At 34.6% G+C, this 67,012-nt stretch overlaps 1 protein-coding gene across 3 annotated transcripts; it reads left to right on the top strand.

Moving 5' to 3' along the window:
* Window positions 1-15,859: 15,859 nt before the first annotated feature.
* LOC122046891 (COP9 signalosome complex subunit 4-like) lies at window positions 15,860-60,008 on the top strand. 3 transcript variants are annotated; one of them, XM_042607833.1, is made up of 14 exons: window positions 15,860-16,095; window positions 16,194-16,345; window positions 29,603-29,706; window positions 29,788-29,848; window positions 29,936-30,028; window positions 30,121-30,221; window positions 30,829-30,937; window positions 41,553-41,597; window positions 41,688-41,756; window positions 41,840-41,931; window positions 42,001-42,043; window positions 50,691-50,750; window positions 51,744-51,803; window positions 59,740-60,008. In XM_042607833.1, the coding sequence occupies exons 1-14, from the start codon at window positions 15,963-15,965 to the stop codon at window positions 59,812-59,814; spliced, it is 1,197 nt and encodes a 398-aa protein (XP_042463767.1). In that variant the 5' UTR covers window positions 15,860-15,962; the 3' UTR covers window positions 59,815-60,008. The 3 variants fall into 3 exon arrangements, 2 of the variants coding, with proteins under 2 accessions (XP_042463767.1, XP_042463766.1); XR_006130417.1 differs by lacking the exons at window positions 50,691-50,750; window positions 51,744-51,803; window positions 59,740-60,008 and adding exons at window positions 42,781-42,950; window positions 43,034-45,060; XM_042607832.1 differs by lacking the exons at window positions 50,691-50,750; window positions 51,744-51,803; window positions 59,740-60,008 and adding an exon at window positions 45,089-45,317.
* Window positions 60,009-67,012: the final 7,004 nt, after the last annotated feature.

Raw genomic sequence — 67,012 nt, 5'->3', positions numbered from 1 at the left:
ACTTTTCAGGATAAACTTTTATCTATGGAAGGCGCCTTTAGCCCAATGGAAGACACCTTCCACGCTCTATAAAATTGTTTCTCAGCCATGGGCTTAGAAACATCAATTCTACGAGCTTCTACGCATTCGATTAAAGTTCTGATTGCTCCGGCTTCCTGCTGCTACGATGCTGCTACACTCAACCACTGCTGAGGAGTTGTCTAACACCAAACAATCATATCATCGTCAAAAGTGTTGGGTAACGAGTTTCAATATTGTACTTAAATATTGCAAAAGGAAAAGTATAGCATGTTATACTTTGTCCTATTCTTTTTGTACTTAATCCCTTCTTCAGGCAGTTTCAAAAGAGGTTATTAATAGATTACCCATAATACGTCTGCGAGACCTGGATTTTGGAGTAGGAGCCACCGAAGGCTCCGAACCAAGTAAAACCGCTTGTATTCTTGTCCTTTTCTATTCTTATTTCTACATCACTTACTTACTTTAATTTTAAAAGAAAAGAAAAGTTTTTGAAAACCATGTGATTTACCCCTTGTTAGAGTGTATACTAAAAGTCTAGCTTTTTGTATAAACATATAAAAATCACATTGGTCAAATGCCTACATTTATGCTAAGTGTAGTTGTCCATTTAATTTATATTGTAGATAACATGGTATGAGGAGACACACAGAAGATCATGTTATCATATCCTTATAAATTATAAACAGTTGCTCACAACCAAGATGGAATGAGACAAACCATTGGAGTGGTTGTAGTGTAATTAGATATTAATTTATCTTGACTAATAAATTACACTAGTATACTATGAGTGTATTGAGCAGGACCAATTGAGGTAGTATATTTTTATACTAACTATATAAAACAACAATACCTCTGTTATTATGGAAGTGTGTACTCTTAATCATGATATAATAACAAGCATATATACTTAGCATTTATTTCTTTGATTTATCAAAGAGTGTGATTTAGCTCGTTAAATCAATAGGCCCGATAAATTGGGAAATGATATTATTTATATGGTGTGTTGTTGATTATAGAATGAAACTATGTCCTAGTAATCTAGGTTGATGATATCCCCTTGAGGAGCTCATAAAGATTGTCATGTAAACCCTGCAGGTGGACTTAGTCCGACATGACGATAAGATTGAGTGGTACTACTCTTGGAGCTAGATATTAATTAAGTGAGTTGTTAGTAACTCATTTAATTAGTGGGTATTTAATATCTTAAACGCAGGGAGACTAACACACTCATGTTAAGAAGGAGCCCATACAGTAATATGAGATTGGTGCGGTAATGCAATAATAACTCTTTAGTAGAATGAGATATTATTGATGAACTTGAGTTGGGTGTTCGGGGCGAACACGGAAAGCTCAAGCTCATCGGAAGACCAAAATCAATTCCTCCTCTCGATCCCTATTGTAGCCTCTTATTTATAAAGTCTTATATTCATCCAAACCCAACTTCTTACCCACCTTAAGGTGGTCGGCCAAGCAAAGCTTGGAGCCCAAGCTAGGGCCGGCCAAACCAAGGTTAGATGGGTTCAAGTTATGACCCGCCCTAGCTTGGAGCCCAAGCAAGGGTGGCCGGCCACATTGAATTCAAAAGGAAGTTTTATTTTGTAAAATCTTTCCTTTTATAGAGATCCATTAAAAGGATTTAAAAGGATGATTTTAATATAAAACTTTCCTTTTTTAGATCGGTCATAAAAGGAAATAAAAGGAAGTTTTTATTTTGTTGAAAATTTCCTTTTATGTTGGTTTTAAAAGAGAGTTTTAAATTTTTAAAATCTTTCCTTTTATAGCTTTCTACAAAGGAATAAAAGAGATATTTGAAATCTTTCCTTATTTGTAGTTATCTATAATGTGAAAGAAAGATTTTAATTTTTTTATAAAACTTTCCTTTCTTGAAACCATGTTTTATTTTAAATCTTATCTTTTATAGATATCCATAAAAGGATTTAAAAGAGAGAGATTTTAATTTATAAAACATTCCTTTTAGAACTATCCACAAAAAGGATTTTTAAAAGAGAGATTTAAATTTTTGTTTAAAATCTTTCCTTGCTTGGAGAACAAGCATGTGGCCGGCCATGACAAGAAGAAAAGGAAGTTTTAATTTTTTATTTTAAAACTTTCCTTTTTAGTCATTGGCAAGGAATATAAGGAAGTTTTAATTATGTTTAAAACTTTCCTTATTTGCCAAGACCAAGGAATATAAAATAGAGGGTAGAGGTGTCTCACCTCACAACAATACATCTTCTATTCCTCTCTTCTTTTCCTTGGTGGTGGCCGGCCCTTACTCTTTCTTTCTTCTCTTTTGTTTTCCCTCTTAGTGTCCGGCGGCATATTGGTGTGGAGATCCATTGATGGCCGGTTGCTTGAAGGAGAAAAAGAAGAGAAGGAGGTTCTCTTGTCTAGCATCTCTTGGAGGAAAGTTGGTGGACGAGCTTCATCATCTCTTGGAGAAAGTTGGTGGCCGAAACTTGAAAGGAAGAAGAAGGCTTGGGTGGATTCTCGTCTTGGTAAATCGTCGCCCACACGATGTCCAAGATAAGAAGAGGAATACAATAGATGATCAAGAGGTCTATAAGTTACAAGAGGTATAACTAGTTATTAGTTTCCGCATCATAACTAGTTCAGTTTTTGTATAGATCTTGAAAAACCAAACACAAGAGGTTATCGATTTTAATTATCGTTTTTGTTATCGATTTCATGTTTCGATAATGTGTTTCTATTGAGGTCTCTATTGTTAAACCTTGTTTACTGTGAGAAGTTTAAATATCTAATTTCTTGGAAAGGCTTTGTCTAGGCAGTGGTGGATGATCTCATACCCAAGAAGGCCTAGTGCCTCGCCACTTTTGACCTGGAAGTCGATCCTTGAAATAGATATTTGATCAACTTCTATAATATAGTTTAACTTAGGAAGATCACATCGGTTGAACTTGAAGTAAGAATGTTAAGTTTCGTTCCCAATTCAAGTTTAACTTCTAAAGGAAAAATTTGGATTAATAATGTTAAGCATCGTTTGCAATCCAAATTTAACTTTAGTAGAACACATGGGTAGCTAAGATAGTTCTATGCTTGTATAAAATTTTATACAGGGGAACTAGGACGGTATTCCGAGTAGCAACCAACACCCCCCTCCTCTCACGTGTATCTCGATCCAACAAGTGGTATCAGTGCAGGTTCTGCTCTGAATTGGTGCAATCACCAATCAAATCGGGGAAGCCATTTTTCTTTTCGGATTTTGATTTTTTATATCTTATTTGAATTGGTAAAATGTACCTCTTCAAACAATTCTTTCTTATTTGATTTTTACTCAAAATTGGTAGAACACCACTTAAGTCGTCAACATTTTTCTCGAGCACTACTAATCTAAGACCAAGTCTTGGTACCTCCTTCTAGTTTTCTATTTCAGTAATCAATGACTCAATTTGAGGGATTTAGCACCGCTCATCCTTCTATCTTCAACAGAAATGAAATTCCATATTGGAAGAAGAGAATAGAAATTTACTCAAAGACGGATATTGAGCAATGGTTCACCATCTGACGAGGGTACTGGACACCTATAGATAAAGCAACTAAAGTACAACTCAATCCAAAAAGATGGAGTCCAGAATATAAGAAGAAAGTCCAAATCGACTCAAAAGCCTTAAACATGATCCAGTGTGGACTCACGAAAGAAGAATTCAACCGAGTCAGCCCATGCAAGAATACAAAGGAGCTATAGGATAAGCTCATCGAATTACACGAAGGGACTAACAATGCCAAGGTAATTAAACGAGACATACTTCTAAATTCATTATTTAAGATTAAAATGTAGGACGGAGAAACTGTAAACCAACTACAAACGAAGATCAAGGACATCCTCAACTGCCTGCACATGCTCAGACATCAACTCAAGAACTGTGACGTTATCAAGTACGCTCTAAACTCGTTTCCTTGAACCTCACTATGGCCATCGATCGTAGATGCTTATAAGATTTCAAGGAACCTTTTAAAATTAAAATTAGATAAATGATTTTATGAAATAGAGATGCACAAACAAACTAACGCCGCAAAGGTCGAGAAAGGAATTGCATTTCTTACAGGTACTTCGAAAGAAGCTAAACCTGAGACAAAAACTAAGTCTAACATAGAATCTAGATGAAGAATATCAACAAGTGAACGTGATAAGAAAGATATTCACTAGACACAAGAAAAACTTCACCAAACACGACATGAAGAAGATGTCCAAGTCTACATCAAACAACTCAAAGGTGAACATCACATGCTACGACTACAACAAAAAGGGGCACTTCAAACATGAATACTCAAACGAAGACAAGTTCAAGAAGACAAAGCAAAAAAAAAATCACTCAAGGTGACTTGGGACGAGTCATCCTCGGACGAATCTGGAACAGACGAACCAAAGCAAGCTAGCTAGCTACCTTATGCTGATGGCAACTGGAGGCGAACCGGATCAAGAAGAAGAATCTGAATATGAGTTGAGCGACGGATCCACATCCAGTTTAGATAAAACCAATTGGGGTAACATTTAATTATACTACAATTTTTTTAAAAAAATTATTTCCTACTTAAACAAGAGATTAACAAAAACTGAGGAACATGATAAACTCCTCCTTAAGGAAAATAACATTCTTAAGGAATAACTAAATTTAATTTTCTTAACTGACCAAGTTCAAGACAGAAATTCGACTTAAGCTGCAAATCTTGAGAAAGAAAATTCTGTCTTGAAAAGTCAAGTTGAACAATTGGAAAAGTTTACCTCAGGACCCAAGTATCTAAATATGATGCTTGGATCCCAAAGAGTTGGATATAAGTCTAACTTTACCATTAAATCATTCCTAACTCTAACTAAAAAAAAAAAAAACTAACTAAAGCTTGGGTTCTAAAATCATGTCTAATCACGCAAGTAGGACTTAATAAATACTATCTACCACAAAATAAAATACACTACCTAAGTCAAAATAAAATAAATCAAATAACTGAGTCTTAATCTTAAAAATTAAACCTTCAAAATTAAATTCAAACTAAAGAATAAAATTAAATCAAATAAAACTAAACATGAATTAAATAAAAAAAATAATCTAAACTCAACCTGTAACCAAGTCTATTATAATTATAAAGTAAATCGACACAAACCTAAAACATAAACTCAAAGTTTAATAATTCAAGGGAGACTCCAAATTAGTTGGCACCTCTAAAATAATAATTTACCCGACTAGGTAATTAGAATTGGGATAAATATAGATAAAAGTTTAACTTGATAAATGGTATTGAAGAAGTTTTGGATGATAGTAGGTTAGGGAAGCTCTGCCTATACATGTCTAGGAAAATATGACTTCGACATGGTGCATTTGGCTTAGTAAAACTAACTAAAGTTACCCCTTACTAATCATAGTTAGTTAGACTAAAGTTTTGTACTAAGTTCAGTGGATAAGATTATTTGAAAAATTTTGAAGGCGTCGTTACTCTAATGATGTCTACGTGAATTATCACAGCTTAGACGTTTATTCAAAGAATGTCTGCTTATTCAACTTAAAGCTAAACATGAATCTAATACAAGTTAAGTCAAACCATGAAATTCAACTTAACTCATTTTACAAAATTATAAGATTCCTTAATTGAAAATATAGACCGGTGAGATGAATAAGGATAAATCAAAATTTAAATTTAAATTCAATTAAATTTAAATTCAATTAAATTCAAATTTAAATTTAAATTAATTTAAATTCAATTTAAATTTAAATTTAAATTTAAATTTAAATTCAAACTAAATCAAAATCAAATTAATTAAAATTTAAATTAAATTAAAATTATTTAGAAATTATCCTAAAAATTATTTAAAGAATTATATTTAAAATTGTTTTAAAATTTATTTTAAAAAATATTTTAAGAATTATTTTAAAAAATAAATTATTTTAAAAATTGTTATAAAAAATTATTTAAAAAATTATTTTAAATTCTTTAAAAAATATTTTATTTTAAAAATTATGTTAAAACTACTTTAAATGTATTTTGAAAATTCTTTTAACAATTATTTTAAAAATTATTTTCCCTTTAAAACTATTTTCTAAAAATCTTTTAAATGTTTAAAAAAACATAATTTAAAAAAATAGTTCAATAATATTGTAAAATATTATTTAAAACATAGGCACTTAACTAAAATTAAAAATTAAAAACTTAACTTAAAATTAAAAATTAAAACTTAAATTAAAATGAAAACTAACATAAACTTAACTTTACTTAATAATCTAATCTTAATTGATCATTTAAGATAGTCTTAATTGAAAACTTGATTTAATTAACATTGTAGGTTAATTTAACCTAATTAAAACTTTAACTTTACTCTAACTCACTTTAAATTAAATTTATTATACTTAAAATTTAGCTAAAATTTAACTTAATCTTAATTTAATGAATTAAAAATTTTATCTTAATTTAACCTATTGTTAAACCTTGATAAACCATCGTTTCATCATCTTAACCTAAACAAAGTTCTTTTGAGCCTCTAATAGGGATTTTAAATAGTATATTTCGGGTTTGAAACTAGGTTATTATAGGTTGAATCTGGTACACAATAGTAGATCTTTGAAAAATTTTTGAGTTGAGTTGTTGTGCACCCCGTGGTTCATCCCAGATCACAAGTTATAACCGTTTAAAATTTAGTCCGCGGAGCAATAAGGCCTGGCCATGTTTCATGTTGTTTATGTTAGTATTGGGAGTACAACATTAAACCCAAAGTGACATGAAACCTGACTAATGTACTTGACTATATGCACCAAACTATAAACCCAACTACTTGGATCCAAGACATAATGGAATCAAAACCTCATAATTCAGAAACCATCACAAGAGTTAACGTTGCTCTGATTTAAGCATAAAAAAAACACAAGCAAATTTATGTCTCTTTTAAAATGTCAACTGTTAATTTATAAATTGCAGAATTAGAATCTAGATCAGGAATAGAATTAACTAATCTGAGAATATTAAAATTAGTTTTATGTAAACAATTGAAATCAAGATACAATGATATTGTGGGTTAGAAAATTTATAAATCAATATATTCTCAACTACTAAATAAATCAAATTTGTTCTACAACACAAAATAATTTCTTATAGTCATCAAATGATCAACAGAAGTTCATACATTGCAAATTTATTAAACTCTTAGTAGTTTCAAAATGCTTAAATTGTAACAACCCAATTTTCCCTATTTCAAGTTCTAAATGTCCATAAAAATATTTGGAAATACTTTTAAAATATTCTAGAGATTTTTAGGAATTTTTAGAGTATTTTTACGTAATTTTTGGAGGTCGTTTAGTAGGGTTACAAAAAGAAAGAAATTTTGACAAAAAACGTTGAAGGTTCTCCCCAACCAGTCTGCAGTTGTTTTGTGAATATATATGGAGTGAAATGTATATATGCAGTAGTTGGAACATTTAAAAGAAATTCAAAAATGAAGGGCGCGGCTGAGGGATCGAAGCTGCGATCTGTGGCTTCGGTTAAAAGCCGGTTAACCAGCTGTGCCAACGAGTTTTGTTAATTAAGGAAAGAACGGAAATAATTTAAAGGATAGTTGATAATAGAAATATTGGAGTTATAAAGGGAGAACTTAGGGCTTTATTTCCCGTGACCTAATTTCTACCTCTCTTCTTCCTCACTCGTGCGCGGCGCCGGCTCCTCTCGGGCGGAATTGAAGAACGAAGCTAGGGCTTCATCTCGGTGGCCGGCCAAGGGTTCAATCCAAGAAGTTCTTCCCGTCTTCACGAACCCTCGTCGAAGAGAGCACGGAGGATGCAAGGAGCCGCTGGAATTTGAGCTGCCCGAACCCTAGATTTCTCCTTTTCGGTTGTAAGTCCAAGAACAGCGAGGTGAGTTGCTACTCACCTACAGTAGGAGTTGTTCCACGGTTTCGCTTTTCTTCTCTGTTTTCTCGCTGAGCAGGAACAACCCTAGATTCGTTGGTTGTTTTTTTTAGCATTTCGAGCTTTAATCCCTCTGCTATTCAAAGAATGTAAACAGCCTTGATTTCAATGCAGATTTGAATTCTTTTGTGGTTTAACAAGCATGCACAGCCTTGTAGTTAGAAATTCTGTTATGAGTTTTTTTTTTGTAGCTTAACAGGCATGAGCAGTCGACCCTTTTAGCATCCCAGTATCTAATTCTTCACTGATTTACCAACCATGAACAACCTCTTATAACTAGCATCTTTGATTGTATTTCCTTGTTTAATGGGCATGAACGGATTTATCTATAGTGGCATGCAGATTAGTTTTCCTTTCCTTGCTACCATATTTAGCATGAACAGAACATATATATATATGTGGTGCATTTTCCTTACTTGAACAAGCATGAACGACCTTCATTTTAGCACCTTTGTGTAGATTCCAGCCTTAGCTTATTTGCAGGTTCCTTCAGAAATTCAATTTTAGAATTCATTTGCTATGCACGGGCAAGAACAGCCTTCTAATCTATTTGCCGGATTTAGTTTTTTTTTATGTCGAACATGAATTTCTTTGTAAATCAAGCATACAGTGTTCTTTAGTCCCTTATTGCCTTATGAGCAGTTTTATTTATGAGCCTGTAACGCTAGTATGTTTGGGTAGATCTTTTGTTGCTGTTTTAGGTGCAAGAACAATCTTTATTTAGTTAGAATAAGTTTAGCATTACAGCTTTCTTGTCTTTGCACTTAAGGAGCAAGAACAGTCCTTAACATCAGTGTTTTAGTTTTGGGTACCTTGCATTTTAACAAGCATGAACAATTTGTGTCGAGTTTTGGATTTCTTTTGAAGTATAAAGTTATTCCAGTAAGCATGAGATTTCCTATTTGTTATTCCAGCAAGAATGAAGTTTTCATTGCTAGTTATTAAGCACGAACAACCTCTAATTTCCATAAAGCAGTTTGTTTCTGTTTAATTACAGTTAGTATATCTTGAGCATGCAATTATTAGTTTCTTTGCTATTTCATAAGCATGAGTTTCTGTCTGTGAGAAACTATAAGCAAGAAAGACCAATGTCTAGGCTTGATCTCAATTCCAGAAGTTGAATATCAAAAGCGCACACAAAGTGTTTGCGTAAATGCCAAGTAAGGGCAAGTATAAGGAAGTTATAGTTAAAAAGAAAGTATTTTACTTTTAATGGCATGTACCGGACACAAGGTCCAAGACACAAGGTCCATTGGGTGTGCTCCTAGATCACCCCTAGGCACAAGATCGCCTAGAAGTACCTTAGTAGTTTCGGGATTAGCTACCTCGACTCTTATTAAGGATGCACGCAAATTGGCACAATGCCGGGCCCAAAAGAAGTTTATTATTATTTTGAAGTATTAAAGTATAAGTTTTGAAACAAATGAAATAAGCTTCAAATATGTTTAGAATTAGAAAGTTTAGTTTCTTGTTATTTGAAGCATGCAGTAATAGTTTTATTTGTTTCTTGCTATTAGATTATTCAGCATGTTTAGCTTTATTTGCTTTCAGCATGCAGTTATAGTTTTATTCTTGTGAGCGTGAGTAGCTTTACATGTTTAGTAGCTTTACATGTTTAGTATTTCAGTTAGTATGATTCCTTTATTGGTTTATGAGCATGATTAGCTATACATGTTTAGTATTTCAGTTAGTATGATTCCTTTGCTATGTATGAGCATGAGTAGCTTTACATGTTAGCACTAAGTTTTAGCATGTTTTTATTTATATACATGCATATCGAGTTTTTGTGAGTTAGATAGCGCTCACTAAGTTTTATGCTTATAGTTTGCATTTCCTCCTACTGCAGATAAAGGGAAAGGAAAGATACAGTGAAGGAAGGCGACAAGGAGATGCAAGAGAAGTGTGTGATGTGTGGACTATGGAGATCCTTGGGACTTAGCTAAAGAACTTACTTAGTTTAAGAATATGTTTAGTTTAATTTCTTATTAAGTTGATAGGAAAATTTTGTAGTAAGAAGTTATGTTTCCACTGTTGGAGTTTTATTCGTTTACCATTGCTAGATTAGTTTTATTTTAAGTTGTTGTGTCTTATTAAACTGCGTGGGTCTTTGATATATTTCCAGCCGCCTGTGGCTGAGTATATATGTATGTATTGTTGAATATGGTCACCGGTATAGGGGAGATTCTACCAAAAATTTTCGGTAGGGTTTCCATGTGTTTTTAATTATACCGGTTATGTAGAGTTTGTAGATAAGTAACGGTCATCCTTAGAGAGTAGTAGTAGTAAGAAGGGTGGTCGTTACATAAATTGTTGATAATTATTTGATAATTAATATGGAGGTAAGTGTTTAAAAATTTATATTAAATATCTCACCTAAAATTAGTTGGTTACATGGATTGAAATAATTTGTTTGCCTATTTAATATAAATATTTAAATAGTTCTTTAATCACAAATCATATCTAATTTTTAGTAGTACTTAACATAAATACATAAAATAGTCAAAAGTAAATCATATTATTACACTAGTGATGATACTAGCTCATATTTACTTTTGTAAACAGCTTTGTTATCCATCTGCTATCCTTGACCTCACATTTGTAAACAACTCTATTATCCATCTAATATCCTTGACCTCACATCAACCAACCACCACAACTAGGTTTAAAATTTATTATCAGCCCCAGGAGTAATGATGTAGTGACAAAGCGTATTCTTTTGTTCTGTTAATGATTAGTCTGATGAATAGTAATCTTGCTCTGATATCATTTATTAGAATCTGTGTGGACTAGGGGGGAGGGGTGAATAGCTCTTTTCACGTCGATCGATTTGCACAGTGAAAACTTCAATAACAATCTTTGCACTAATGCAAACATAAGAGACACAACCTTTTACTTAGTTTGGAACCCCGATTTTTCAAGTCCTACTCCTATAGTGATGCTATTACCACTAAACCTTCTCCTTCAACCTATTTTTCACAATAAGAAATAAAGATGCAAATATAAATGAAAGTGAAATTAATTTTACAATGAAAACTTTGCTTTGTATGCTTTCTTGTTGCTTGAAATTGTCTCTTGATGGTAAGAAATGCAGCATTACTTAGGTGGCGTTTGGTACATGAGTATGGACATGGGGATTTGAATTCATTTCCAAACTTTATACTTGGTTGATGAGAATGAGAATTAAGATTTTAAAATGAAATCCAAAAACTTAGATATTGATGAAACACACATCTTCCCTTGGATTTCACCATATCCAAAAACTTAAATATCATCTAAATTATTTTGGATGAAAATACCCTTAATATATTTTTTCAATTTTTCTTTCATATCACTTTCTCTCTTTTTTTTGTTTTCTTTTATCATACTTTCTCTCACAATTCTCTCTCATTACTCTTTCTCTAACCTTTTCTCTCTCATCACACTTTTTCTCTCTTTATTCTCTCCTCATCCTCTCTCACAATACTTTCTCTCTCCTCAAATTCTCACATCACGTTCTTTTTTTTTTTCTTTCATCATATTTTTTCTCTCATCACACTTTCTTTCTATTTTCTCTCTCTCCTCATTTTCTTTCATCACACTTTTCCTATTTTCATTCTCTCTCATCATACTTTCTCTCACCTCATTCTCTCTTATTACATTTTCTCTCTCTTTATTATATTTTATCATACTTTCTTTCTCCTCATTCTCTCTCATCATACTTTCTCTCTCCTTATTTTTTTCGTCACATGTTCTCTATCTTTTTTTCTCACATCTAATTTTTTCTCTTATTTTCTTTTGAGGGTAAAAAAGGAAATTTTTGTTCATTCCGATAGAAAATATCCAACTAACCAAATATTATTTTTAAGAGTGATATTTATGCTCATACTCATTCCCATTCCATGATACTATCATCCCCATTCTGATTCTAATTCTTAGGAAAGAACCAAACGCCACCTTAGTCTCTAACCCCTTAATAATCGACGTCTACAAATCTCCTCAAAATCCTCTTTTATAGGGTTGCTTTCATGCTGATTTTTATCTATCAATCGACCGCTAACTTCCATCAATCAACCACCCTATCGAATCCAATCATTGTAACTTGCAAAATGACTCTTTTCATGCAGTTTAACCGCCATCAGTTGACTGTCAAACCTTATCAAATGATTGGTAGACAATTAATCGAGTTTCTAGTCGATTTTTAAGACTTCTATTTGCTTCTATAGTGCCCTAAACTGTAATAATCAAATGATGGACTAATAATCAAATTAAACAATCAATTTTGCAATATTCTATTTGTTGCTATAGCATTAGTAATTGATTTCTAAACTCTAGCAATCGATTATAACAAAAATACCATAGTAGAAACCCTAACCTCTAATACTGTAGTAGAAACCTTAACCCCTAATATTGTAGCAAACTCCAAAGTTAGTATAGCAAACCCTAAAACTCGGGGTTTAAACCCTAGACACTATGAAACCCCTAATGTTACTCCTGAAGACATTGTCTCAACCCTTGAAGTTACTGTATAAAACCATAAAAACACCTCAAATCTTAATTTCGGAGTTTAAAGTCCATTGATCGATCGATACACCATATCAGTCGACTGATACTCTATTTCAACCTTACCAAAATTGAATTCTTATCTTTCATGATATTTAGTGGACCTCAACCTACCAAGACTTCCTTTGCCCGACATCCGATTAACTTTGACCTGTTCAGACTTCCTATTACCAGCATCCAATTAACCTTGATGTACAAGAATTTTCTGTTGCTTAACATCCGGTCAACCTTTATTTGCCGGAATTTCATCCTTACCTGGCATCTAGTCAAACTTGACCTGCTAGGATTTCCTTTGCTCGTGTCTAATATTCGCTCAACCTTGGCCTATTAAGACTTTCATCCACATGCAAGTGTTCGATCCACTTCAACTTTATCCATCTCATATTAAGTGTTTGGTAAACCTTGACCGAGTTGAATTTTATTTCTGACCACCAAGTGTCTAGTTAACCATGATTTTCTTGGACTTTCTTCTTGCTAACTTCATGTTAGATTTTTGACAGTCAAGTGCCTAGTTAATCGTGATTCACTTAAACTTTTCATTTTTTATAGAGTATTGGTCAACTTTGACCTATTTGACTCTTACTCAATAAACTAATACATTGATCAAACATTTAAACCCAACTTGAGTCAACTCGAGCTTGGTTAAACCAGCCAACCTTGATCAAAGGCCGATTATACCAACAACTTCAACCCAAGTAATCTACCTACATTGTCAAAATCATCTACGATATTTACAAGATTTACACGAACCATATATATATACTAGAATAAAATAACAAACAAGAAACTATATATAAAATATATAATTTATAATATACTAAAACATCATCCTTAATCATTACAAAATTTTGATAAAAAGTCATTGATGAATTCACGTACTTCGAATCCATAACATCCCTTGCATTTACCTTCATCCAAATATGAGCCACTTGTTAACAATCTCTACCTTGACAAATATTCACCCCTTCAAAGAACATGAGTATCTAAATAACACTCCACTTGGATCTAGGTTTCCTTCCTCTAACATCTAAAGATGTGGATTAAGTTCAAACAATGCTTGAACTTCTCTATGATCATTAGCTTTGTCAGTATGTCTGTAGCATTGCAGTGTGAACTTTCTTAAGTTGAATTTCTCCAGAAGCAATCAATTCTCTGATATTGTGAAACCTCACATCAATATGCTTGGTTCTTGCATGATACACTTGATTCTTCACCAAATAGATAACACTCTAACTATCACATAACAACTTGACTCCGCCTTGCTAAACACCTAGTTCTCTGACCATGTTTTCTTTATCTTTAGACAATCTCTCTTGAGCTGTCTTTTGCCTCCACACTTGTAGTACGTGATCACTTTTTTCCTTCTCGACTTAGAACAAGACTTGTTGTTGTTACCCGATCTATGTCGAGATTTGCTTCTACCAAACTCTTGGTTGTTATTTACCACAAGTCATTTTCCCTGAGAAACTTCATTGCTTGTTTTCTTCCTCTGGTGAAAACCTAGTAACGCATCTGTGATCTCCTTCAATTTGAGAGTTTCCTTACTCCACATCAAAGTAGTAACCAAATTCTCATACAGATGAAAGTAGAGAATTCAATAACATCAACTCCTTGTCTTCATCTTCAATCTTCACATCAACTTGTTTCAGATCACTTACAATCTGGTTGAATATGTTGATGTGTTGGCTAAGATCGGTTCCTTTTGTCATCTTCAGCCCGAATAATTTATGCTTGAGATACAATTTGTTTGTCAATGACTTTGATATGTACTGACTTTTTAACTTTTGCCAAACTACCACCGGTGACTCCTTGTCTATGACATGGTATATCACATCATCCGTAAGATAAAGCCTGATTGTTACCACTGCCTTCGCCTGAAGTTCTTCTCAATCTGATCTCTCCATGTTTTTTGATTTCCTTTCTCTTAGTGCCTTCACCATGCTTTGTTGTACCAACAAGTCCTTGACTCTTCTCTGTCATAATTTGAAGTTTTCGGTTCCATCAAACTTCACTATATTAACTTTGTAGAAGTCACCCCTGAGATGTTGAAGAAATCTACCAAAACATGCAGCTCTGATACCAATTGTTGAGCAAAGAGGAGGCAATACCTCTCAACCTATAAAGCGAAAGAAGAGGAAGAGAGAAAGAGATTGCGCGGCGCAACAAGACAAAGATGCACAAAAAGGAGAGCAGACACGAGGAAAGAGAAGAGGAAGAGGAAGAAGAAGAGTTACCGTAATTCGACAGCGTGCTTACTCCACAAAAATGACCAAAGCTTTATTAGAATTCCCTATACACAAGAGAATCATATTACATGATTTTTGTGATTGTTATTGTACAATAAATTTACAATGATCTCTATAAATAGTGCATGAACCTTAGACCCGATAAAATTGTAACAAATTTCTGTTATAGAAAATTGCAATAGAATTTTATTATAAAAATCGTAACAGAATTTTGTTATATAAAATCATAATAAAATTCTATTATATATAAAATCGTAACAGAATTTTATTACGAAAAATCTTAACAAATTTTCCTTCCATAACATCCCTCGCATTAACCTTCATCCAAATATGAGCCACCCGTTAACAGATGGGAACCCCCAACTTGATGAGTGATTATTGGAGTTTCGATGTAAATTCTAAACTCGAATGGGAGAGGGAAAGATGATGAGCTTGGGGAGTTTCAAGTAGGGGTGCAAATGAGTTACACCGCTCGCGAGCGGCTCGCGAGCAGCTCGGTCAAAGCTCGACTCGAGCTATAACCGAGCTCAGAGTTAATCGAGCTCGGAGTTGACCGAGCTCGAGCCAGCTCGTTTAATATTTGAGTCGAGCTTGAGCCTATTTAATACTGGCTTGATGGCCCGTTGAGCCAGACTAATTTAATATTTTAATATTTAAAATAATTTTTACTTTATAATTATATAATAAGTTAAGTATTTGTGGTTAGAATGTTTCTTTAGGTAAAGATTTTGAAGGTTCGAATCTCAACCCCCGCATCTTAATTTTTGATTTAAATTCATTGTTTCGAGCTCGAGCCAATGATTCAAAAACTAGCTCGAGCCTCTTTAGCTTTCTCTCGAGCTCGAGCCGACTGAAACTTCATTTACAGTTTCAAAAAGTCTAAAATCGAATCTATACGTAGTGCTTTGACTTTTTTTTTTTGAAAATTTCACTTTTTACGAGTTCAGACACGCATTAGAAAAGTATAAAGCTATTGGCGGCGAGAGGGATATTATTAGAATTAAGTGCGTTTTTTTATAAAAAGTAAACTATGATACACCTTTTTGAAAGTTTGAAAATTTTGAATGCACTTGTTTGTAAAACGCCAGTGAAGAAAAGTAGATGTTAAATTATAAATATAATTTCACAAAAAAATGAAGTGCGCTTGGAAATTTGTCACGTGGGCCAAAAAAAAGAGAGATTGGTCTTCGAGGTTAAACGGACGGGCCATCGTTTGCTCGGGTCGCGACGAACTCGACGAAAAACGACAATGGAGAGCGCCCTTGCCTCGGCCGCTTCCATCGCCGACCAAAGACACAAGATCGAACAGTACAAGCTCATTCTCGCATCAGTTCTCTCCTCGTCCACCGGCGTCTCACAAGCAAAACGTTTCATCGATCACAGTGATACTCCGTAGCTAAGTACTCCTTCCACTTTCCCTTACTCTGCAGTTTTTGATCTGTTTCGGGGGATTTTCCCTCCGTACGTTGCTCGGTTTTAGTGGTGTCGGACGAGGTTCCGCTGGTGGTCTCTAGGCAGTTGCTACAGACCTTCGCTCAGGAGTTGGGCAGGCTCGAGGTAGACATCCAGAAGGAGATCGCTCATTATGCTCTGGCTCAGATTCAACCGAGGGTCGTGTCATTCGAGGAACAGGTATGGTGTTAAGACTCCTCATCTTCGATTCTGTACATAGAATTTTTTTTATTATAATACGTGGCTGGTAAATTTTCCATTTTTAATGGGCTTTCTTCCTTGTTAGCACATAATAAATTCAATTTAATTACATTGTCACTGTATCTACGAGAGAGCAATGAATTTAAGTGCTCTTTTGGCTATGCATCTAATTAGTTCAAAACATATTTTGTTAAGTGGATCTAGCTGTCTCCTTGGCTTTGGTTATTCATCATCATAATCTAGTAGTGCTAGTTCCAACTGTTCGGGTTGTCCAAACGAATCTTTTCTCTTCCTGTCTTTCTAGTAATATTCAAATTCAACTTTATAAGTTTAATTTTAATTTTACTAGACGAAAGGCAGGTCCATCCACTTCATTTGTTGAATATCAGACTGCATTTGATTGAGCCCGGATAAGAACCTTGGTTTAGAGCAAAACTCTCAAGTTATTTACTTTCTCTTTAAATGTATCTTTTACCCCACTGATCTAAGAACCCTGATGTGAATTTAATTGAAGTCTGGTCAACCTTTTTGTAGACTCAAAAATAAAGTTCTAAGACTAAGTCGTCTTCAGGAATAACTTCACTAAAATGAAATATTTGCTGATAAATGTTTTTTAATGCTAGCGATGGGCAGGATTTTGGGAGTTAGGGGGGCAAACTGATATCGTCTACTTCCACTATTAGATGGGTAAAATACTAAAGATGCAGTAGTTTTTTTTTACCTGTAAAGCAGGGAATAAAACTAAAGATACATAAGAAATTCTTATGCAATTTATATACATTACCCAAAGATTGATCTTTAGGGGTAATTTCTGCACACATTTCTTCCTTATCAAGTCATTTAAAAGTCGATTGATAATATCTCTATCTTAGTTGCTCCTTTCTTTGTTTACTTGAATTTGAATACAGCTCAAATTATTTTGTTTGAAAACATGTGTTACATTTTAATGATATTAATGTCGGTTATCGTTGAATCATAAGCATTTAGTTAATTTGTTTGACGCCTCAGTATAAATTAACAATAAGAATTGTACCATGCATAATTTTTTTACAAATTCCATCATAAGGGCATTATATTTCTTTCTACATCAAATTGAGTGCTAGTTACAATCACAAGTCGTAGAAGTCTCATTCAATATATAAGCTCATGCCAACCCCGCTTGAGTATAAGTCTTCTCCTAATAATCCATACCAATAGCAACATATTAAGTGGGCCTTCCTCATAATAAGATCAAACATAAGATGCAAAATTTAGAAATTTGGATAATAAAGTACATAAAGCAACGGGATAGTATTACTTCATAAAAAAGAAGAAGAAAAAGATAGTAAGTCTTAATAACATAGCAGTGCACATAATGATATTATGTTAATAATATAGCGGTGTACATTTAGATACAATTTAATATAGAGGTCATTAAACAAGAGAAGTGCAATAATGAATTAATATGTTAAGTGAAATAATATCATAAATAATTATATAGTATCAACAAAAGCACAAGGTAGCACATTGATGCAAAACATAAGAAATGAACGCTCAAAATAGCAAAGAGCCTATGTCAATATCCATGAAAGGCATATCCAAGATGCGAGTGGCTCGTGGAGAAATTGGACTGGCACATACTTGCTACATTGTGTCATATGAGTTTATATAGTTAAGGTTGTCATTGCACGACTTACAATTCAAATATTGAAAAGGTATCACCACATTTCATAATCTACCAGCACTTCAAGTTATGGGGCAAAACAAGTGTCCAATGTCTACATATCATAATCTACTAGCACTTCAAGTTGTGGGGCAAAACAAGTGTCCGATGTTCGAGCATGTTAAGAACCTAAGACTTTTATATAAAGAATATTGATTGATATATATATATATATATATGTGAATTTGATACCCTGCACACCCTTACTCTGTACACTCATGAGCGACTAAGTGTAAATCCAGGCGCCCTGATCCTCAAAAGTTAATTAGTCAAATACAAGTGACATATAAGGAATATTAAAGGTTAAGGTCGTAACAATTATTGAGGAGTTGCGTGATGAACTTATGATCAACTTGTTCACAATAAGGATTTTCATAATTCAAGAATGCTATCAGTGACATTGGACATATTGGTAAGGATCATTAACATGACATCAAACTTGCTACAAGGTTTGAGATTGAATTGATCAATTAGATTAATCTATCAATTCAAATCAAATTACTATAATGATCATATTTATGATAGACTAGATCAAATACTATAGAGATATAGGTCAAGTACAAGGTGTAATACAACAACAACCAAACCTTTTTCCACTAGGTGGGGTCGGCAAGTACAAGGTGTAATCTTAAATAAAAATGAGCTGTGAAATATGATTATTATGACCCAAAATCTTTGATTGATATGGTGTTCGTTCAACTAGCTAAATAGTATAAACGCCAATATTGGCTTGATCAAGACTACAATAACTAGACTTTGTTTAAGTTACGGTATCCATCGAGTATCTAAGTATCTTAATCTAGGGATTAAGAAGCCAAGCTTAGAATAAGTCTTAGGTGGACATGATCCGATTTTGGACAAGGTTTATACAATTATTTATGTTAACTTAAATGATTATGATCTAATTGATAGTTAATCATCATCAAGAATCACATCAGTATCCATTGAATGCTTCATTAGTCGCCATTAAATATATATGCAGCATAAACTAGGTCACAACAACTTGAACCTATCTCCATTCAGTCATAAAGCAATAATAACAACAACAACCGAGCCTTAGCCCACTAGGTGGGATTTGTAAGTACCCTGTGGTAGTTTTAATATGGTCAACCGAGTTAAGTTAGGTCTTGTTTGTGTTTGATCCTTGTGTTTAGTGTAGGAGCTTAGGAACATAAGAAGTCGAGCGGAAGACGCAGCTAGTGAGAAGAATGACACAGAAATCGAGTTGACGGGCTTGGTGCATCTGAGGGATGAGAAGCTGCGGAAGAGTACACTGGCGGACGAGGACACGAGTGACGTATCCGAGGGACGAGAAGCCGGGGAGGAAACCTATTCAAGGAGAAAGTTGGAGTTGGGTTCAGGTGAGCTCAACTCTGAATAACCGGAGCATCACCCACGCGAGGCTGATCTTCCTTGTGGAAGGCGCCTCCAACGAGCTTGGAGTCACTCTCAAAGCCTCATGGAAGACGCCTTCAAGCCTGTTGAAGGCGCTTTTAATATTAGTTAGTCGAAGATAAAGTTTTATCTTTGGTGGATAAAACTTAATCTATTTAAGGCGTCTTGGACCTACTTGAAGGCGTCTCTGAGCCACGGATTGGTTTTTTCAAGGGTTATAAAAAGATTTCTGGAGCTAGGAAATTAACAACAATTCAACTACAACTTCTGTAATCACTTTCTAGTCTTTTTTCTAATTTATCAACACTGTAAGAGTCTACTCCGCCTTCAACAAAAGAGATTTCTAGTGGAACTTTTTCAACGCCTTGGATTAACAACCACCTAGGTTGTAACTAAATAAATTTAGCGTTCTTATTATTCTCTTAGAAGTTGTTAATTTTATGTATTCTTATTTTGTTCAATTAATTGTGCATATAAAAAAAAAGGGCAGCCCGCTGCATGAAGCTCCCGCCATGCGGGGTTCCGGGGAAGGATCCATTGTACGCAGCCTTACCCTGCTTTTGCAAGAGGCTGTTTCCAGCAATTGTGCATATAACTAATCAAATCCAAAGATCGCGAAAGGATTTGTTTAATTTTTGTCTTGCTGGCCGCACCGGGACCAACAATTGTTATTAGAGCCCAACCGCTTAAGAAGGATTACCCGCTGGCCGAAGCAAATAAGACGATGGCCGTACTGAGTATTTACCCGTTGAAATTCGAGGGGGAGTTTGTCCTACAGAAAAAGCAAATGTAGGTATTTTTTAAAACTGACTTTGAAGTTTTATTAATAATCAAATATTGTTTTATAGCTTCAAAAGATCAAAAAGATGAAGAAAAAGAAGAGTACCTTTGGAAAAAAAAGGAGCAAGCGGATTTGTGACGAATGGATGAGTTGAATTCTACTTGCTAAGCATGCTGCCACCTCAAGAAATCAACCGAATTAGCGCCTACGAATTAGCAAAGGAACTTTAGAAAAAGTTCCTGCAGCTAGACGAAGGAATGTCAAAAGCAAAGCTTGCGAGACGGGACCTTCTCTGAACCAATTGACGAACCTCCTGCTAAAAGGAGAGTCAGCAGCGTAACTGCACGCTAAAATGAAGGAGCTGATCATCGGACTCACGAATCACGGGGAAAAGGTAACAAGCCGAGATTCTCTAAGGTATGCATTGAATGCTTTTCTAAGGACACCTGAATGGTCCTCAATAATCGATTCCTACTATATTTCTAAAGATCTAGAGGTAAGTACATTAGAAAGTTTATTTTCCACTTTAGAACTTCACAAATCTAAATGTGCAGAATTAAAGAAGGAGCCAGGCCAGACAATTGCCCTGAAGGCAAGAACAGACGATCCAGACTCCGAAGCATCAATCGATGAAGACGATGCAACCGTAGTGGTAAGAAATTTTAGTAAATTTCTTAAAGCTAATAAATTTAATAAGTCATGCGAAGAAGAACCTTCGAAGCAAGAGGAAAATTTGATGCTACAACTACTAAGAAGAAGGGCACATCAAGAACGACTGTCCAAAATTTAAAAGAAAGGAGAAAGACAAGGGCAAAAGACCAACAAGATCGAAGCATAAAACCCCGAAGGCGACATGGGACGAATCGTCGTCATCAGAATCGGAGTTAGAAGCAAGGTTCTAAAATTTGCTAGGCGCTAGTCGGGCGGCAGACCAGTGCCTAGCGCCTAGGCCGCCTAGGCGCCGCTAGGCGGATTCCTCGGTATCCCTTGTTTCATGTGGACTGTGGACAATGTTATATGTAAATCTAAATATTGTCTTAAACAATTTCATAGCAATGAAGATCTAACTATGTATGCTGAAATAAATACATATTTTCCGATACCAAAAAATGAACATGCAGTAAGTTATCATAATCATATACTAAACAGTAGAACATTGGAAAATAGTAGCAATAGTTCAATTCAAGATTACAATGCATTGTGAACTAGTAACCACTAAGCAAAATATAATTGTTAAATAACATAAATCATGTCTTAACAAAATGAGTTCAAAATTGGGAAACTAATAATATCTCTACTCATATTTATTCTGCTTCTTCTTCTCCATAATTTTCAATAACTTGTTTTTCATCGGACACAAACTCAATATCATTATTGTGATCCTCGTCTTCTTCTTCGGATTCAAAATCATCTTCATGGAGTTCTCTCACTCTGGAGCTTCTTCGGGGTTGTAGATTTTCATCTGCTCCACTTGCTTCATCAACCATTTGCCAAGTGAGCCCGGAACCTAGTTCAACTTCATCATCTTCCCCACCATCCACAATCCAACCTTGTGCATTTGAAGCATCTTTTGCAAGAAGGACATCAACATTTCTTTCTTTTTCTCTTTTTTGTTTGTTCAACAATCTAGCATTAAATTGGACAAATACTAGATTGTTCAACCTGTTGGCATCCAACCTATTTCTTTTCTTTGTGTGAATCTAAAAAAAACAGAGAAAGTAAATACTATAGTCAGTACCTGAATATAAAGTATAGACGTTAAAAATTATAACTAATTTAATTAAAGAGTAGACTGAAAGTTTAAAACTTACTCCTTCAAATGTACTCCAATTTCTTTCACACCCAGATGAACTTGTAGTTAATGAAAGTATCCTCAATGCCACCCTTAGCAAGTTAGGTGTGTGAGCACCGTATGTACTCCACCATGCACATGGATCAAATGTATCATCATTTTTTTCACATGCTTTTGCTGCCAATGTTTTTCCAAATAACCCAGTCTTATTTATATACTTTGGAAATTCCTTGTTAATAATTGTATCTTGTAAATCTAACTCATTGGCATGCAAAGTTTCCATGCATTCAAAAATCTCCATCGCGACCTCCTCATAAAGAGCAATCGAACTATCTTTGTAGTAAAAATAAGGATTCAACAAAAATGCAGTGGTATGCAATGATGTATCAAGTCTATCCTTCATTTTTGACTCAATAATGACTATGATAGGCTGATAATTTGATTCCACGTTATTCAGAGCTACCTTGATATCTTCTTTAGCTTGAAGAAGCTCCCCATATAGAAACCCCATCGATGGCTTTCTATCTCCATCTACCAATCGAAGAACTCTTACCAAAGGAGCAAATATTTTCAAACAAAGTGTTACACCATTCCAAAAACTCATGCTCATCACTGTAGAGTAAGCCATTTTTCCTTTGTTTGTTTTTGACCATTTACATTTCTCCCACATATCACTTGTAAACATGGCCCTTAAACTAGCTTTTTTTTCAATCAAACTTTGCAATGTGAGGAAATTTGATGCAAACCTGGTAACTCCTGGTCGAACTATGTCTCTCTTCTTCGTGAAACTTCTCATCAATGATAAAGTCTTATGGTGAGCATAGATGAAAATGGTAAAAGCCTTGGACTGCTCAATCACCTTTTTATATCGTGGAAGTTTACCAATACTTTCAAGCATGAGATTAATAGTGTGAGTTGCACATGAACTCCAAAAGATCCCGGGTCGTTTTTCTCTCATCAATTTAGCTGCAGCCATATTGTTGGTGGCATTGTCTGTAACAATCTGAACAATATTCTGAGCTCCTACTTGTTCAACACACTTGTCAACATACTCAAAAATAAGTTCAGCTGTATGCGCCTCCTCTGAAGACTCCTTAGACTCTAAAAATGTAGTACCCTCCTTGCAATTAACACACAAATTTAAGATGCTTCTTCTTTTTCTATCACTCCATGCATCTGTCATGATCGAGCATCCATTCTTTGCCCATTCTTCTTCATGTTTCTTCAGCAATTGTTTTGTTCTTTCAACTTCGGCTTTCAATAGTGGCTCCCTAAGTTGATATTGAGTTGGAGGCTTGAATCCTGGTCCAAATTGACCCACTGCCTCCATTAGTTGCTTGAAGCTATCATTATCAACAGCATTGAATGAGATTCCATTTTCATAAACCCATCTCCCAACATATTGTTGAACTTGTTGAGTTCTCTCTTTGAAAAGAGCCTCATTTATATTTTTTTGGCGAAGCACTTTACTTCCACTGGAGCCTGCATTTTCTGGATCAATTGCCGATGCATATCTATCCATGGGGCCAAGTGGAAGAGGTTTTTTAATTCCATCCATCTCTTCAATTTCAAGACCTTCTTCATCTAGAGAAATAGCCACCTCTGCTCTACAACTTTGTTCTTCCATTATTTTGTTCTTCTTTCTGTTCCTCCCTTCTAAAATAGCCTGTTTGCACTTATTTTTGTCTTCTTGAGATGCTTTTCGACAACCAGATACATTTCCAGGTATATTTCCAATGTGCTCCTTTATCCTATACACTCCTCCTGACATTGCTTTTCCACATAACTTACATTTAATTTTGTCGAGGTTCTTAGGATCAATCAATATCCCAAACTCCCATCCGATGTCATTTGACTTTCTTCTAAGAATCCCAGATTCGGGTTGAGTGACAGATGCTGTCGAAGATGGATTGCTTGCCATTGATAACAGTCTAACAGATAATCTGAAAAAATAATATATAACAAGACATAATCACTTAACATATTAAGTTATTAACATGATAATAAAATTTAATTATACCATACAGACATACAATACAAAATATTTCAATAACATTAAGTCTTTAACAAGTCTGAGAATATTTTTTTATATATCTTAATCTAATTAATAAAATTTATTCGATATTTGTTTAAATAAATTAAATTTTAAGTATATTTTTTATATTTTTAAATTTGTTTTATACTTTTATAAATTAATAATATTTATTGGAATCTTTTAAATTTTAATTTATTTTTCATATTTTTAAAACTGATTTATATAAATTAATAATATTTATTAGAATTTTTAAAATTTTAATGTATTTTTCATATTTTAAAAACTGATTTATATAAATTAATAATATTTATTAGAATTTTTAAAATTTTAATGTATTTTTCATATTTTTAAAACTGATTTATAATTTATATAAATTATTAAATTAATAATATTTATTAGAATTTTTAAAATTTTAATATAATTTTAATATTTATAAATCCGATTAATATAAATTAATAATATATAAAATTTATAAATATGATTTATATAAAACATAAATTAATAATATGTATTATATTTATTAAATTTAAAATATTTTTTATATTTTTTATTTTTTAAATCTGATAAATGATAATATTTATTATAATTTTTAAATCTGTTAATATATAAATTAATATTTAATATTATTTATTTAAAAAAATTAAGTATATTATTTATATATTTAAATCTGATTATATAAGTTATAAAATTAATAATGGAATCTTAATTATATATATAATTTTATATAGTCAAAATTCTTTTATAAAAATTAATACAATTTATTATAAAAATAAATAAATTTAAAATATATTTAATTGGGATGATATTTTTATTAGGTTTTACGAACCAACCTATTATTGAATTTGAAATTATCCCCGTTAGGAATTGTTTTAATTTAATAAATCTAAAAAAAAAAAAGAAAAAACAAAAACAAAAAACGCCGTCCCCCTCTCGCGACTCGCACGACGGCGCGGACGCCACCGGCGCCTCGCGGGAGACCTCCGACGCCGCCGGAAGCTCCGCCGGACGTGTCCGGCGCGTCCGGCGAAGTCCGACATTGCTTCCAGCGGCGCTGGAAGCGTCACGGAAAGCTTCCAGTGCCCTGGAAGCTTCACGAGATGCTGCCGGACGCGTCCTACGACGCTTCCGGCGGCTGCGGACACGTCCGGCGTCGCCAGAGACTGCGCGATGACAGTTAACAACTTAACGAAAAAACTTACCGGAGCCCGGAGCGACGAAGCCTTGGAAGCGGCGCACCGCGAAACAGCGACGATGACGACGCAGCGACGATGAGGACGAAACAGCAAATTTGGAAGACGAAAAGGCGCACGGCGAAGATGTAAACAGCAAATTTGGAACAAAATATTAAACGTTTAAAACCTAAATAACTCGGTCGAGGCCCGCCGAGGCCCGATGAGTTCCGCCGAGGCCCGCCGCGGGCCGCCGAGAGCCGCCTAGGCGGCCCAGCCGCCTAGGGCACCCGCGTTGGAGGTTTCCGGTGCGGCAGCATGCCGCGCAGCGCCTAGGCGGCCGCCTAACCCGAGATTTCGAACACTGGTTAGAAGAATACGCCAGTTTAGCCCATGGCAGACCACCATAGGAAGGACAAAAGTTCCTCAGAAATGTGCATTGACGAAGGGGAGGAATTTTGGAAGAAAGTAGCGACGAAGGGGAGCGTCAGATCACGAGGTAAGTGAGGTACGTTCCTTACCTCCCAAACAATCCTTTAAATTTATTAAAATGCTTTCTAAAAATATGCTGAAATTAGAAAATGAAAATGCTAAGCTTAAATTAAACTTAACAAATTCGTGCCCTTTAGTAATGTATGATAATTTAAAAATGGAAAATGAAAAACTTAAAGCATAAATAGAGAAACTGGAAAATGACAGTACATGTTCAAATATTTTTAAATCAAGGTTTAGAAATTATGGTAGAATAAACTGATACATTAGAAATCTAAGTGACAAATAAGGAAAATCCCTAAGAATTGTGTACCACTAAAATTTCTAGTGAATCCAGTAAGTAGGAACCTATATTCGGTTCCGAAATTCTTTTTAGATTAAATTACTAATTTTTATTGTTAGGGTAGAAATTGTTTTGACTTAGAAAAATATTTGTTTTATCTTCTATTTGAATTTTCTGTTCAAAATTTCTAGACTAGTAGCACAGTCGTGTTTTTGCTGAGGGAAATTTTTTCCGAATTTTCTGATAAATAATAAAATTTCTATGAATTATTTTTCGAAAAGTTAATTTTAATATTAAAAATTCATGAAAATAGAAATTTAGAAACTTTAATTTTTCTGCCGTTAAACAATGTATTTTATATATCCAAGAAAATTAATAGAATTTTTAGAGTTTAAAGATTTATTTTTAAAAATTAGGTTTATTTCTGTTAGATTAAATAATATCTTTATGTGGAAAATTTTCTCCTAATCTAGCTTATTCTATTTAAGTTTGATAAAAATTTTCAGGAATTTTTGAAATCGAAAAGTAATTTTTAAATTATTTTTGTCAAAACAGAAGATTAATTAGTAAAAAATAGAATATTTTTAAAAATTATTTCAAAAAATATTAGCCTACTAGTAATTCTTGTTTTGTACCTAAAAAAAACCTTTCAAATTTTTTCTAACTGCTTATTTTATTTTTCTCTATTTTTGATGTGATCAAAGGGGGAGAAATAGGTATAGGTTAAGGGGGAGGTGGGATAATTGAAAATTTTATTCCCATATTTATTTGCAAATAATTAGTGTCATTGCAATTTTTATTCACTTATTATATTGCATTTTGTTTTGACCTTAACTTTAATTTGGGTTGATACACATCAAAAAGGGGGAGATTGTAAGTACCTTGTGATAGTTTTGATGTGGTCAATCAAGTTAAGGATTGTAAGTACCCCGTGGTAGTTTTGATGTGGTCAACCGAGTTAAGTTAGATTGTGTTTGTGTTTGATCTTTGTGTCTAAGTGTGCAGGAGCTTAGGAACACAAGAAGTCGAAAGAAGACGCAACTAGCGAGAAGGATGACATGAGAATCGAGTCGATGGGCTCGGTGCATCCAAGGGATGAGAAGCTGCGGAAGAGTACACCTGTGGACAAGAAGGACACACGCGGCGTATCCGAGGAGGAAGCCTGCTCGAGGAGAAGGTCAGAGTTGGGTTTGGGTGAGCTCAACTCCGGATAACTAAAACATCACCCACGATTAGCTGAAGGCTGATCTGCCTTGTGGAAGGCGCCTCCAACGAGCTTGGAGGCGCTCTTAAAGCCTCTTGTTGAAGGCACCTTCAATATCCGTTAGCCGAAGATAAAGTTTTATCTTCGGCGGATAAAACTTAATTTATTGAAGGCACCTTGGATCTATTGAAGGCGCCTCCGAGCCACGGATAGGTTTTTCCATGGGCTATAAAAAGATCCCTGAAGGTAGGAAATTAACAACTCAACTACAACTTCTGTAATCGCTTTTTAGTCTTTTTTCTAAGTTGTCAACATCTGTAAGATGCTACTCCGCCTTCAACAAAGAAGATTTCTAGTGGAAGTTCTTCAACACCTTGGATTAACAACCATAGGTCGTAATCAAATAAATCTAGCCTTCTTACTATTCTCTTAGATGTTGTTAATTTTATGCCTTCTTATTTTGTTCAATTAATTGTGCATAACTAATCAAATCCAAAGATCACGAAAGGATTTGTTTAATTTTTGTAGGCAATTCACTCCCCTCTTGCCGATTGCACCGGGACGCTGGCCGCATCGGGACCAACAGGGTTGACAATCATAAAGCAACAATCAAAGTAATATATTAACTCACGGGGTCTGAGATTAAATCATGATGGATCCAAAATAAGGATTAAACACAATCTGGCTTCAGGTAATATCAAACTGCTGGTTAAGTCAATCACACATACAGGAGCTAATCAAGACTGCAATTAATATAACCAATTAGGTTAAAATTGATTCACTTAAATCAAAGGACCAACACTAGGCCATGGTTAAATCAAGAAAACATAGTTAGTGTTAAAGGCAGTCTTTTGTTAAAAATAAGGTATGTTCCATAAATGATCAGATCATGTTATCATCAAAATCCAATTAATCACATCAATAAATCTAGCATGTGATGAGGTGTCATTGACAAACACATGAGTTAATTCCAAGTTTGGATAATAGTTGAATTAAGACACCAAGATTACGGTCATGGTTAGGTTCTAGTGAGCATAATCTGATTAAATCATGATATCATTACATTACACTAATTGATTGAGGTCTTAAATAAGCAATAATTAATTAAGTTCTATGAGTAGAATGAAATTTGATTCCAAAGTATTGGCACAATATAGAAAATTACATTCAAATCAAGATCAATACATGAGGTTCAGTCAATACATCAATCAACTTGCCTTGTGCAAAAAAAGTCAATACATCAATCAAGTTCTACCTTTGTACAAAAAGATAATGACCATAGCCAAAGTCATATCATTAATCAAGTGCACTAAAGCAATCATTTCTTAGTTAAATTACCCTCGAATTTTACCTTAATGAAACATTATTTGCTATACTCTAGGCCAACTATTTAATCGAGGTCCAATGGAATCATACGAGATCAGGACTTGAAATTGAAGCTTGGAAAATCAATACAAAAATTCAAAATTTGGTCTATCATGAACAGAACATTATCAAAACATTTAAATATTATTCTCAGAAATTATCATAGATTGTATGCTCAAATCAATAAGAAACATCAAGCGCAAGAAATCATGAAGACAATGACAAACAAAGAAAATAGGTGCACCGAGAGGGGAGAATAGATAAGAAACTATAAGAGATTAGCCAAAGTCTCTTCTCTCCAACATTGCTTCACTTTATTTTTTCCAGGTTTATGGGAGAGAAGCTAGGGGTTCAATAGAGAGTTGCAAGAAACTAAATAGGAATGGGGAAACTAATTAATCATTTCCCCAATACTCATGCACAAACATAATTGAAATTTTTTAAATGTATACTTATTCAAATTTAGAGAGAAAGCCGGAGGTATATCTATTGAGGAAAAACTCCGAGAGACATGTTTAAGATGGTACGGACATGTACTCAGACGATCAATAAATACTTCAGTTGAAACTATGACAAACATGCATATTAAATGAGGAAGAGGAAGACCAAAAAAGACTTGGTTAGTAATAACAAAATAAGATAAAATTTATTTAAGTATAGATGATAATATAGTAGGAGATAGAGCTCAATGGAGTAAAATGATCTATATAGCGGACCCTACCTAGTGGATAAGGCTTGATTGTTGTTGTATACTTATTCAAATTTAGCTGATCTCACTTAGTGCGATAAGGCTTGATTGTTGGTATACTTATTCAGATTTCAAATTCCCACTTGTTTCTATATTAGGTTATAACATGTTCTACATGTACATTGTTCATAACTTCATGTCTGTTCTTCATTAAATCCTAATTTCTGCAGTATCATTTGTATGAAATTCTCTTTATACTGTGGATAATTAACTGAAGGATTTTCACTTCCCAAAACTTAGAGCTTTTGTCTACTTTTGATTCACATCTAGGTGCTGATCATCAGAGAGAAACTGGCTGAACTCTATGAGTCTGAACAACAGTGGTCAAAAGCAGCACAAATGTTGAGTGGGATTGATTTGGATTCTGGAATTAGGTAAATGTATTTTTTAGTCAAAATAACTATTTGTCCTGTAGGCTAACTTAAAGAGCAAATCTTTATAATTAAAACGTTCAGGATGCTTGACGATATCTATAAGCTCTCAAAATGTGTCCAAATTGCTCGCCTTTATCTTGAGGTTTGCTGGTGTCACTATATTTAATGATTTTAATGGAATCACATGGGTGTATATATCTTTTAACTTAGTTTTGATGAAATGTTTTAGGATGATGATGCTGTTAATGCAGAGGCTTTTATTAACAAAGCTTCTTTCTTAGTCAGCAATAGTCAGCATGAAGTGTTAAACTTACAATATAAGGTAAACCAATGGCAGCTTTTTATTTTTGGGTTATCCATGAGTCATATTACTGATGCTTATTTGTAACAGTTTATCAATTTTTTACGTGAAAGGTTTGTTATGCTAGGATACTGGATTTGAAGAGGAAGTTTTTGGAAGCTGCACTTCGTTATTATGATATTTCCCAGATTGAGAAACGTCAAATTGGTGATGAGTAAGTTTAATTGTAATACTGTAGATTGAAATTTGGCATTAGAAAACTTCATCATCTTTTTGTCAAATTGAGATCATTTTTGTCTCTTTCTTTTTAGCTGATTTATTTCTATCAATTACTTTGAAGCTATGATACACGGGCTTCTTGTTCTTACCCTATTGTTATGGTTTTCTTTTCATGTTAATTAGTACCTCATAATTCTCAGAGATTTTCTACCTGTTAACTTGTCTTAGTTTTTAGCATATTTAAATGTTATGACCTTAATTCAATTATAAGAGAAAGCTTTAATGGAGTAATGAAGTTCAGTATTTGGTTTCAGTGCTGTAAGCTTGTACCTATTATTTCTGCTGTATGATGAAATTCTATGCTTGAGACCTGGAAATATACTGGCACTAAATAAACATGGATGGTTGGACATGTTCTCATTAAACATGACATACAATCATGTACAAAACCTACTTTATCCAAGGGTTTAAAGCGATAAAGTTATTTAGTTTCAAAGGTGCAAGATATTAAGTCTCATCATGTTTGTTTTTCATCCTTGTTTTATGCACTGCACATATTAGATACTTAATCTTGCTGTGGATACGTGACTTTTGGAGCACAGGGAGATTGATGAGGATGCACTGGAACAATCTCTTAGTGCTGCTGTGACATGTACAATATTGGCTGCTGCTGGACCTCAGCGATCCCGCGTTCTTGCTAACTTGTATAAGGTATATAAGCACCTAATGTGAATTTACTTCGCCATGTAATTCCCTTGCCTCAGTGAATTGGTTGACTAATTTGTTTTTGATGGATTTTTTGTATTCAATATCATTTTTTCGTCAATAGTTCATTAATGATATTTATAATCATTTTCATGTTTAGTGTTTTCCACTGGTTCAAACTTTGTTCTTTTCTTTGATTCATAATTAACATGTGGCACGTGAGCCTAAATGGCATACATTGTGTAGTTCAAGTTTTAACTAGATTGTTTTTGGTAATGATGGTAGAAATCATTTCATACCATGGTTGCCAGTCTCGGTATTGGTGTCAGGATTAGCCATTCTAAAAAAATTTAGATATCTGCCATATCAGATTAATAACATTGGTCTGATTGGAATCAAGGAGAAATATGAAAATTTGGAAGATATATATATATATATGAGATAAAATATGATTCATAATCTTGGTTCAACAACAACCAACGACACTAACCTACTCTGAACTTGTATAAAAAATGCTCTTCATTCTATCTTATTTCCATTCATATATATAAATATATTTATGGGGTTGGCTAAACTTTCATGTTATTTAGTAGACAAAATATGCATTCCATCATTGCAAAAAATTAATATAATAGTAAACAAACATCAAATTAATAAAATTAACTTAAATTCTAATTAATCAATAATAATCTAATTAGTTAGGTTATTTATAAGAAGAGTAGTTGAAATTTTTTCTATTATTATAATGAAGTAAACTGCTAATTACGATCCCAAGCCTGGATAAAAAAGATTGAAGTTGTATTAGGTTGCTTGACATCGTTAAATACAAACAAATATTTAATGAATGAATCCTTCAAACTATTGTGCTAGGTCCATCCTTGGAAGGAATTCGACTGCAACGTCTCAACAAGGACTGAACTTGGGTGTAGTGTTTAAAATGTAAGAGTTCTCACACTATAAGTTGGATAAGAACAAACATTATAGGAATATTGATTGTCTTAGTTTTGGGATATAAAATATAGGAATCTTGTTGGTAAAAGTAATGGAGGTAGTGGATACGATAATTAGGAGAAAAATTAATATTTTGTATTTAGAAGAGATAGAATGGGTAGGAGAGAGGATAAAGATAGAGAACTCAGATTTTAAGTTATGGTCATGGTTTAAAATCTCAAGCCGTATCGGAGTTTCGGTTTATGACCGGAACGATATAGTTTTAGTATCGTCTCATGCCGTGCAGTGTCGATATGGTTTTAGTATTTTTTAAATATAAAATATATTAAATAAAATATAAAAAATAAATAAATAAATTTTTTATTATATATTTTTTGAAATTAAAATAAATAATAATATATTAAATTAATAAGATAATTTTGTTAGGCTTTGATTAAGCTTGTTTAAATTATCCTATTATAACTGAGAGTTGATTGAAATTATTAATCTAAGTTAAGTTTAAACGGAGGTCGCTCCCCGTTGCGATCCGCGGAGGTCGTCACGGGTTGGCAGTTGCCTTCGCAACCCCTGTGGCCGTCGTGGGATTGCGATGGCATCTGTAACCTCGCAGAGGGAGATAAGATTATAACTCTTAAGATAGTGGTTGCAAAAGAAACTATTAATATAATTAATGTATATGCATCTCAAATAGGTTTAGATGAAGATACTAAATATAAGTTTTAGGAATACCTAAATGAGGTAATTTAAAAAAATTTACTAAACAAAATGATTATGATAAGAGGAGGTCTAAATGAGCATATAAGAGTAAAAATGAGAAATATGATAGAGTGCATGAGAGTATGATTTTAGAACAAGAAATGAAGAAGAAAAAATTATATTAAATTTTACGATAGCATATGAACTTATAATAGCCAATACACTTTTCAAGATAAGAGAAGAACATTTGGTCACGTTCAAAAGTGGAAACAGTAAGTTGGAAATTGATTTTCTTATAGTTTAGAAAAAGGATAGAAAAATTTATAAAAATTATAAGGTTATTCCTAGAGAAAACTTAATTATCTAACAGAGGTTTAGAGTGTTAGATATCTGCCTTAAGTAGTATCAATAGAAGGAAAATGTGCAAGGCTTTTAAAATCAAGCGATGGAAGTTAAAAGATCGGATGCAAAGTATCTTTAAAGAGAGAGTTGTAGCATAAATATTAAAAGAAATACATGGTGACTTGAATACGACATCAGATCAGATGACAATAAATTTAAAAATAGTGGTTAAGAGCATACTCGATGAGTCAAAAGGACGTTAACCACCAAGAATCTTGGTAGTGGAACAAGAAACTATAGGAGAAAGTGATGTAAAAACTAACAACCTATAAGTTATTGTAAGGATGAAGAGAGTTAAAAAAAGTATGATTTTTTTTCTTGGGCAAAAATCAAAAAGGCATCCCAGATTTTACAAATCATCAAAAGTACACCCTTTTTTTTTTAAAAAAAAATAATCAAATGGGCGATTTTATCCCCGAAATTACCCCGTGATCTAATGCTGTTGTAGCACTGGGTAGCTTCTACAAAAGTAGCTGCTACCTTGTAGCTATTGTATAGGCTACCATGTAGCTGATACACGTAAAAGCTATCTGGTAGCTGCTATAACGTATTTGGGTGAATTTAAGATTTATGATTTATACCATATAGAAACTACTAAGTAGCTGCTACAACATGTTGACCCAACGTGTTGCAGCTACTGGGTAGCTTCTACAACGTGTATAAGCTACTCGGTAGGTGCTACAACGTATAGAAGCTATCCGGTAGCTGCTACAACATATTTAAGGTGAGTTTAAGATTTATAATTTATACCATGTAGAAGTTTTAGTAGATGCTACAAGATATTTAGTGTCAGTTTAGGATTTAGAGTTTAGGATATCTGAACACTATTATATCAAAATAGCTTCTATAACTGTTTTAAAATTATTTTGATGAAGTTTAAATAATTTTGATATAAACCCTAAATCCTAAACTCATAAAAAAAATCAAAAAACTATTTATCAAGTTGGTCAATTACTTATCAAAAAACTGTTTCAACAATGTCTATTCTAAACCCTAAATGCACACTAAACACGTAGCAACTACTGGGTAGCTTCTACATGTTGTAGCAGCTATCGGGTAACTTTTACATGTTGTAGCAACTATCGAATAATTTCTACACGTTGTAGCAGCTACCGAGTAGCTTCTACACGTAGCAGCTACCATATAGCTTCTTAGCTTCTACACGTTACAAAAGAGCTGGGTTAAAGAGTAATTTCGGGTAAAATCATGAGAGGGGTGCTCATTTGACTTTTTTTTTTTTTGACAAAGAAGTGCTCATCTGATGGTTCTCTTAATTTGGGATGCCCTTTTGATTTTTTTGCCCCTTTTTTAAAAATATTTTATTTGTAATATTTAAATTATTTATTTTTATTTAATATATTATATATTTTAAAAATACCGAAATCATATCGGTACGACATGATACCTAAATTGTATTATTTTGGTCATAAACAGAAATTCTGATACGGGTTGAGATTTTAAACCATGGGTGCTACTAATATGTGATATGTGTGCTATGAAATATTAGTATTGAATGATTAAAATTTCGTTCACAACTAATTGATGTTAGATGTTTTCAATCTGTGATACATTTTATCAATTTGGATTATAGGTGCTATTAGATAATATTGTGGGAAATCTATAACAATCTAGTATAGCTAATTGGACCGCCGGAAATTTGTTCACAACCATCAGTGCTACCAATCAATTGTGTAGGTGCTGCCGGGGCAATGGTAAAACGACCCTAAGTTTTTTTTTTTTTGTGTTTACATTCCATGCACCATGTAACATTCCAATAAATAAGAAAACTGTATATGTAATTAATAAACTAGTCAAGCATTCTGGGGATTTAAACTGAGTACTACTTTATTCTCTCTAAATCATAAATGTTGTTTATTTATTCTTTATGCGGAATCGGAAGGTCCTCGGGAGTGTACTGTCTAGCCCAGTCTGGTCAAGGTCCAAGCCTCCAATGTCGTCTACTTCTTCACCTGTCACAAACCAAACCTAGTGAGTTTAACTCAGCACCTCCAAACCGTAGCAGCAAAATTCCTTAACCAGTCGCATGCATCATTAAATCTACCTTTACTTGGAATTTATTGTCAAACAAATAAGTAAGCAGACATATAGGCATTTTTCCATAAAACATTAAGTTATGAGTATCATACAACATTATTTTGTGTATCCTTCAATCATTACATTATATAGCATTTTCCTTTAGCATTTATCGTATATCATTCTTAGGTGGAGATGTATTAGTCATCCTTTATCCTTTGTTCGATTGATCAATCTGCTTAACCATGGTACTAGGTGGGGGGACGTCAGCAACTCTTGCCGTGGCCAAATATGGAAATCTGGTATTGGGGTCCCTCTGGGACCTTGTCTCGTAAACGGGGCCCCTCTGGGGCCTTGGCCCTCATAGAATTTCCATTAGTCCTCATCATCATTATTTTTTTTCATCATTAAATAAGCATTCATACCATTGATTTAAATAAGGCTCACATAAACATGTATGTCATTAACTACATGAGCTCGACAAGCATGGATTTCACTAACTAACTAAAGCTAAAAAGCACGATTAACATTTACTACGTAAAGCTAATTAAGCAATCATACCATTATACTTCATGAGGCTCAAATAAGCATGTACATCATTAACTACATGAACTTGATAAGCATGGATATCATTCACTAAATAAACTAAATAAGCATGATTATCATTTACCACATAAAGCCAATTAAGCAAGCATACCATTAATCTATACTAGGCTCAAATATGCTTGTATACCATTAACTACGTGATGCTTGGTAGATATGAACATTATTAACTACTCAAGGCTAAATAAACATCCACACTCCTAGACCTCCTCGAACATCAAATGACCAACCATTTGTCAAAATCTGTTGTCCACCCATACACACACTTCGACAACTTCTCAAATCTTTTCGCAAATAGCCCAAAGAATCCTTCAAGAAACCTGCTGCTTGTAGTGCCCAACTCCCCTGCAAAAACTTACTGCTCATGCCCCAATTTGCCCTCAAAATCCTGCTGCTCTTCGCCCTCACAATTCCCCTCAAAATCTTGCTGTGTATAACCCAGAAATTTCCCATAATCTGCTGCTCTTAGCCCTCAAATCCCCCTCCAAAAAAAAAAAAAAAATCTGCTGCGGATAACCTAGAAATCCCTCAAAACCTGCTGCGTATATGGGTTCAAAGGAGCATAAAGAAAAGCTGGAAAAACTGCTGCGAAAACAGACTTAAAGGAGTGGAAAGAAAAAGGTCTAAGAGGTGCCTTGCTCGGAGGCTTGGTGTTGGCACAGGTGACAACGAGGAGCAACGGTGGGGTGTCCCTTTGGCCTTGTTCTTCCTTCCAAGGTCGAATCCAAGAGCTCTCCCTCCCCCTTTCTTTCTTCCGTTGAGACCTCTCCCTCCCCCTTTCTTTTCTTCCGCTGAGGGCCCTCCTTTCTCTTTCTCTCTCTTTTTTTTTCCTTTCCTCTTCACCGCCCCTCTTATAAGAACTAAATCCTAAGGTTAGGTCCATTCCTTACCAATTGGGCCACACCCAGGTGTCCATTAGTTGATTATTAGCAATTTAACCCCCCTTAAGTAAAATAAAGAGCCTATTATCATGCTCTCCCTTGAAATTTTCTTTTCTTTTTTTTTAAAAGTCGAACCTTACAAATGGTGCAACGGTTAGACCTGCCAAGTGGTTAACTGGGCAGCTAAGGGTTGAATCCTAGCTCCGGTGCAGTGGAATTTTCCTCCAATGGGACGACAACTCTAAGACAGTTGGCCACTTGGATGGGCCTATGCGAGCGCTTCCTGATTTATCCTGGTGATCGGTGGAAAACTTCCGTGGGGTTGGACTGGTCACCTTTGGGATTAGTCGGTTCGAAGAACTGGATGCCTGGATTATCAAAAAAAAAAAAAACAAAAAAAAATAATAATTGTGTAGGTATATCAAACCATAAAGTGCTCAAGTAAATACAATATTGACAAAGTATGTATTGCCAGACCAACAAAGCAATTATTTCTACATATTGCCAATCTCTGCCTTAAAAAACAATAAGTTCAATGTTCCATCTCAATATCAACTTCACTTGATAGCAAATACAAAGATTCGTAATTGAAGACATTTTAAAGGCTCTCATCAATATTGAAAGCACAAAATTCGGAAACCAAAATATTTTATTTAGAGTAACTACACATACAATTTAAAAGTTTTGTGCCATGCTCTGTGCCAAGTCTAGTAACCTCAACAAAATTCAATCATCTTAAAGCTCTATGCTAAGTCTAAGAGCATAAATAAGCTTCAATTGTCTTATAGCATTGCATAAATAGATTCATATATCACCACATATTAATAATAGACTATAGTTCTCGAGACATAAATTTGTCATCAATGAAAGTGGAGCATAGGAAAACTAACTTCAAGGGGCAGACTGTGTCCAAAAGTTGTCCTTCTAGGAGGTCAAAAGTAATCAATTCTCGATTTGTTCATTTCAGCTTATGTGAATTGCATATTAGAATTTTATAATATCGTATCTATATATTTCATAACAAATATTCCAGTCAACACTATATCAATTTGTATTTCATACTATTTATTATAGTCAACAATTATATAATAACAACCAAGACCCCTACATGACATCCTATTTAAGACAATCACTAACATTCTGAAAGTTCCGTCCATTGATGTCAATGCCAAGTGCTAACGCTAAATGACTCCTCGACAAGATAAGCTAAAACACCAACTTTCCATTTTGAAGCTACAGAATTAAATTTTAGGAATGTTATGATGGGAATTGTTGATGTCAATGTCAATTACCAACTCCAAATGACCACTCAACAATTGAAGCTGCATAATAAACTTGCCATTTTGTTGCTACAAAATGACTAACACTCAATATTTATTTTTCTAGCATCAAAATGGCAAGTTTATTTTACAGCTTATATTGTTGAGGTAGCTCTTTAATGCTAGTTGTGTATAAGCTCTTTAATGTATTGTAGGACATGAAAATTGATATAGTTAACACTGACATTTTGTTATGAAGAATATAAATGCAATATTGTGAAATTTTAATATGCATTGACATGAATGAATTGAGAGGATTGTTTGCTTATTGAGCTCCTAGAACGATGACTTTGGGACACATGGTCTACCCTTGAGGTTAATTTTTGTTTGCTCCTCTTTCATTGATAATGAATTTTTGACTCAAGAACTAGAATCTGTATTTACTTATCTGTGATGATATATGAAATTTGTTTCTGCTCTTAGACTTGGCACAGAGCTGTAAGATGATTGAACTTTTGTTTTGCTCTTAGACTTAGTTGGCAGCTTGGTACAAGGCTTTATGATTTGATTTTGTTGATGATTCTAGACTAGGCACGGAGCTTGGTACAAAACCTTTGTTTATTTTCCAATAATATTTTCAGTTACACTGAAAAAGATTTTTGTTTCTTAATTTTGTGTTTTCAGCATTGATGGGAGCTTTTGAGATGTTGTCTTCAATTATGGATCATTGTATCTAGTATCTACTATGGAAGCGGATGGTGTTGAGATGGATCATTTTACTTTGTTGATTTGTCAATATGTATTTTGTTGATTCCCTACTTGTTTGCGTACTTTGGATGTTTTGCTATATCTACACTATTGTTTGGTGCCACTTTGGCTGTCAATGAATTTCCTTATTTCCTACTTTTATTTTGTAGCATCTATAATATAGATTCGTAGAACTTGTTTCATAGATTGGTAGCATCTATAATCAAGGATTTGGGTGCCGACTTGTGTCACCTGAAATGGACGGTTTTTACTTGAGTTGTCAGATTGGTTAGCCCTCCAAAACCTCATCGTCTGGTGGGCCGACCCATCGGTTGGCTAGGAAATTCCCAACCCAACCCAAGGTGGGTTGCGAGTTAGGCGGGTCAGCCCACAAGCACACCCAAAAAAAATATAGAGAATGTTGGAATTTTTAAGTTTGGATCGTAGATTTGGCGAGCAAGCTCACAAGCCCATTGAGTTTTCCACTTTAGTTTTAAACTTTAGATTTTTTTTTCCTTCTAAACTTGTAGGCCAACCCAGGCCTGCTTGGACTTGCAACCCATGCGGGTTGGCTTGTTTAGGCCCGCCAGATGATGGGTTGATAAAATTTCAACCCAACATGCTTAAATTGTTTGGCGGGGCGGGACGACGATTCTAACCCAAATTGACAGCTCTATTTATACCATATTCTAGCACAGGATCGATACTATATCCTTTTGGCACTGGCAGAGTCGCGAGGTGGCAGCGACCTCGCGGAGGCCTTCGCGAGGTCATCACAAGCTGCGTTTTTTTTATTTTTTTTATTTTCTTTCTAAGTTTAGGTTTTTTTCTTTTATTTTATCATTTTAGGATTTAAGATTTAAGATTTAAGACAATTATTTCTTTTTCTTTTTCTTTTTCTTATATTTTTTGATAATTGATTTCTTTTTCTTTGGTAATTTCTCTATCTTTTGTTTGTGTCTTTTTCTCCTTCATCCATTTACAAACTAAACTACGAAGACAAAGAATTGTTACATGGATTAAGGATAAAGAATCTTTCAAGATGACAGTGGAGACTAATTATTAGAAAAACATTTAAAAAGGACAGTCCAGTGCATGAAGCTCTCACTGTGTGGAGTCCTAGGGAAAGATCCATTGTATGCAGCCTTACTCTGTTTTTTGCAAGAGGCTGTTTCCAGGATTCGAACCCGTGACTTTTTGGTCACAAAGCAATAACTTTACCGTTGCGCGAAGACTCCTCTTCATTAGAAAAACATTTATAACAATTCAATACTAAGAAAAATATTTTTTAATTAATATATTTGATATTAAAAAAAAAGCACGAAATCGTATTGGCACGACACAATACAATATCAAAACCGTATCTTTCCGGCCATAAATTGAAACTCTGATACAACTCGAAATTTTAAACGTTACCTAAAATATAGATTGCTATTTGCTAGCACCTATATATATATATATATATATATATATATTACTAATATTTTGTAGCACTTGTATCCTAGTTTAATAGCTTCTATCAAGATTTAAAATTTCGATCCGTGCGAAGGTTTCGGTCTCAGACCGGAACGATACGGTGTCAGTATCGTATCATGCCGTGCCGATACAATTTCAGTATTTTTTTTATTTATATATATAATAATTATAAGATAAATATATTTATGGTGTATATAAAAATAAGTTGTATATTGATTTATTATAAGTTCTCAATTATTGAATAATTTAATATTGTTAGAAAAATAATTAAAAATAATTTTATTTAAATAGAATTGATATATCAACAATTCAAATTAAAATGAATCTATCTATAATAATAAGTATATAAATTAATATAAGATATTACTTTATATATAATAATAATGATATAAATTAACTATTTATTCATTTAATTAATTATTAATTAAATAATATATATTTTAAATAGTTAAAAAATATCAAGTAAAAAAATTAAAATAATAAAAAAAATTAGAATATAAATATAATTTATTAGAATTTTTAAAATTTTTTTTAGAACTTTTTAGAATTTTTTAAAAATTTTTTAAAATTTTTTAGAATTTTTTAAAAATTTAAATGAAATTTAAATTAATACAAAATAATAAAACATATATTAGAATATAAATAAGAATTATTATATATTTTTAAAATTTTTAAATAAAATTTAAAATATTATTTTTTTCAGAATATTAATTAATAAAATTTATTTTAATTTTAAATATATTTTTTATATATTTTATTAGAATGATTTAATTAGGATTTATAAAAGTCTTTTCGAAATATCACACATCCTTAGGAATTGTTTAAATTAATAAAATAAAATAATTAATTATTGAAAAAGAAAAAACCGCGGACGTGAGATCGTTCGCGATCATCGTCCGCGATCCTCGCGGGGGGCATCCAGCGGCGCCGGCAAGGTCGTCGGGCGCTTTCGGCGATGCCTTCGGTGCCTCAGAGGGTGTCGCGCGATGCCTTCGGTGCCAAAGGCGTCGCAGGACGATTCCGGCACCGCCGGAGGTGTCCCGCGTCTCCTCCGGTGCCGTCAAGACGGGGACGCCTCCTATGCCGGTTTCGGCTGTCCGGTGGAACGGTAAAAACCGTTCGTGCCGAGCGGCACGGAACGACATTTCATTCCTGGCTTCTATTATTAATATTTTAAGGAAAATATTTCATAGCACCTATCACAGCTTGGTGGCAAGAATAAATATGTAAAACTATAAATATACATCTATTGATTGCGCCAGTTGATTCAATTAATGAGCTCAACCAGGTCAGTTCTGGGATTAATGTGTGGTCAGAACAATTGACCCACTGCTTTGACCAGTGAACTACGTACTTGACCAAGTCGATCTCTGATCTGATTATTTTTAACAATACACTCCATCAAGTTATAGCAGAATTCTAGAAAAAAGAAAGTTTTGCAATGAAAAGATCCTCATCTTTCACATTAACAACATAATCTACAAGTTGAGTAGAAGCCTTAAAGCAAACGTGCCCTCTTGCAGATCAAAGTATTGGTATTGTTGAAAACTAATTTCTCTATTTCTTTATTAGGATGAGAGGTGCTCAAAACTGAAAGTTTATCCTATTCTGCAGAAGGTAGCTTGTCTATTTTTTTTCCTGAATTTCACTATGTTTTCTAGGCCTTTTCCAGCATTTGGATTATTTAATCATTATAATAACATTTAGGTGAATCTTGAGAGAATTTTGAGGAAACCAGAAATTGATGCATTTGCAAAGGAGCTGAAAGCACATCAGGTAATCATATTTTGCTCAATTGATCCTTTCATATTTCTCATCTATTTTCTTAATATGATGATGTTATCCTTTTTGTAAACCAGAAAGCTCTTTTACCAGATAACTTTACAGTGTTGGATCGTGCAATGATTGAGCACAATCTCCTGAGTGCCAGCAAATTATACACAAATATAAGGTTTGAGTAGGAGATATAGTTCCTTAATCACATTGTTTATTTTTCAATCTTTTTTTCTTCCATGAACAGCTTTGAGGAATTAGGAGCTTTATTAGGAATTCCCCCACAAAAGGTGTGCTCTCCATAGATTCAATAATTTCAGTTCTCATGATGTTTGATTTTTTTGGCTGTTATAACTCGTTCCATTTTATAAAAATCTTTTCTTTGTTTATGCTTTATATGAATGTTTTCCCCATGTTGATATTTGATGATTTATGAACTTATCTTGTTAGTGCTTGCAATCTATCATGGCTAATTTTTCCAAGGCTTGTTTTCTTGAATATTTTATTTCTTATCTTCCTCACTTTTTTATATCATATTCTCTTGTTTTTTTCCCTTTTGTGTTATGATGTGGTCTTAAACCTGGATAAAAAAGAGTTGTGTTAAGTTGTCAATTAACGTAAAATATAGACAAATGCTATATATAGATCCATAAAAGTATTGCGATAATGCTAGGTCCTTCTCCAGAAGGAATGTGTTGTAGGATTTGATTGTAATGTCTCGGCAAGGACGCTACATCTTCAGGAAAACTTGGGTGTTGTGTTAAATATGTAAAAGTTTTCACATCCTAGATTGGATAAGAACGGAAATTATAAGAATACTGATTGGATAAAAAATGTCTTGAAACCGTGGTGATTAGTGAAAGATTGGATATGTACAAGGAGGATGATGTGGTGAAGGCTAGAGAAGTTAAGTACAAAATATTGGATGACCAATTCTTGAAAAAAATTGATTATATACTTTTTTTCACAAGTTCGATTTATGAGATACTAAGGAAAGCAAACACTGATCAATCCTGTCTTAATTTAGTCTATGAGTACGAGTGGTGGGATGAAATGATAGAGAAGATGAGGGTTGCTATCTCGAAGGTGCCTCACATTGGAGATTCAAAGTTTTATGAGGTTGTTCATGATGTTTTGGTGGAGCGTTCGAATAAAAGCAACATGCCTCCATTGTTTGGTGCATTCTTTGAATCTGAGGTAAAACTCAAAATTTTTAACTTTCTATGTTTTAGAAAATTAAAAATATTAGTTCATGTTTAACTATCAATCTTTTTATATAGGTATTATAGGAATGAGTGGCTCCCAGAATCTCCCAATTGTCTTCTTCCCCATAGGGACATCGAAGTATCAAGGGAAAGGAAAAAATGTTGAAAGATATTACTCCAATTCATCAGAACGAAGAAGTGTCAATGAGTTTGCCTCTTTTTCAGCCGCCATTGATGATTTTTTTGATAATGATGCAATGCGCGACCGTGGTTTGATGTCTCCAACTAAAAATATTCAAGATTGACACATCCATAATAAATGAAAATAAATTAGAAAATATTTAAGATTACGCATCTGCAAATTTAATTTTTATCATATGGCAATTAACATTTTCTATTTTGGTATTAAATAGGGATAATTATAATCCCTATTAAGATTAATATATTTTTTTATTTAGAATATTTATTTTGATATTTGTTGTTGATTAATCTAAAAAAAAAGTCTAGAGTCTTTATTCAAATCATCTTTGAATAATAACATTTTCAATTTAATGACTGTGAGAAATGGAGAGTTTTTTCTCTGGGTGAGGATATTTTCTTCTTTGCTTCATCAACTTCATCCCAAGTTCTTGAATTGTTCGATGGTTCAATTTTGGTATTGGGTCAAAAACTTCTGTATCTATCGAGTTGATCTTGCTAGAACTATGAGATGATACTAAAATTTTGGAAAGAATTGTCTAATAGTCAAATTCTGACTATTTAATAGTTGGATGATGAATAAATGTAAGTGGAAATTGAATTCCAACATCAAGGACCATTTGGAAAATGATTTTGCAACTTGGTGGAGGAATGTAGGTTCCTTTTTGTTGGAGAAGTTGTGTGCAAATGGTAGGAATTTGCTATGTGACACATGATCTTAATTCTCTCAAGTTTTGCCTGACTTCGAATCAACCTTTTCCCGATCATCCTTATTTTATCTTGGGTCAGGTGCAGGCATACAGTCTTAAAAGGTTCTAGTTGTTTCATCTGAACAATAGATGCAAATCAGATGAATTTGGGATTCAGTTGGCTTGTGAAGGTAGGTCCATTTAGTTAATGTAGTTCATAAGAAAATTGAGACATGTACACTGTTGCTCAGTGCATGCAAAATTTGTGCAGGATCATGTCGAAAAATTGAACTGATTTGTGGAAAATAGTGAGAAAGGATTATTGAAGTAGCAAACATGTGGGAGGTGAGAGTTCAATTAAAGAGTCAGGTGATAGTTGAATATTAGAAAGTCTGGGTGAAAGCTTTTGTATACAAGAGTAACAATTTCTTTTGAACGTGATTCAATGTGGGCATATTTAACCTAGTCAATAAGAAGCTGACATGTGTCTAGGCAGTTCTCAATTAACAGCTGAAATTCGTTACAAGTACAAGTTGGAGCTACTTGGACCATTTGGCCATGCAGTGAATCTTCAATACTCACTTTGAAACTTATAAAAAGGAGGTCATAACCACATGAGAAGGAGACTATAGGGAATGTATCGAAATACCTGCTACAATTTTTCAGAAAGCTCTTGGCGACAAACTTCTCATCACCTTGGACATGCTACTCCACTTTTATCTAGCTCACCCTCCACTTCAATCCACTTAGTGCTAAAGATCGCTTGGCCAAACCTAACATGACTCCACCCCCATTTTAAGTAGTTTGATCAAATTGAACCTATCATTCCACTCAACCCGCCCTATTTGTCCCGAGTTGATCCCATCTAGCTAACTTTCCTCGACTGGGGTTTGAGTTTGTCGAAGCAGCTATCATACATCTAGATTGCAATAATTTTCATCCTAACACTGCCTAAAAGAGTGTTTAATGGGTTTCATGAATTATGTTTTATTTGCTTTCTAACGAATGTTTCATTTTGCTCTTCCACCCAAGCAAAAAAATCAGAGATTTTTTTTTTCTTTTGCATTATCTTTCTTTATTTCTTTCACTACTTCATTCCCTTTGACAGTCTTAGAAAAAATATTGGCATTATATTCTCCATGCTCAGATTATTTCTTGGCTCTTCTGTTAATATGAAACAATCTGTTGAATATTTGCTGCTACTGAGAACTCTATAGTTACTTGTGTTTCTATTATATTGCAGAGCACTCACTACCTTGATCCTAATGCTCAATTGCAGTGCAATGTGGTTCCATGCTTAGTAATGTTGTCAGAAATTGTTGATGTTGATCCAAGGTCTGGTCCAAGGCCAGCTCAAGGCATAGGCCACTATGGCCTATGCCTAGGGCCCCTTTTATATTGGGGCCATCAAAATTTGTGTATATATATATATATATTAAATAAAATATAATTGTTATTTTAGAAATATATGAGTTTGAATGATTAATATTTAAAATTATAAGCTAAAATAAATTTTAGTTGAGATTTATTTAAATCAGTAATTTTAATTTTTTATTAGTCAAATTAAATTTGGTAATCATTTTTAATTTTTTAGATTTGACCAATAATTTTTAATTTTTTATATATTAAAGTTAAATTTGATGTTTTTAATTTTTTTACTTGTCAAAGATAGATTTGGTTTATAATTTTAATTTTTTACTATTAAAGTTAGATTTGATTGGTAATTTTTTATTAAAATTTGATCATAATTTTTAATTTTTTATTGATAAATATTTAATTTATGGACCCAAATTAATTTTGATTAATAAATTAAAAATATTTATTGATTATACTTATTAGGAATTGATATTTTTTTATAAAACTATTTTTTAAAATAAAAAATATATTTAATATTACATTATTATTTCTCTCTAAATTTTATTTTGTTTTCTCTTTCTTTGTTTTATTTCATTATCATTTTGATATTATTATTATTATGCCCTTGCTCATCCACAAGTTAGTATACTCACTTTTTTTATGTGTAGATGTTTACTAGCTAAATCTTTTTGGCTAATAAATTTAATTGATAATTTATCGAATTTAAAATTGATAAAAAGGTAGCTTGGTACAAGAAGCTTTCGCCAATGCAGGATCTCGAGAAAGAATTTATTGTACGCAATTTATCCTTCTTTACAAAAGACTGTATATGTTACTTAAATGTGTTATCTCTAGGCCACACAATAATAATTTTATCGTTATGTCAATACTTCAATTTATTGGAGTTAAAATTGACCAATAAAAAAATAAAATAGCAATTAAAATATATACTAATAGTATTACAATAATTTATTACTCGTTGCCAAATTAGTTAATATTTTAAATATTTTATTAGCGAAATTTAACTTTATTTATTTAATAAAAAATATTCATTAAATAAATATTATTTTTTTAACAAATTATGTTTGAAAATTATCTAAAAGAATTTTTATTTTTTTAAATTTTACTAATAAATGAGCTTTGACATAAGATAAAATTGTTGTTGCGTGACCTAATTGATCACGACTTTCAATTGCGAAAATAATCTTTTGCAACATACAAAATCATCCTTTTAAATTTTACTAATAATATTTATATAAAAACTATTTTTTTATGCCTAGGGCCTCAAAAATAGTTGAGATAGCTCTGGTTTGGTCAGTCGGCTTGTTGATAAGTCGACGACCCAAATCAGTGGAACTCAATACGACAATGCGGATCTAGTTCCCTGTATATTCTCGACATACTCTTCTTTGTATCGTCTTCACCGACTTGGTCTTGTTGGTCATCGACTTAATATCGTCGATCGTCAAATATCTTCTTGGATGTAGACATGCCCTTTCGGGTGAGCTTATCCCTTCGGATAAGATATTTAAGGTCAAGGCGAAGGCAAGACTTCTTTCCTTAAGACGATATTGTCCAATCCAAGTACTTACGATTTATTAGCAATCGCCTTTCAAGCTATGCCGACTTACGACATCGAAATAGGAAGATCAAATTTTGAATCCTAGTGAACCTTTGAAACCTTGAAACTCTTTTAGAGAGGCGAGGGAGAGAAGAAAACTCAACTTGTGCTGCTTATTGTGAAAAGGAGAAAGGACTATTTAAAGGGTTGAAGGATATATTAAGGGGTGAGCCATTAATTGAATTAATTAAATCAATTAATTCTTTTAATTTCTGTAGCCGCCATCATATGCAACAATAATAGTCCTTATGGGGTGCCCAGTTGACTAGAGAGTAAAAATTTGTTTCAATGTGACAGAGATCAATTCTCGATGGGCACATGCCCTCGGGAAAAAACTCCTCCCACCTCCTAGCCACTTGGCGGTCCGCTATAATCTGACCACGTGATTTATCTCCCTTCACATAACCTGGGAATGGGCTATGAGGGGCGCTTGAGGTGAGCGTAATTATATATATTTTTTTGCTACAATAATTAGTTGATTAAGGGCCGCTGTGCTAGTGCAAAATGCCCCTCTCTGATTTACCTACATGTATCTTGTCGTGAGATTGACGATACTGGCCTCTTGGGATGAGCAATGTCACCTTTGGATCCCATAATTAATTGATTACTTAATTTATTAAATAATTAACTGATACTTAATTTTTGCCACACCTTAATTGATTAATTTTTTAATTAACTAGCTAATTTATCTCATTTAATTAATTAATTCTCAATGATTAATTGATTTATTAATTTATTTTGCAGCAAAATTAATTTTGATAATTTCTCATCACCCCTTAAATGATTCCATGCGAATTGATATTCACGCATTCTCGAGTTAGTGGTCGTGTATTCGTGTCCACGAACCTAGATCATATGCGAGCCAATACTTTCGTTCGATCATAATGGATCAACCTTTCATTATTCGAATAATTGATGACATTAATTTCTCATTCACTCGAGAAATTGATATACGATGGTCTACTTGCGTATAGCTATCGATGTCCATATTCTTAATGCTTTACCATTTTTATTTTCTTGAAGTTGGTAGCTATCTAAGAACTATTCTATTTTTATTCTTACATAGAAGAGGGATGAATTTGTTTCTGGAGTCCATTGCCATAAACGCTGTTTGCTTAATAAATGAAGCTAACACCAGTGCTAGGATCTGTAGTTGCAGCGGAGGCCGGCAAGAGGGGGGTGAATTGCCTGAAAAAAATTAAAGTATACCCTCCTCGTCTTTCAACTCAAACAGATAGCAACAATAAAAAATAAAAGGCAGAAAATAGAAGAGAGACAGAATTTTAACTTGGTTACAACCCAGGGGGTTGTTAATCCAAGACGGTCGGAAATCGCATTAGCAGAGTCTCCTTCACTATAGGCGGAGAAGCTTTTTTTACACACTTAGAGCGCTCACTAGTTGTTAGGAATGAATACAGAGTTGATGATTGAATTGATAGCTAATTCCTAGTTCCAAGGGCCTTTAAATAGCCTCTGGAAATTCTATCTCAGAGGTCCAAGGCGCCTCCAACTGAGGTCCAAGGCGCCTCCATTGAGTGGGTGGATAAAACTTTATCCGCAGCGCAAACGGTCAGTTTTGACCAGATGAAGGCGCCTTCATCAAGCCTTGAAGGCGCTTTCAAGCTGAAGGCGCCTTCAAGCCATGATGAAGGCGCCTTGAGCTGACTTTCCAGCTCGTTTTCTTCTTGCTTCAACTTCCGAAGTTCCGTTCTTTTGGGTGATTCCAGCTAATCCGAAGCCAGTTTTCGGCCTTCTCCTCGAACAGTCTTCCGTCTTGGCTTAACGTCCCTCGAACGTCGCGCACGTTCTTCTCGCCCACTGGTGTACTCTTCCGCAGCTCTCTCGTCCTTCGGACGCACCGAGCCCGTCGGCTCACTTCCCTTGCCGTCCTTCTCGCTAGCTGCGTCTTCCGCCCGACTTCCTGCGCTCCTAAGCTCCTGCACACTCAGACACAGGGATCAAACACAAAGCAAGACCTAACCAACTTGGTTGATCACATCAAAACAACCACGGGGTTCAACAATCTCCCCCTTTTTGATGTGCATCAACCCAAGTTCAAGTTAGGGTGAAAATAGACAAAAAAGTAATTTTAAGAAAAATTACTAAACTAACATGTTAAGCATAAATTTGCAATAAGTAAAATTGCAACTATTTAATTACGAGTTAAAACAGAATTTTTCAAAAACATTTTTAAAACTTAGAGTTTTGAAAACAATTGAAAACAATCAAATAGTAAAAAAAAAAATCTCTCCCCCTAAACTTGTACCTTTCTCTCCCCCCTTTGATCACGCAAAAACGGGGTAAGTAAAGATGAGTTTTTGAATTTCCCAAAAAAATTTCTAAGTAACATGAATTTTTAGAATTTTGAAAAAAAATTCTAAGTAAACTGTATTTTTAGAATTTTAAAAAAATTCTAATAAAAATGGATTTTTAGAATTTTCCAAGAAAATGTTTGAAAAACTTTCAAAGCATTATTTAATTCTAGTTTTAATACTTTTTCAGAAAGTTAATTAAACATATTATTTCAATATTTCAGCTTCCAGGTCGTGGCGAGGCACTAGGCCTTCTTGGTTATTGGAGCAACAACCACTTCCTTAGGCAAAACTTTATAAAGAAATTTTACGTTTAATTTTCTCGCTGAAAGCCCAAAAAAAATATTTAATTTAAGACAGATTGTTGGACCCCGTAGTTGTTTTGATGTTATCAACTAAGTTGGTTAGGTCCTGTGTTGTGTTTGATTCCTGTGTCTGAGTGTGCAGGAGCTTAGGAGCGCAGGAAGTCGAGCGGAAGACGCAGCTAGCGAGAAGGATGACACGGGAAGGGAGCCGACGGGTTCGGTGTGTCTGAAGGACGAGAGAGCTGCGGAAGAGTACACCGGTGGGCGAGAAGAACGTGCGCGGCGTTCGAGGGACGTTAAGCCGGGGAGGAAGGCTGCTCGAGGAGAAGGCCGGGAATTGGGTTCGGGTGAGCCCTATTCCGGTTGGCCGCAATCACCCGAAAGAACAAAACTTCGGAAGCTGAAGCAAAGAAGCAAGTGTGCTGGAAACACTGCTCAAGACTTTCTTAGTGCTGTGAATAAGAACTAACCGTTTGCGCTGTGAATAAAGTTTTATCCACCCACTCAATGGAGGCGCCTTGGACCTCCGAGATAGAATTTACAGAGGCTATTTAAAGGCCCCTGGAACTAGGAATTAGCAATCAATTATAAAATCAACTCTGTAAGCAATTTCTAGCAGCTAGTGAGCTTTCTAAGGGTAAAAAGGCTTCTCCGCCTACAGCAAAGGAGACTTTCTTAGTGCGCGCTTTTCATCGTCCTGGATTAACAACCTTCTTGGTTGTAACTAGGTTAACTCCCGAGTCTCTGGTTTATTTCTGTTTATTCTTATTATAGTTGCTTTTATTTTTGAGTTGAAAATTCCGAGGAGGGTATATTTTATATTTTCAGGCAATTCATCCCCCTCTTGCCGGCCTCTGCTGCACCTACAGGATCTGATGGGATTTAGGGGGATTAATATATATTTTTGGCAAAGGCTTATGTTTGAACTAAGTGGAGGTTGGAATTCTTTATTACTTTCATGCACAACCCCACACCATTCCTTATTTGTCAGGTAAAGTTATATCTTTATATGATGTTTGATTTTCATTTTATTGTTCTGTTCTTTGATTTGTATGATTTCCTTTGCAATCCACTTGAGGTTCTAGTTTGGAATAATCTTTTGTTTGCCTTCTCAGATTCTATATTTGGAATAATCTTGTCTTTCCTTCTATTCTGCTGGCCTCTTCATTCTTGCATATTTGGAAATGCCTGTTTGCAACACTATATGAGTAGTTTTGGCTATTCATTATCATATTTTGCTATTTTTGATAGGCTGAAAAGATTGCAGCAAGGATGATCTATGAGGATAGAATGAAGGGATCAATCGACCAAGTAAGTGACTCTTTTATCGTTTAATCTGAGGATAAGATAAAAATCCTTCTCCATGACCTTGCCCTGAATTAAACGCAAATAGGAGTAGCAAAGAGGTTTGTTAGCTTGACATGATGCAGAGAGCAGAATAGCCCAAGAAGAATAACTATAACCATTGTGTGTTGGATTTTCCTTTGAACGGATATGTAATTTTGACTTTGGCACACTGATTTAGCCAGACTAAAAGTACCTTTGTTTTGCATAAAATATTGTCTGCATACAACATTTCTCAAAGATTTTTTTTATAATTATTATTTTTCTATATTTGGCATGATACAAAGAAAATATTTTCCATTCCTCATCCTTTCTGCCTCAACTTGATTTTGGCATGACCAACAACTTCTATCAGGAGATGGTGAGTGATGGGTGATGGTCTCAATGGGCGATAGCAGGTGATGGGTTTGGCGATAGCAGGTGATGGGTTTGGTGGGCAACAAGAGTTTGTTCTTGGCTCATCATGACGGGTGAGATCATGATGGAAGGTGACACAAACGATCAGTGCAACCATAGATCACATGTAGCCAACAACTCCTGTTGAGCGACAGTGAACGGAAGACAATAGTCTCATGGAGCAATGACTGGCATCCATCTTAGCAGGTGATGGGGACAATGAATCCATCTGTCCTGTCTTGGTGGGTTACCAGGAGTTGATAGAGGAGCCAACAAGTGGGGAGAGTTGTTCTTGTGGGAGAGTTGTGGAGGATAGGGCAAAATATTTCAAGTTGATGTCATTTTCCTCTGATCTGAAAATATTTTTCAGTTTTTTTTGTCAAATACATAAACCATAAATAGCAAGCCAATTAAGAATTAGCTACCAACTTGTAGCATTGCAAATTAGAATGGAGGTAGTCTTGTTTCCATGCTTTTTTGTTGCGGTTTTTTTACTATCATCTATTTTTTCTTTCCAAATTTTCTAATGTTGCTATAAAATAGTGTTATTCCATGCTCTTGCAGGTTGAAGCTGTCATACATTTCGAGGATGATACTGAGGAGTTGCAACAATGGGATCAACAGGTGAGTCTTTGCTGCAAATTGCTAATTCAATTGCAGAACCTTCATATTTTTGGCACAGTAACATCATTAGTATAGTTGGTTGCTAGATCAATCTTCAAACTTTATGTATAGTGTCATCAAAAACTCTAAACGCACACTCACTTGGCATCTGTGAATTCACTGATCTGTGGATTGCAGTAATCTTTAGATAGTTTGATTGTTAATGTTATGCTATGATTGCAACAGAAATTGAGTCCTACTGACCGGCCAGTAGCTTAAGGAGGAAATAGAGTTTGATTCCTCTGATATAGTTTGTCTAGACTGTTATCTAGATTAGCTGAGTTTCTGGAAGAATACGTTGTTTGCATGCTATGGCATGTGCAATGAAAAAAATACATAAACGGTTTGTTACTTCATTTATATCTTTTTTTCCTCCAAATTCTAATTCAACTATCTAATTCTTGTAGTTTTATTTGTACAAGCAAGTTATAAATTCATCTTGACACTCATTATTAGTAAAACTGAATAAAATAATTTTTACTAGTTTATATAAGTAAAAAATCTAAGTGAAATTCAATGAGTAAAATTCATATAAATTCATTGTGGTATGCTTTTACATATGTTGAAATGTATCGAGTATTGGTATAATATAGTATGACAAATTTAATTCAATTAACTCTATAATTATTGTACTGGCTTGCTAAGGCATATATACAATGTCAACACAACATGGGTCCTAGATGGTATCTAAAACAACCCTAAGTTTTTTTTTCACGCATCATATAACATTCCAATAAATAAGAAAACTGTTTGTAATTAATAAACCTGTCATACATCCTGGGAATCTAAATTGAAAACTATTTTATTCTCTCTAAATCATAAATGTTGTTTATTTATTCTTTATGCGGAATCGGAAGGTCCTCGGGAGTGTACTGTCTAACCAAGTCTGGTCAAGGGTCCAAGCCTCCAACGTCGTCCGTTTCTACACCTGCAACAAACCAAACCTAGTGAGTTTAACTCAACACCTCCAAATCATAGCAGCAAAATTCCTTAACTAGTCGTATGCATCATTAAATCTACCTTTACTTGGAACTTGTTGTCAAGCATACAAGTAAGCAGGCATATAAGCATTTTTCCATAAAACATTAAACTATGAGTATCACACAACATTATTTTGAGTATCGTTTAATCATTACATTATGGAGCATTTTCCCTTAGCATTTATCGTATATCATTCTTAGGTAGAGATACATTAGTCATCTTTTATCCTTTGTTTGATTGATCAATCTGTTTAACCATGGTACTTGGTGGCGGGGCGTCAGCAACTCTTGTCACTAGGTCATGGCCAAATATGGAAATATGATATTGGTGTCCCTCTGGGGCCTTGGCCCTCACAGAATTTCTTTTAATTCTTCTCATTATTATTTATCAATATACATATCCTTTCCATTAAGGTAATCAGGCATCATAACTCTAGCACATCCTTTTAGACTACGTAAAGTCTAATAAACATACATATCTTTAAACTTTGCAACACTCAATAAACATGCACATCATTAATCTACAAAAAGTCTAATAAACATGTATAACATTAATCTACGTAAAGCCCAATAAACATGCTTATCATTAATCTACAAAAGTCTAATAAACATCTATAACATTAATCTACGTAAAGCCCATTAAACATGCTTATCATTAATCTACAAAAGTCTAATAAACATCTATAACATTAATCTACGTAAAGCCCATTAAACAAGCATATCATTATTCTACAAAGAAGTCTAATAAACATACATATCATTAATTTACGTAAAGTTAAATAAACATGCATATCATTAAACTACATGAAGCTAAACAATCATTTACCGTACTCATTTATTTTATTGTGCTGCGATTACTCATGGCAATGCCACGGCACCTAACTTCCTCGGACAAAAAGTGACCAACTATTCGTCAAACCTGCTGTTCACTCTTCCCAACACCCATCAAAAAATCTGCTACATACTACCCTCGAAGAGGCTGCCCACGATCTCAAACAACCCTCCAAAAAAAATCTGCTACATACCACTCTCAAGCACCCCTTAAAAACTGCTACACACGATTTCAAACAACTTCCAGAAATCTGCTATGTACCTCCCTCAAGCACCCCTCGAAATCTGCTGCACACGACCTCGAACAACCTTCCAGAAATCTGCTATGTACCCCCCTCCAGCACCCCTCGAAATCTGCTGCACACGGTCTCGAACAACCCTCCATAAATCTGCTACTCCTAGCCTTCAAATCCACCTCAAAAACCTGCTGTAAATAATCCAAATATCTCCCAAAACCTACTACTTGAAGCCCTCCATCCCCCTTGAAAACCTCCTACGTATACATGTTCAAAGACATAGAAAGAAAAGTCGAAAACCTGGCGCGTTTACATATTTAAAGGTATAGGAGGAAAACCTATTTCATGCATAGATTCAAGGTGTAGAAAGAAAAGGGTTTAAGAGGTGCCTTGCTCGGAGGCTTGTTGTTGGCGCAGGTGACGACGAGGAGCAGCTGTGGGGCGTCTCTTTGGCCTTGTTCTTCCTTCCAAGGTTGAAGCCAAGAGCTCTGCCTCCTCCTTTCTTTTCTCCCATCGAGACTTCTCCCTCCCCCTTTCTTTTCTCCCATCGAGACTTCTCCCTCCCCCTTTCTTTTCTTCCGCCGAGAGCCCTCCTTCCTCTGTTCTTCTTTTTCTTTTTTTTTCCCTCTTCACCGCCTCTCTTATAAGAACTAAACTCGAGGGTTAGGTCTAGTCCTCACCAATTGGCCCGAGCCCATGTGTCCATTAGTTGGTTATTAACAAATTAGCCCCCCTCCCCCCTTTTTTAAGTAAATAAAGAACCTATTGTCATGCTCCCCCTTGTTTTTTTTAAAGTCGGGGCCTTACAGTATCACTCTAGCCTGGATCGAAACTTCTACATTGAAAGATACTTTAAGCTTTAGAGGGAATGGATAGATGCTTTAAACTTTGGAGGTTATGGAATACTACTTAAACCTTGCCTCAGTCTATATATGTGCTTAGGCTTTTAAATATTGTTTTGTGCTAATCAACACGGGCGAAACATCTGGTTTTGTTAGCTGATTGACACACAAGAAGCCTTGAAACTTTGGTACACAAGTTGGCTTCATCTCGAGAAGCTCCAATCACATTATGAGCTTCTTATAGATGGAGCTTCAAACCTTTCCTTGTAAGAGACTCCAAATTGAAAACTCACCTTTCATCACAAGAAGCTTTGTGTCAACTTCCTCAACGGGCTTCTCTGAATAGCAACCATGAGAGCCCTTACGCAAGGCTTATTCAAGGGATTCATAGGGCATACACTGACAACCAGCCTCCTCCTCCACCTAGTTCTTGCAAGGCAAAAGCTCCATGATGCCACGATGAGATTTTTGATCGTTTTGTGACACTCCCAAGAGGTAGCGCAGTTCTTCCACATAGTTCTTTACATCGACTTTTCTTTACATTCTGTGATCCCTCTACATAGTTCTATGTCAACTTTTCTCTCCCACACATGATCTCTTTGCTTAGTTTTCCCTTGCATTTGTTTTCTCCTTTACCTAGGGTGCTCGACGCAACCACTATCATAGACATGTCTCTCTCATTCTAGTGAGGACCAAAGCCTCACCTTGAAATGAAGTTTCAAAGATTTATACTCAATCTACTTGGGAGGATGGATTCAAAACACTGAGGAAAGTTTTCCGTGCTGAAAACTTTCCGCTGTTTATTTCGTAAGGATGAATTATTTATCCTTTCCACTGTTTACTTGTGAAATAATAGACAGATGAATTTACGAATCTGTCCGCGGATCGATTTTTAAACATTTCTTTTATCCGCTCAAATCGGGTAGAAGCGAAGTCCTTTCACTTTCGTCCTCAATCGCACGAGCCACTGGCTCCATGTCCACCTCGTCACCGCTAGCACTATGCAGCTGCCTTGCACAGCCGCACTATGTGGCCTCCTCATGTAGGTGGCCGTGCTCGCGTAGTGGCATTGTGTGGCCGTATTCGTGCAGCGGCAATGCACTGCCGCGCTCACGCAGCGGCATGTGCAGCTGCGCTCGCACAGGGCACTGCCTCTCACGCAAGGAGGCCCTGTGTGACTGATCGCGCAAGGAGGCCTTGCGCGGCTGCTCGCGCAAGGAGGCCTTGCGCGGCTGCTCGCGCAAGGAGGCCCTGCGCGGCTGCTCACGCAAGGAGGCCCTGCGCGGCTGCTCGCGCAACGACATTGTGCGGCCACCTCGCCCAGGGTGGCTTTGCGTTGCTGCTGTTTTCTTTTTTGTTTTTTTTCTTTCGTTAGTTTTTTTTTCTCTCTCTCTTTTCCCTCGTCCTTTTCTATTAAGATTATCTTCTCTTCCTTCTTATTTCCTTCTTCCTTCGCGTGAAAGGAGTTTTTTTTTGCAAATAATCCTTTCCTTTCTTAATTCCCACCTCAGAGTAAACAGAGCATTAACTGTCTTCTTATTTTTCATTTTCTTTATTTCTTTCTTCTATTTCAATTTGCTATCAACACCATGCATTGACATTTCAACATGATATCAAAACTAGATTGTTTCAATTAAATACACGATTCAAGATTTGAAATTTCAATTTTTATGCCTAGGGATGCATGATAAGCCATGGCCATGCCAAGTACGGTCCACCTAAAATGTAAAATCTAGACTACATCTTGGCTCCTATTAGACTAGACTTTGGGGCCTTCCATGTTGGCACGAGTAAAACCCATAATTGGTCGGCCTCAGGCTATGCCTAAGTAGTGACATCTCTAATAAGATGTTGACATTGGTGCTACAGACACTTAGCATATGACTTCTTTGTGGGTGTTGTTTTTCCCCTAGTTGGTGGCAGTGGTGCCCCTATTCGAAGTGCAATCCTCTCTAGTGGTTCTATGTGTCCTTTTATTCCTAATTTTACACATTTGATACTCATCGCATCATATCTGTGAAAATAATGTAAAATCTATTTGAATTCTTGATATATGTCATTACTGGTGAATTGATCCCTTGATTCCACTTTTTGAGGCTACGGTTGGGCTCATGACCTTTGTTCTTTTGCAAGTTTTCAAAGGCTATAAAAGAGTGACGGTTGTAAAAATAATTTACATTTTACCTTCTTGTGCCTTTTTTTTTTATTTTCTTGTTTCAGCTTCTATATCTTTGGTTTAGACTTTCTCTTCCTAGTCCTTGTGTGACTTTCCTCATCTATCTTTATTTCACTTCTTCCGAAATGTCTTCTTCAAGGATCACAACTCGGCTGAAGTATCTTTCATTGTATCTTAGCTTGCTCGAACTGTTTCTAATGATTCGTTGCCCAAGGAAAGCTTCACCTACTCCTCTTCTCTCTCGACCTCCATATGAACAATAAGTTTGTACTTATCTCTGGAAATGAGTGGCAACTCACTCAAAATCTTCTACTATTACTTCAGCTTCAAGTTGGAGCGCCAATTTGGTGTGCCAAACTTTTCCTATTCCATTTGCCTTTGAAAATTAATTGAGCCTTCAAACCACCTACCAGTTGCTCCATCTTTATCTTGGTTTATTTTGATGTCGGGCCCTAGTTTCCCTTTCCTTCTATGCTTATCCAACTTTTATATATATGGAGGATAACTGTTGGCTGGTTTGCCATTAATGCCCGGAGGCAAACTTGATCTTCTTGGTGAAGGTTGAGAATTGCATCTTGCCTACCAAAGGTTTATTTCGTGACGCACACCAGGCTTGTTTTTTAAAAGGTTCTACAACTTCTTCCCTTGTCATGAAGTCTGTCATGAACTCACTAAAGAGATGTAAAAAGTTCTCTTTTGTCACTTATCCAAAGTGCCCTATGCCAAACTTGTTGGGGCTATTCTTCGCCCATCCTCAATATTTTTCTGAGTTGGACATGTAGAAAAGAGTGGATGATGACCCTCGGAGCAAGGGTGAGAGAATTTGAGCTTTTGCAAAACATGACTAAGAAAACTCTAGATGCAGCGGAGCATCGAGGGCCCATTGGTTAATTCTTTGCTGAACTTTCCCATATCTTGTTATCTAGCTTCTCTTCTCGACTTGGTCATATGGCTCCATTCAAATTCTATGGTTATTAGAGCTTTCAGGAAGGGCGGTCCTTCATTGTGCTGTGTTATACTTGGGAAGTCAAGTTCCAGAATAGAATTCACACTTGGTATACTTCACACCTCCTCCTGAATGGCAGCCTTCCTCTTCCAAGCATATTTTCTCGACTGGTGATCTTTTGTCCTACAAATGTACCTTGTTCGGTGTTATCTCCTATGAGATGCTTTCTTGTTCTTCACTGTCCAAGCAAAGACATTTTTTAATTCATTACATAATTTCAAACTTTCCTGCACCTTCTTCCCTTTCAAATTTGTTTTTAACTTCAATTTCTTTTCTTGTCCTCTGTAGAACTCATGTTCCTTAGCCGATTCTACTGGCCTTACACTGAGGGTGAAGTGGGATCGGCGAACTTCAATCGGTAGAGTCTTATAGGTTTCTTCATCCCTGTGTCCTCAAACCCTTTCTTCGCTTTGATTTGGTACATTGACTCCTTGCTTAAATCCTAGGCATTCTTGTAAACGGTCTTAGACTCCATTGGGCCAACCCTCACCGCTCCTACCCGCTTTGGAGGCTGGGAACTTCAAAGTATCAAATGGTAGATGGTTACCATGACCTTTAACTTGTTGACAGGCAGCCTCTTTAGAATCACTGAGGTAATTTTTTTTCCTTTCACTATCACGAAAATCTCCATGGGGTTGGCCTTCTTCCTAATCTCTGGCATGTTGCCCTTTCTTTGTTTTCCCATTTTCCTCAGCCTTATTTGGAAACCTTGGCCTGTATTAAGTCGTTCACCATTACACATCAGCCTGCCCTTTCCAGCATCTAAACTTAGTCCTTTGATGGATATTTGTATAATGAAAGAAGGAAAATTCGAAGGCTGCCATTAATATCACATGGTTAAAATCATCCACTTGTCTGTTTATTTCTATGAACCTTTTCATGAATTTTTACATAGCTCATTGGTCCATTGTTGCATGGTCATTATGCTATCGGTGCTTCGTGCTATCAGCTACTAACAACGTTATAAGCTTCAAACTTCCTAGTCAACATTCCGAGATTCTCAATCTAACCTAAATCAGATGTGCATTCCGTTTGTGAACGACTCCTCAAGATTGTATGGAACACCCGAAAGATTATAGCTCATGTTTGTCAACTCTTTTCCATCACTCATACCGTGAATTTTAACTACAAATTCATAAGCTTTCAGGTTCCTTTTCCACTGTTTTTTGCTGTTCAACAATTTCTTCTTTAGCATAGGAGATGTAGAGTTGGATACCCTTGTTAAGACAGAAAATTACAGGTAGAATATGCTTCACTCAAGAGATTCAGAACTCCATCTTCTCTAGGACTTTCCATGCCTAATTGCTCCATATTTGGCACACCTATCTGTTATGTTATGATTTACAGATATGGAGAGACCTGCTTACACGCTAGCTCTGGCCTTATGCAAGGTTTAGTTAGTGAAGACAATAGTGTTTGACTGATCTGTAGTCTTAGTTGAATTGTTAGAAGTGTATGCAATTCCCCTAAACTAAATGGAGTTTGCAACAGATGTGGGGTCCCCGAAAAACTTCGCCCGTGTTGTATTTAAGTCCAGTAATCTGAAATGGAGACGACTTTGGCAGAAAGTGGAGTTGAAATTGGGTCTATGGTTGAGTTAGAGAATGGGGCAGATTAGCCTCCTTTCAGAATTAGGACCAGTAGTCCTATTATAGGTCGGGGGTTGCCTACCCCTTCACCGCATGTTGACATGCGGCCGGGGCAGTTGGCACATGTCTGTTAAGCTGGTGTCTTGTATTACTATCTGTTAACAATTTCATTTTCAATTATTGTCGAATGAGATTAGCATGTGACTTTTGCTTTGCACTCTTGTTATTCGTTTGCAGATTGCTGGTTTATGTCAAGCATTTAATGACATTCTTGATGATATGACAAACAAGGGCATAGCTGTTCCAATTTGAAGTAAATGTGTGCGTGGGGAATACACCAGTACATATGATCGAGCCATTTTCCTGTGTTTGAATGGCTTAGTTTTCGGAACATCTATTACCCCTATCAACTTGTACGACAACAAAACTTTGTGAGGATTTCTTTATAAAAGTTAGAGAAATGTTAATTTGGTTTTATGATATTTCATGCCCTTTTTTCTGAAAAACTGATTCATTTTTTTTATTGTTGATTTTGATGAAGGCTAGTAGAAAAAAAACATTTATATGTTTTCTAGGGTGTAATAAAATTTCCATGGCTCTGTTGTGCCTGGCGGTCTTCTCCAAAGGGGATCGTCATCTCTAAATCCTTCTTTTGGTATGAAAATAGACATCTTAGTCTGAAATTTTGTAAGCATGTGCCTTTTTTCCATGCTAGAAATTCTCCTTTAAAACTGTTTTGAATTAAAATTGTTTGGCTAACCAAATCTATTCAAATAACAAATCAAGACCTTTCCCCCTCTTGGCAATATGCGTTCCTTGGGGATGAGTTCATTTGAGTGTGATGAGTTTAAATATTATAATAGGTTGTGATTTAGAGTTATTTAGGGTCGTGAAAGTTATGCTTTTCAAATGGAAATTATTTTAAAGTGTAATATAAGAAAATCTACTTACTTTCTCCCAAATCTGAATGGAAGAGATGCATGAGGTTTGGGGATCACCGGTAAGAAAGATGAAGTTGTGGGCGTGAAAAGGATGTGGGATCACGATTACTTTCTCCCAAATCTAGGGTTGTGTGAGTTCCTTTGTGGACGACTCAGATCACTCGAGATCTAAATGGATGAACATGATGACTCCAGATCTGAATGTATGAACATGATGAATCCTGAACCAACTTCCTTTCAAATTGGACTTCCCCTTAACGCTAGCTTCAAGCTAAAGTTGGTTTGGTTCGACTGGAGTCCATAGCCCATCTTCATTCCCTATAAAATCAAGTTCACATTTTAAAAAATAATGCTGTAATTATAGAGAATTTGAAACAAAGCTCCAAATTAATTCTTGCACATAAAATATGGGGCCGGATCTTCTGGTCCGCAAATTGCGGACCAGGGGATGATCCACTGTACGAGGATTATTGATTTAGATAGAGTTCATCTTTAAATTGGTAGGGTCCATCCAAATCAGGGGTCTACAATAGTGGATCATCTCCTGGTCCGCAAATTACGGACCAGAGGATTTGTCCTCATAAAATATGATATGAATGCGATCTTAAACACATGAGAAGAATAAAGTGTCAAGTATGAGCGAAAACTAGTCCATTAAATGTTGGTTATCAAATTTTCCTATACTTATTCTTGCCAATCTCAGGCAAGTAAATAAAATAGAAAGCAACTAAAAACTCATCTCCTAGTTAGTCTCTTATCAATACTTCAAAAATAGTTAAAGCTAATTATTTAGGACCATCAAAATTTCAAGGATCAAAATATTCATGAGTCCAATTCTCATACAAGTTAATAAGCATGTTGATTTCAATCAACTTGAATAAACAAAGAATGAGTGAGCCTCATCAGGTAAGTAGTTATGCTCTCGCTCAAATAAACATTCATGAAGGTGGAGCTTACACTCAATGCTACTCATGACATTGTACTACTATATACTTGTTTATTTTCTATTTTTCCACTACTGTAAACATATCAATGAACAAATATGAAGGACTTAAAACATGATTGTCTTGGACAATGTAATTCATCATGAAATCAACCAAACTCCCAGTATAGGGAGGGCAAAGAGTAAAACAATGAAGATGTGACAAAGAAAATATAATGAACAATGAAAGTGTTAAGGAAATTATTCAGCTGACAACTAAGCAAGAGGGAGAAATCTAAATAGTGAACAAGATGACATTCATCACATTCATACAAGCATACAATAATGTATTCTAAAAAAGAAGCAAAATAAATTCTAGAGTAATAATTGTTATGAGAAAAATTCATAGAAAAAGATGATAAATGATAAGCATGACAATAATCCTCAATAGGTAAATATGATTAACAAACTTAATCTATCAAGATAGAGTTCATTGCTATACTGACTGACAACATGCAAGTAAAGTATTTAATTATGTCTTGGAATCTCAAAACTCGAAAAGTGTGTATGATCCATTTGTTAGTATCTATATCCCAAATTTGAGAGATTAATCAAATTTTAGTTATGGGGAAGCACAATAATAAATTGATTAATCTTATCCAACGTATTAGAGTCAATTTGAATTTCATGATGACTCGATGCCCACCTAGCCACAATCATTCCAACATATCAAGCCAACTCCCTAGGGAATATTCCAAGACTTCAACAAGCAAACTCTTGTTCCTAGTCAAGTAGATATGTCAATACAGGAACTAAAAGAGCTTGTGCAAAAATAACATTGCAAGCACAACAAATAACATTGCAAACACAACAACATGAGACATATATTCTCCAGTCCCAGCAGCACGCCTCAGGTATTAAGTCAAAATTTACATATACATTTAGATTAACTTACATCACCCATCAGTCAGTGACAAACACAAGAGTATAGTAATTTCCCTCAAAGAATATTGCTATTAATATTGATGTGCTTTAGGAGATGGATTGCAGAGCTGATGATTGTATTATTCATGATTTTGTAGCTCTACAAGACTCCTTTATTCTTTAGTATTGTGATGGTGGAGTTGTTGATGTTGCAGACTTTGATGATATTATTGTTGCATACAAAACTCTAATGAAAAAATTGTGTGTGCATATGTTGTTGATGTTATTAATGTGATGTTGCATGCATACCTCTTGATGAAGCTATTGATGCTCCAAATATTGAGTGTGATGATATTGAGGAAGATGAGCAGTCACCCGATATCAGTGCCCAAAATTGTCAGCCTGACCAGAAGACATGTGGGATAGTGATAGAAAGCAAATGTGATGAGCTGATCCCCATAAGAGTGATGGATAGCTGGAGGCCCCAAGATTGGGTACTTCCATTTATTCTGATACCTCTAAAATTTATGTTGAAGAAGACCCTAACTTCTTCTATAATAATCCAACCCCCAGATTAGATATTACAAATAAATCATCTCCAACTGCCAGAGAGGACCTTCGAGGAGACGAAGATGGAGTGAGCGATGCATACCTCTATTTTTATCATTCCACCCTCAGAGTGGATGCTGAAGTTGAACCGTCTCTAACCACCTGGAGGAACATTTGAGGATATGATGATGGATGGATCTAAACTTGACGATATCGATCACGTGAAGAAGTTACACACGTCCACTTGGGTCATTCTATCCTAGGTTTAGATGTCAAACCTAAACCGACTTCAACCACAGGGGAGGATTGTCTCTCAAATCGTCCTGCTCCTGTCCTGGCTACTTCACTGAATTGCCTTTAACAGCTAGGAATTCAAGGGAGTCCATTTTTTTTTCTTTCTTTTTCATTTCATCCTTTTCTTTATCTTTATACTTGAATTTGTTTGCTTTCATATTTTACTTTCTTATTTTACACTTTGTTTGATCTTGTATATACTTTGCTTAGTTTTGAGTCATATCTCCCTATGTGTTCCCTCGTAATACTTTGAGAATCATAAAAGCCTTTTAAGTTTGATAGTTAAGTTTTGAGATCGGATGACATGATTGAATACTATGTTTACATGTTGTCATTAGTGTGGTGTTGGACTCTACCTTGGTAGATTAAATTTGATAATTGATATTTACCTAGTGAGGATCAATGTCAATGCTTATTCTTTATCCCCTTTGTATGTGAGTTGCACTCATGGTTATTGACACTCTAGGATTTGGTTTGCTTCTTTTTGAGATTATATTATCCTATGCATGTATAAATGTGATGAAAACCATCTCATTTATTCACTTTGTGATTTCCCTTCTTGTTTAGTACTAGTTGAATACTTCCCTTAGCACCTTAATTACCCATTATGTTTTCCTTATCATACCTTTATTTCTTATCATTTTATTATATAATTAATCTAATATAATTTATTTTATTGCAATCAGATTCTTATATCATTTGAAGAAAAAAATTTAAAAATAAGGCATATGTTGAAGCATCTATTGTTAATGCATATATTATGGTGGAAGTAACAACTTTTGCATCATATTATTTTGAGCCTCATGTTCAAAGCAAATGACAGAGACCAAAAAAAAATGATGAAGGTCTAATTGATCCCAATATAAACTCATTCTCATTTTTTAACTACCTTGATCGACCAAGTGGACCATGTAAGGAGAGATACTTAACTGGTCAAGAATGACGGGTAACTCATACATATATTTTACTGAATTGTCCAGAAGTATCGTCATATTATGAGTTAGTATATATTTTTAATCTTTTATATTTCTTATGTAGTAACTTTTAGTGTTATAATTTAAATTTTTTTATCATAGGATTTTTGAAAACTTATATTTTGGCTCATCACTACGAGAGTTTGATCGCTTATGCGAAGAAATTTGCACCATAGTTCAAATCATTTGTAAGTAGTCAATTTAAATTTGAATTTCAAATATGAATGTTTGTAATAATTGTAAAATTTGAATTTAGGTTCATGATAATCAAACTCAGATTGAGCAAGAATTGCTCATCCATCTAGCATGGGGTCCAAAAGCATTAGCACGCACATGCCCAACATATTTCATAAATGGATATAATTTTCATATTCAAGAATATGGAAGGGGAAAGACTACGATGAATAGTGGAGTTTGTGTTAAGTCATCCAATGATGGAGATACAAGAAATGATTTTTATGGCTTACTGGATGAAATTATAGAGGTAGCATACCTTGGCCCATAAATGTGAGTTATTCTATTCATGTGTCACTGGTTTGACCCTATCAGAGGGATGAAGGTGCATCCATGATATAATTTGGTTGAAATAAATCATAAGAGATTGTATAAAAAAATATGAACCATTTGTGTTGGCACAACAAGCAATTCACGTATTCTATGCTTCATATCCTAGTTTGAAATGTGCCAAAATTGATTGGTGGGTTGTTTGTAAAATGAAGGCATGTAAAAAAATTGAGGAACATTGGGAGGACATTGCTTATCAACTAGAGAAAGTTACTAATACATTTCATATAGAAGAATATATTATTCCAACGTTACAAGATCCCACCGGAATAGTGATAAACGTGGATACAACTGAAATTGATGATGATGATGAGGAGGAGGTGCAGGAGGAGGACAATGAAGACTTTGAGTTTTTATAACGAGTAAGTTTTGTAATCTTAATATAATAAATTTATGATATTTTCAATTTGCAATTCCCAAAACTCATAACTCAATTAGTTTATTTGTCTCAATTATCTACAAAACTGTTTCATTTTTAAAGTTATATATCTTATCTGTTAACACTCTGTATTTTTTTTTATAGATAATTAGAAGTTATATCTTATTGTCTTCTCGAGGGTTCGTGGATTCACTTTTTTCTAAGGAAATATGATAAGTTTTTTGTTTCATATTATTTATTATGAAACAAATTTGTATTAAAATTTTCCTATGGTTGAATTTTCATAATCTCTTTCGACGAGGTGGTCGCAGACAGAGAGCTCAACATACAACACATACAAACACTGTATCTATGCCCCCACATAATCAGGCAAACACTGCAGGACCATCACATACACCTTCAACAATACTTTCCTGTGCACCACCGCCTTCCCCTTCCCCTTCGGCTGTACCTTCACCGATCAAGTCCCTAGTAGCCTCTTCCATTCCTTCCCGACATTCAATTGCTGAGAGGCCAGCCACTCGAGAATTTATAGCCCCTTGTGGAGATTCGTAAGTAAAATTAAAATATTTTATTTTTTCAACTTCCATAATTATTTAACATTTTTTTTTGTAAATTATAATAGGTTCGATAATTCTGTCCATGTTATTCACGAGATTAATAGAACCATTGGAGAGGGGACTCGATGAGTTATACTAGCACTCTAGCACCGACTAGAGAGTTATGGTGGAGTGAATTTAGGGTATATCTCATTTGTTTTATATCTTAAATGAAAGTAAATATATAAATAATTATTATTTTTCTATTACAGCGATCATTCACTTGGGACATGAGTGATGAGATGGAAATAAGAAGGATTTTCATGAAAAAATATGGCGATCACATTCGCCATGTACTCAATCATGCGAAGTTAAAGGGGAAAAACCCACCGTTCATCACTGAGGAAAATTGGATAAGGATTACCAATTATTGGGAAACTGAGGAGTTTAAAATAAGAGTCACTAGAATAAAACAAATCAATCTTTTAATTTTGGAGACATGTCTGCTACATATGCGGAAGGATCTATCAATATTGATGAACATAGACGTAGATTGATAATTTTTTAACACTCTCATTATTTTGTTAATCTATTTGACACTATTTAATTATCTTTAATCATCTTTTTTTAGTCCAAAGAACTAGGAAAGGAGCCTACATTTATAGAAACTTTTACCCGCACCTTTTAGAAAAAAGATAAGACTTGGAGCGGGGACAGAGCTAGAGCAATCAAGGTTTGAATAAATTTTGGATCTAAATTTATAACTTAGATTCTATTATTAATGTACCCACTATAACTTTATAGTCTTGCGTTCCTAAATTAATGTTATTATAATTATAATTTATTTTTATTACAATATAGGAGAAATATGATGAACTAGAGGCAGCATAGAGATGTTCTGGTTCTGCTAGTGTAGATATGCAGGGGCCTGAGCCATTTATTGGTACTGATTTAAATTTATGGCTACAGGCAAGTGGAGGGTTAAAAAAGGAGGAAAGATATTTGGAATGAGTTTTTTGAGCAGAACCCATAGAGTTGGTTGTATATCTTCTTTTCCCTCACAGACCCAACAGATGAATCACTTGACTAAGAGGTTTCACTATTGAAGGAGATTTTAAATGAAAGGGATGAAGAAATGAGACAAATGCGCCTAAATCAGGAATTGATTTTGCGACATTTTTAGTTAATTTCTGCTCCAAGTCAGAATCCTCCCGGTGACGGTGATGATGGTGATCATGATGATAGCGATAGTGGTGAATCTTAGTTAATTTATGGTAAGTTTTATATTAGAATTTTTTTAGCATGTATTGTTATAGTTCCTTTTATATTTTTATTTTATCTTGATACTTTGCATGTTATGCCATGTTTTATATTTTTGATTTGTCTACTACTAATCTATGCAAATTTAGTTATATATGTTTCAA

This window comes from Zingiber officinale, chromosome 2B (genome assembly GCF_018446385.1).
Source record: "Zingiber officinale cultivar Zhangliang chromosome 2B, Zo_v1.1, whole genome shotgun sequence".
In the NCBI taxonomy this organism is placed as follows: domain Eukaryota; kingdom Viridiplantae; phylum Streptophyta; class Magnoliopsida; order Zingiberales; family Zingiberaceae; genus Zingiber; species Zingiber officinale.
This window is presented reverse-complemented; position numbering and strand designations above follow the sequence as displayed.

Excerpts from the sequence above, each read along its gene's own strand:
- LOC122046891 (XM_042607832.1), top strand. The coding sequence starts at position 15,963 with ATGGAGAGCGCCCTTGCCTCGGCCGCTTCCATCGCCGACCAAAGACAC. Across the intron at positions 16,346-29,602 it reads TCGTGTCATTCGAGGAACAG|GTGCTGATCATCAGAGAGAA; the intron begins GTATGGTGTTAA and ends ATTCACATCTAG. Across the intron at positions 41,757-41,839 it reads AGGAGCTGAAAGCACATCAG|AAAGCTCTTTTACCAGATAA; the intron begins GTAATCATATTT and ends TTTGTAAACCAG.